Source organism: Cornus florida, unplaced genomic scaffold (assembly GCF_030987335.1).
Source record: "Cornus florida cultivar Cherokee Brave unplaced genomic scaffold, ASM3098733v1 CherokeeBrave_3.0.0_Hap2_Chr02, whole genome shotgun sequence".
In the NCBI taxonomy this organism is placed as follows: Eukaryota; Viridiplantae; Streptophyta; class Magnoliopsida; order Cornales; family Cornaceae; genus Cornus; species Cornus florida.
The window spans coordinates 36,514,898-36,586,986 of NW_026775572.1; the positions used below are offsets into that span (position 1 = coordinate 36,514,898).

The 72,089-nt window shown below is 34.4% G+C and overlaps 3 protein-coding genes across 3 annotated transcripts; all 3 read right to left on the minus strand.

Annotated features, from left to right (window-relative positions):
- Positions 1-7,837: 7,837 nt before the first annotated feature.
- Positions 7,838-10,157, minus strand: LOC132286500 (F-box/LRR-repeat protein At4g14103-like). Its single transcript, XM_059788853.1, has 3 exons — positions 8,620-10,157; positions 8,342-8,479; positions 7,838-8,268 (listed from the first exon to the last, which is right to left on the minus strand). Exons 1-3 carry the CDS (start codon positions 9,574-9,576, stop codon positions 7,987-7,989), a joined length of 1,377 nt encoding a protein of 458 aa, XP_059644836.1. The 5' UTR covers positions 9,577-10,157; the 3' UTR covers positions 7,838-7,986.
- Positions 10,158-21,229: 11,072 nt separating this feature from the next.
- Positions 21,230-22,135, minus strand: LOC132296045 (uncharacterized). The gene has a single exon (XM_059794291.1). The coding sequence runs from the start codon at positions 22,133-22,135 to the stop codon at positions 21,230-21,232; it is 906 nt and encodes a 301-aa protein (XP_059650274.1).
- Positions 22,136-33,133: 10,998 nt separating this feature from the next.
- Positions 33,134-47,802, minus strand: LOC132296046 (F-box/LRR-repeat protein At4g14103-like). The gene is made up of 3 exons (XM_059794293.1): positions 47,709-47,802; positions 47,547-47,645; positions 33,134-33,978 (listed from the first exon to the last, which is right to left on the minus strand). Exons 1-3 carry the CDS (start codon positions 47,800-47,802, stop codon positions 33,134-33,136), a joined length of 1,038 nt encoding a protein of 345 aa, XP_059650276.1.
- Between the last annotated feature and the right edge of the window lie 24,287 nt (positions 47,803-72,089).

The following is a 72,089-nucleotide window of genomic DNA, read 5'->3' on the forward strand; positions in this document are numbered from 1 at the left end:
TCTCTCATATAATTATCTGAAATAATTATTGCAAAAGAGACACAGTTTGACTCAGTCCTTTTATATTCGAACTACATTGCTAGTTCTGGTATGCCTACATTACCAAATTTCTAAATCGGTTTAGCCAACCGATTTTAGGGTCAACATTCTTGGCACGCCCGGTGGGACCCACTAGATGAGTGATTTATAGTAATTATGCCTCCTAGGCTAAATTTTTTGAAGATTGTTGTCACAGCAGATGATGACATCGAAGATGAAAACCAGCAGATCGGCCTAGGAGGATCTAATGTGGTATAATCTACTATGCCATCTGATGCTTCTTTAGCTCAGATGTTGGAGGCCCTCATCCGAAAAATGGATGGCAATCAAGCCCAAATGGGAGAAATAAATTCCCAAATAGGATAAGTAAATCAAATGATGTTTTCTGAAATAGGGGAGATGAATCAGAAAATGGAAGCAATGATGGCTCAAATATCGGCTACCCAAAGTTGTCATGATCAAGCTGAAAGCTCGGCAGCTCATGAATCAAATTTTCAACGTATTTCTTCACTGTTGATAAATATTTCTCAAGGGCCACAAACAACGACGACAGGACTTGCCCCTCCGAATGCAACTCTTATTATGCCCATCGGCAATCCGCTGATAATAACAAAAATACCATTGATGCTGACTATTCCAATATATCAACCACCAGTACTACGTCAGCAAAATCAGAATCAGCAACGCTCGCAAGCATTACTGATTTTGCCTCAAAGAGAACCCCAAGAGCCAAGGGCAATCAGAATTGATGGGGAAATAACCAACCTGCACTACCAGCGGTTGCCGGGGGTATGTGATCGCTAACTCCCAACTGAAGTTAGTTGATCCATATGCTTCACTTCAGCCTACTAATTATAATGAGGTCATGACTGGCGATTAATGGACTTTTAGGTATGATGCAGTCCTGCCGATGAAGCCGAATGTAAATCGGCAAAGGTTATTCTACAACATATCTCGACTCCTGTCGATTATAGTGAGGTCATGCTTGACGATCAATGGACTTTTGGGCATGATGCAATCTTGCCGATGGAGTTGAATGTAAAATCAGCAAAGGTTATTCTACAACATATCTCGACTCCTGCCGATTATAGTGAGGTTATGTTTGTCGATCAATGGACTTTTGGGCATGATGTAGTCCTGCCGATGGGGCTGAATGTAAAATCGGCAAAGGTTATTCTACAACATATCTCGACTCCTTCTGATTATAATGAGGTCATGCTTGCCAATCAATAGACTTTTGGGTATGATGCAGTCGTACCAATGGAGCTGAATGTAAAATCGGCAAAAATTATTCTACAACATATCTTTATTCATGCCGATTATAGTAAGGTCATATTTGTCGAGATAGAATACTTAGGTCAAATATAACAAGCTGCATTTGACCATCTCATGGTTCACAAGAAGAAAGTGGTGAGAGCTTTTTATAATAGAGTGAAATTTAAGTCATTTGCTGAAGAAGTTATGGTTTGGAAGCTGTGGTTGTTTCTTTTTTAGTCTTTTTACTGTCAAGTGTTGGAATAAAAGGATCTGCTGATTTTAGCAAAGGCTTGTAGGTTTGGTTAGTTATCTATTTTGTTTTTATCTTTTGTTCTGTTATCTTGCGAATAATGGGTTGGAGGCAGTTAGTTTTGGTTTTGGAAACTAGAGCTATAATGGCAATTTATGGGCCGCTGTATAGCGCGGGAGTGAGTAAACTAAATGGGTGCTAATTTAAATTTCAAATATCTTATCGGCCAATGGCGAATAAGACATTTAAAATTGTGGGGCATTGTTGATACCCATTTTGGTAAAATCTTGTGTTGATGATGTGACAGCCATTTTGGTAATGATGTGACACATGGAGGCAACGGTTAATGTACGCATGGATTAAATTATATGATCTACATGCAAATGTGGTACAAGATATTCAAAATAAACTATTGATAAGGATTGTATGCTAATGATTATCTTTGGAATAGTTTAATTAGAATGTATAGTTGGTTATGTGATAGAGTCATGATGTAAGTTAAGTGCTTATATGTAGGATTTGTTTTTACGTTATTTTATAAATAGGTGTAGAAGCATTTGCTGTAGGAGAGGTCTAGCACCCTTGTAATGTTTATTTTAATGTAATTTTGCTTTCTCAGGCTTTCCTTTTCTAATTCTACTTTCTCCATTTAGCAATCTTGGTATTCTTAATCTCTCTCTCCCTCTCTATATCTATTTCTTTCTATATCTATTTTTCTTCCCCTATTTCTATTCTCACAATTGTTAAAAGTCATTTTAACTAAGGCAGTTTTGAACCTACATGAGAGTTGGATGTTCACTCTCTCATATAATCGTCTGAAATAATTTTATTGCAAAAGAGAATCCTTTTATATTCGAACCACATTGCTGGTTCTGGTACGCCCGCATTACCAAATTTCTAAATTGGCTTAGCCAGCCGATTTTAGGGTCAACAAACCTCTAAAATATTGGAGGAAAAGAGCAAAAGAAAATAATCACAAATCGAAAATTACTTCCTCCGTTCAATATTTCTAAATTCACTAAGTACAAATTCATAAAGCAATACAGGTTGAATATATCAAATCATTTTAACAAATATAATATTTGATAAGAAGTTATGGCCTCAAAATATATACACACATTTAATTACTAGTGTTCAAATCTTCATTAATCTATACTTTATTATGTATTACGATTTATGACTTTTTAATTATGGTCTATTGTTTTTGGTTCGTGAGGAAAAAGAGGAAGTAACGTGTTTTCTACTTTTTCTTTTTCTGCTTCTTTTTCTTTTTTCCCTTTCAATTATACCATATATAAAAGAGCACTCTTTCTTTTTTAATTCTTTCGTGTTGTCTATCATTTACTCAACACCACGTGAAACAATTTCAGCAACTCAAATTGTAAAGCCAAATTTTGGAATGCTATTTATGTTGAACTGAATCAATATCAATTTGATTAAGTAATAAAACTTTGTATTAAAGTAATCAATTAGAAAAAAATTCAATACGTGACAAATTAAATCAAAAATCAAATCCTACCCAAACATAAAAAAAAACTTTCATAATGCTTGTGAAAAAATAAAAAATATAGAAAAAATCACAATGTTTTTGCAATAAAATTTAAATCAACATGTAAACTTTATCAACTATTCTTTAGAATTTTATCCACGTACAAAATTATTCTCATATATATTTTTATTTTTCATATTTATTTTAATTTTTACGGTCATTCAAATACTTTCGTTCACGCGCATCGCGCTTGTGTTTCACAATTATATAATAAATAATTAAGCTCTAACAACATCTGATTATGAGTGTGTTCATGAAATAAGTTTATGAACAAACAAAACGGATTTTTTGAGATTGGTTTAATTACTAAATGAGGTTGAAAAAATTGTTTGATCTCAATTCATTTACTAAATAGATGAACAATTATCGAGCCGAGCCTTAGAAAACTTCTTATTCTTGAGTACTACTCCCATCCCAAAATTCTTAGGTATTTTGGGGAATCTAACTTTTTATGATAGTAAGTTTTTAATAATTTTTTATTATATTGATAAGAGTGAATTTTTAAATTTATCGTTACTAAAAAACAAATGAATACTCCAAAATTAGTACACTTGTTTAATAAAGTAAATTCCAAAAGGGAAGTATATGAATGTTATTAAAAGTAGTACATCCATTTTAGGAATGAGACATTTATTTTGGAATGTCTCAAAATAGAAAGATGAACAAGTATTTTGAGACAGGGTGAGTATTATTTTTAGAAAATTGAACAAGAGAACTATTTTATATATTTCTTTGAAAATAGTTTTTTGTTTTCTAAGATTTTGAGAATTGTTTTAAGAAAACTAAACTAAGGAAATCCCTTTCACTTCTACATATATTGAAAGTTAAATGTTTTGCTTAGAGAACTAAATATTTAAGTAGAATAATAATAATAATAAATGAGAGAAATGAATTTATTAGTGTCTTTTTTACCACTTATAAAATCCAAAAGAAAATTATATATTTGCTAAAAATAAGGTAAAATTCCACATCAACAAAAAAGTTCTTAGCTGGCGTGGGTGGCCCAATAGTTGTGAGATATAATTTTTGTAATTGGCTAATTTTAGTGTCAAAACAAGTCCGGTCGAGTTGTAATTTTCAAGTTACCAATTCAAGATCGAGACCGGCTATGGAATTAGAAAGTTGTTCAAGTTTGATAAACTAAGATTTACGAAAAAGGTATGAACAACACTTTAGGAAGTTGTTTCCCATTTAGGACACTATACATGATATGTTATTCAAAGTTTCTAAATCAGATTTTTTCCACATTGCTTTATCCTTTGCATTCAATTCTGTCATTTGGCAGTACCAAACTTTGCTACCGGTTCAAGAACTTGTACTTCACAGAATACATTATGTCCTTTGGGAACCGATTTTAAAATTGGCTACCAGTTCCACATACTGATACAGTTTAGGTAATTGTTTCCTATTTTGTCTAACTTCCTAGGTATAGACTTCTTTCCAAAAGCCTTATGCTTGAAATTTACCTTTTCCTATGCATATCTAAGTCATTGAAAGTCTATATAAACCTTGATTTGCATCTAGGTTGATAAGGCTTTTTCATTACAACTTTTGATTTATTAAAAGCCTATTTGAGAGATATTTTGCAAAAAGTCAAATATGATTTTTCTGTTTTTATTTCTTGAACGTACACACACATAAACATAAGAGCTATTTTAGGGTGTTGTTCAAATCCTGATCATGTTCAAAGTTTATTGAATATTGCATCTACAATGATCAAAGAAGCAGATCTATTTCTTCTACATCAAATTTAGATCTTGAAGAACGGGGTGAAACGATCACACTTTGGAAGGGTCAAAGCATTCGAGGAATGTTTTTGATTTACTAGGAATCCTCTTACAGAGATCAAAAGTTAGCCTGAAATCAAGAGCTGTTAGACGGGACGTCGCAAAGTTAGAGGATTATCAGCAATTGGTGTTTAGTAGAATGATAGGGTGTGAGTCTGAGTCAAAGTCCATTGTACTTTGTTTAAAACATAGTGGGTCAGTTTACTTTAAATTACATAGTCCATAAAGTTTTTCCCATAACAATTGGTCTATTCTACCAATTGAGGTTTCTTCGCTAAAAATCCTGGTGTTATCTCTAAAACTCTATTTATTCGCTAAAAATTCTGGTGTTATCTCTAAAACTCTATTTACTTTACTTTACTTTTATTGTGCATGTGATTAATTGATTAATTACTAAATTAAGCAAAGTTGATTAAAATAAAAAGACAAAAATTTTATTTTTTTCCTTAAAAACTTAAACTTTCCATAAATATCTTACGCTTTACAACTCACAATAGCTGCAAAGTCTCCTACGCTGCACAACTCACAATAGCTATGAAGTCTCTTATTGCGAGCCGTAAACTTTGACGTAGTTTAAATGATATCCAAATTTAACTTACTATCTTGTGATCGAAGGTCACCAAATTGTAAGACTTCCTCGTTACCAATAATTACAATAATAATAATAATAATAATAATAATAAATGAAAAAATTCAAATTCCACCGCTACCTTTCTCCTTCGATGCTTTATTGAAGATATGTGCGCTCAATATTATTGCTTTTGCATGAAAAAAAGTATCGTTGATTCGGTTAATATATATGAATTAACATTTCATCATGAACATTTATATATGTATTTAGAGTAAAGTGGACAAAAAAAAAAAAAAAAAAAAAAATTCTTGTAATGTACAAAATTCCTATTGGTGTTTAATAAATTTCCCTACATTTCTCAAATTGAGTAAATAAAGGCAATTCTTCAATTTGACAATAATTGAAAAATGAAATAAAAAAATTACCCTTACAATATAATAATATTTAGGAAGTATAATAATAATAATATTATTATTAAAAAAAAAAAAAACAAAAGAGGCATTTTTGTCACTCAAAAAGTGTAGTTTTGAGTTTTAAAAAAATTCTCACATCATAAATGGCTATATTCTAACAATTGTATATAAAATGGGGTAATCTGCAACAAATTTTTAAATGTTTGGGGGTTATATGCACATGCTAAATTCGAGGGGGGTATTTTTTTGCACATTTTGTATATAACATGAAAATTATTATTTTTTACCTAACCCTAATATCTTATGATATATACACCTCTGTAGATGTCAATGTTGGAGTAAAATTTGGAGTCTGGAAAACAAAATTTGAGTAATATAATAAAATTCAAAATGCTTGTCGAGGCCTATTGTTATGTAGAGTTGAACTTAATAATTATACGACTAAAATTGCATATGTTATGTAGAGTAATATAATTAAGTCATGTACATGCATCCCGTATTCTATTTAAACTTATGATATTCTTATTAACTATGTCACCACCACCACCTATTAATAAATATTGCATTTGTAGTTAAAAAAATAATGCTTTTAGTTTCTATGTTTTATTGTTTCGTTCATCAAGTTCGTAATGGTATTTATGGTAGTATTACATCACCGGCCAATTTTAATCATCAAGTTGAGAGTGATGTTTATTATTGTTATTATTATTATTTTTTATTTTTAATTGGGGTGTGTGAGGTTTTGCTCCGATTAATTCACGAGACTCATCTCTTCATACGAATTTGGAAAGGCTCGGACTATGTCTGCGATTGTAACCTTTAAAAAATTGATTGAAATCGAGAGAGACTTTTAACGCAGCAAGTCCAGTGACTTAACCACTTAAGTCAACCCTTTAAATTTAAGAGTAACGTGGTGGTGTTTATGTTAAATCATGGAAATTGGAAAGTGCTAAGCAGTTGAGTTGTGCTAGCAAAGCTCTTGAATTATGGTTGGGCTTTTACATATTATGCACAATTCAATAAAAATTGCTCCGCTTTTAACAAAAAGGGTATTTGTGACAGCAAACTACTGTCACAATTAAAACTTTTGGAAAAAATAATAATACTGTGACAACTAGTATATTATGGGTGACCAAATTTTTTCCTCACGAATAAGAAGTATTTGTAACAGTAAGAGAATTGATGCAAATACCCTTCAATCGTGGCGATAAAGGCAAATCTCAAAAAAAAGTTTAGATATGGCAAAAATAGAAAATAAAAATACATTTTATATAAAAAGAAAATATTTTTTATATTAAAAAATATATATTTTATCAGTTGATGTAATATTATTAATTTAAATAATATTGTTAATTTAAATAATATACTCCCTAATTCGTTTCATAACATATAAAACATGATTCCTTAGTCAGTTTACTTGATAAATTTTGAACTTCTCTTTACATTTATACCAATTATAGTATGTTATTAATATTAGAAAAATTAAATTTTAATGTTCAAAAGTTGTTAAAATCGTGTTATGCAATAGAAGTATTGCAGGTTAGAAATTAAAAACTATATTTTAAAATTATGGATGCATTTAAGAAGTATCCAACACAGGTAAAAGTATCTGTGCTTCCTAGAGTGCCATTATGCTTCAAATCTAAAATTAGACATTAATTAGACAGCTAGCCAATCCAGGGCATCACAAATATATATATATATATATATATATATATATATATATATATATATAAAATAAAATAAAATTCAACAGCAACTTTTCAACCCTCCACTCTTATCTAACCTAGCAATAACACTTATTCTAGACAATCAAATGCATCTTACAGGTTTATTCCTTGAAATCTTTTGTTTTATGATAAAGAAAAGGTCTCCTTTGTCTCTTTCAGTTGATGATCCAAGAAAAGAGCTAAACATGGTTGAGGTAGATAAAGAGATACACATATACCCTATTATAAAGTAAAACCCAGGTCATGAAAATAAAATAAAATAAAAAGTAGTAGTATTTGCATAACATGGGGAGACATTGAAGGCAGAAACCAAAAGGCAAACAAGAAGAGACAATATCTTAATCACACTTATTATCCCCAACTATTGAACATAGAGCTCAAAAGAAAATATCAAAAAACCACAACTCGACATTTCTCAGAACCCCTGGGTAAAGTCTGTAGCGTGCAAATCTCAGCTGACTTTCTATCAATGAAGGACTTAATCATCAGTTTCTCGAGAACTTTTGAATTCTTCAAGAAATACTCTACCATTTTCAGCTCATCAATTTCCCCTTTAAACCACCGAATGTAAATGTCCTTAAGGTGAAACAACAAACAAGAAGGCACGTACTCGGGTGGATACCAACTATAAGTTGTCTGGTTTTCCTCGACTTCCTCTTGTGAAAGTAGCCCCTAATCAAAAATGAAATATAAATTGCAATAACTCTCATTTAATAACTAATCAAACAGAGCCTTAGTATTTTACCGCAAAAATAAGCTTTTCCAGTTGTGGCGAGCTTTCAAGAAAATCCAGTAGCGATTTCCAAAAAACATTCAGATAATTTTTGCAACTAATATCCAAACAAGTCAAATGGACAAAAATTGGCAGCGGAGACCTGCACAACTGAAGGGTCATCATGCAAAAAGAAAACAAAGTCAATTAAAATTTGAAGCAAACCAAAAATAGTCCAAAATGTACATATAAGCATCAAGAAAAATAGAAGAAATCATCAGAAATTGGCAAACTGAGCTGACCGATCTGACCTTCGTTGAATCATAATAAGATAAACGAAGCCTCTGAACTTCAGATATTCCTTCAACAAATTCTGCTACAAGTTCTTCCACAGAATTATCATGGACAACTTCGTGTCTTAGGAACAAACTAATGTCAGCATTGACAAGGCCATTTAATTTATTCATTAAATAGCCTTTTGCTACATAGTCATAATATTCAAGATCTTGAAGATTTGGTGTATTAAGTACAAGCTTGTAGCCACCCTTAGACCAGCAATTTATAACTAAACTCTTGAGAGCAGGAGCAGAAATGCAAAGAACACTGATATTTTTTAAATCACAACGTTTTATCGACAACTCTTCAAGCAGAGGGCAGCCAGACAAGAGTCTATGAATTGATTCATCATCCGAAAATCCAAGTTTGTTAATAAGGAGGATTTTGAGATTCTGCAAACACACCAAAGTAGGGACATTGAGAACAAATCGACCAACCAGTTCAAGTACCTCAAGATTTGTACAGGTAAAAACTTCGCGAGCCAGCCCATTGTAGTATTCCATTTGAAAGAAAAGATGAAGTTCATGCAGTTTACGTGCTAGTACAGTAGTAACCAAAACATTAAGATGAGAAACATCATAACTCCGAGTACATCTCAGGCGGAATGTATGCAAATATGATATATTGTGTAAGAGAACTCGGTCGATAAAATTTATGAAGCTCATTTCCACTGACCGAAGTTTTTGCTCTGTACACTCCTGAGGATTTATAGGTTCGACTAGCAATTCATCATCGAAGTCGAGATTAGTGATTGAGGTCCAAAGGTACTTCCATTTTGTTGATAAAACACTAGTTGCCACCGCATACTTTGTTGGAAGGAAAGAGAGGATATGGTCCATAAGACAGCTTGGTAAGTTGCTAATTATGTCTTCATTTTCCTCCACTTCCACTTTCTTAAAACGCCCCCCACATTTATAAACGGAATGCATCATTTCTTTTATGTTCCTAATGAAGGAAACAAATACTATATAATAAAATACTGAAAAGATGGCAGTGAAAACATGAACAAGTAGTAGAATTATATGTGTGTGTAAATATATATATAGAATTTTGATTGTGGAAGACTATTTAGCTATAAATTGGGTACATTGATTGTGGTGGGTTGTTTTGCTAAATTTCGAAATTGAATCAAAATTCAAACCAGATAAGTGAAAAGGCACTCAAAAGATTTACCTTCCAATAGCCACTAAATTGAAGCACACTAAATTGAGTAACATATTATGTATTTATTTTTTATTGCAATAGATTGACTCCATTCTTCCTGTTAACTAAATAACACATTGTCTCACAAGCATTTTTTGGCATTGATGCATGAAGGAATAGAATCTAATACTAAAATCCAAATTCACATGAACAATATACAGGGGAGGATACTCAACACCAACAATAAATACATAAAATTCATAAAAATAATAATAAAATAAAAACCTCAACCAAACACACTCATAAAAATTAAAAAATCGTTAGGGTTTTTAGTTAAATAGCATGGAGATTTAAGAAAGTGAGAGAAACAGAAGATAGGGTGTACCTTGATCAATCCAGCGACGGCTATTCTTCCTTGTTGGTCGCGGAGAGTTTGTGAGGGTTTCGAACAGAAGAGGGGTATGGTCCGTTTGGTATCCGGGACTCTCTTTAAGGCTCGAATCTACCCGTTTAAAAAAGGGTTTTTTTATAATGAGATTATATAATTAAAATTTTGTACTAAAATTTATTTACAATACATCACGGGAATAGTTTTACCTAATTGTTACAAAAACCACCAACCACAAACATTCATGAAAATTTACAAATAATTTTTTTTATGGTTTAGTTAAATAGCTAGCAAGGTACGTGATTTGATCAATACGAGATCTCTCTTTCCGAGTGGTAGAAATCAAGAAGAAAATCGTACCTTGGACGATTCCAGCCACCAATAGTCTTCCTTGTTGGCAATGGAGAGTTTGTGAGGGAGGAGTGACCGGAGCAGAAGCAAGGAGAGTAAGGGTTTAGGAGTTTGGTGACGTAGATGACGTGGAGAAGAGGGGTTTGGAAACGTTTTTTACTTTTTACTATTGAAAATGATTTTTTCATACGTTATAATTGGTCATTTATACAATAAATAAAAAAGGTACTAATGTAATTCTCCACTTAGTTAGCATAAATAATCAATTAAAAATTAGGTTTAAGTGCACTAAACTTCCCTAAACTATGAACTGATTACAACAAATCCCCCTCAATTAAAAATAACCCCCTGAATTATGTGCACTTGAGGATCGCCGTCAGCCAATTGTTAACAGAAAAGGCAAATTACCCTTTTAGCCTTACATTGAACGACATCGTCTCTAAGTTTTTTTATATTGCTAAAATACTTATGTGGCAATATAATCTCCAAAGCTAATAGAAAAGTGACAAAACAACAACCTAACCTTATCAACACACTCGTTATAATAAAAACAAGACAAACAACCCTTAATTGATATGCATCTTCTTGACCCAATTTTTTCTCTTCCTCTTCACATGCAAGATAAGAATAAACCCTAACTCCATCAGAACTCCTTGATGTTCTGCAGATCCTCAGATTGTATTTTGATATTAATGAAGATCCAATAATTTAATAAAATAAAGAGAATAATAACAAAAACCCAATCCCTTTCTGGCTCTACATCCCCTCTCTCTCTCTCTCTCTATATATATATATATATATATATATATACATACACGTATCCCTTTATTATTTATAGACACACACACACACACACACACATATATACACGAATCCCCTTGTTATTTGACTGTGTGTGTGGTTGTTGACACCTATTTTGGTAATTGGGCCTGGACTATAATTAGGCTGAAGAATATTACAAATGGGCTGAAAATATAGTGACATGGCAAGGGCGTGGACTATGAGAAGAGATTCGGCGTGGTATATGTGGTATATGGGCCGATTGCTGGGTTGGGCTTTTGACTGAGGAAAGCGTTGGGCAACTCCACATGTAATACAAATTGCATGCAAAGACATATTTTGAATTTATATGATAGATAAGGATTGTAATTTTAGTATTTATTTTTTAGTTAGGTACAGTTAAATATTATGTTTATCTATAGGATTAGTATATTTTGAAATTACGTATAGTTGTGATTAGAGTTATATTACAAGTAGAATTCTTGTATGTAGGATTCAGTTTATGAATTTTCTATAAATAAACAAAGAGATGCTGAGATCCAAGTCCAGCACCCTCAGAATCTTTTAATTTATTTGTTTACTTTCTCAAGCCTTTCCTAGAATATCATCCTTACTATTTCTACCTTTCTTTCTCTTTCTCTATTTCTCTCAATATCTCGTTCTCTCTCTCTCTATTTCTTTCCATATCTATTTCTCTCCCCTTTCTAGTATCTCTATTATTACTATAAATTATTCATTGCAAAGTCCTTTTAATTAAGGCAATTCTTGAATTTAAAGAGGAGTTTTACTGTTCCATTTTTTCCTTACATCGTCTAAAAGTCAATATTCGCAAAGGGACTGAAGTTAACTATTTACACTCGAACCAAACAATTGGTTCTGGTATGCCTACACTACATCAATTCCAAATCGGATCTAAGGAGCCGATTTTAGCATCAACATTTTTGGCACGCCCGGTGGGACACCACTAGGTGAATTACTTATTTATAACAAAGATGCCTCCCAAGAAGAATTCAAAGAATACGAATACAAATGAGGAAGAGGAAGAGGAAGTTCACCCAACTGGCCAAGCCGGATCCCATACAGCAGGAACTTCTTTCCCATCGGATGTTCCAATCATGAAAATGCTTGAAGCTATTCGGCAGGGAATGGAAAGCCAGGAGGCCCGTTTGGGAGCTCGCATAAATGGGATAGGTCTGAAGGTAGATTCAGTATCAAATCAACTATCGGCTATTCAAAGCCAATCTAATCAAGCCAAAGCTTTAAATGTCTATGAGTCATTGGGTCAACATATTTCTTCATCAAAAGTGATTATTCCTGAAGAACCAAAAACAACGATGACAGGATTTATGCTGCCAAATCCAACTCTCGGCATACCAATCAGCATGATGCCGAATCCAACACTCGGCATCACAATCGACAATGTGCGGAACCAAACTCTCGGCATGCCAATTGGTAATCCACCGATATTATCAGATCCACAGCAATAACTACTGTGCTGGTGTATTAGCCGCCAGTAAATCACCAACAAAATCAAAATGTGCAATGCCGACTGATGCAGCCGATTCCTCCTTTAAGAGATCAGCAAGAGGTGGGCAATCAAAACCAAGGTAGGGTTAATCCAATAATACCATCGGCGGCTGTGAGGGGGAAGGTAAATGCAAATCCACAACGAGAATGGGTTTATCCATTTGTTCTACTTCACCCGAATGACCCTTCAGGCCACGATGTAGGGATCAACAGGGCTCAAATTTTAGCCCTAATTTAAGCCGATGTAGCACAGGGACGCAGACGTCCTCGGCCAGTATACAGGAAGCCATATCCTGATCATGTCGATACTTCTAAGTTACCCAAAAATTATCAGTATCCTGATTTTTCTATGTACAGTGGTGAGGAAATCTTTTCTACAGTGCAACATATTGCAAGGTTCACAACAAAATGTAGAGAAGCTAATCCGTGGCTAAGGATGAGGTTATTTTCTAGTTCCCTCGCTGGGCAGCATTTGAGTGGTACAGTAATCTATCGGCCAACTCTATTCGAACGTGGGATGAGATAGAAGAAGCTTTCCAGACCCAATTTTACCGAACAGAAATAGAAGTTACGTTGGTAGATATATCCCGATTATCTCAGTTGTCGAGCAAATTGGTTGAAACTTTTGTGGCCAGGTTCAGAAAAGCTAAACTTAGATGCCGAGTAAGTCTGCCAGAACCAGAATATATCAAGTTAGCATTAAATGGTTTAGACATTGAACATCGCAAAAGGTTCGATGGGGTTGAATTTCAAGATCTTTTCGATTTAGCAGACAGAGTCACTCGGTATGAGGAAATACTTAAAGAAGAGAAAGAAAGGAAGAATTCTTCTAAGGGTACTTATTACAAGGACCCTAATTATGAGGTGTTCTCTGCAGAAGTTGGAGATAAATTAGAAGTTGACGTTGCTGAGGTTAATATCAAGAAGCCATACATTTGTGAGGCATTGGTCAAACCTAAACCGCTATGGGGGGCAATGCAACATTAACATCGGTAGCAAGGAAAGGAGTTGCCGATACCGGGAAAATCTACTCTTTTGACTTATCAAAAATAGATTAAATCTTTGATCACTTGATGGCCGATAAAATGATATCTTTGCCTAAGAGGCATAAGATTCCATCGGTAAGTGACTTGAAAGGAAAAGAGTATTGTAAGTATCATAACTCTTGGAACCATGCTACTAATGATTGTACTGTTCTACGAGGTATATTGCAGAAAGTTATTGATGAAGGTACTTTAAAATTCCCGAGAAAACTTCAGACACCGTGAAGGTGGATACCAATCCATTCCCTACAATCACATTTACTAATGTGATAATTAAGCTTAACCAAGCGAGAAAATCGGTAGGAGGCTGAGAAGATGTCAGGTGAGTTCCTTTCATCAAATGCGACACCAGAAAAGATAACAGAATTACAAAAACAATTAAGAAAGGCTTAATTGGCCCTGATAGACCATGGTTGTTGCCCAAATTGCAAGGGAAATCAGAAACATAAGGAAGAAGAGCTAAAGAAGGTTCAACCAAAGAAGAAAGGAATTCTTGAGAGGCTTACCTTCCCAATTAAGCCTGGTAAAGAGTCTTGGCAGGATGATTCCAGTAGCAGTCATATGAAGGCAGAAAAGCAGAATCGGCAAGAATATATATCTAACCGATTCCATTCTCAAAATCCGCATCCCAGTTTTAAAAGCCTTTCGCTAGTCTAATCATAAATTTGGGTGCAAAAGGAAGCCGATTCACATAAGGTACGAACTGTAAAACCAAGGACAGACTCAGCCGAGGATAGATGAACTCGAATCAATCACCCAAAATTCCCTAAAGTTCAACAGAATCAGAATAGAGGCCCTACTCGATCTCAGAAAAGCAGGGAATAAAGGAGAAAGGCCGAGGAGAAAAAGAAAGCAAAAGAGGTAAACCAAGAAGAGTTGGCTAAGCAGGTCAGTATTCCAGATAAAGATCAACAGGATGAGGTAGAGGAACATCAGCCGACATGGCCCAGACACAAAAATGAGTTCAAAATTCAGTTTGGTAGTTTTCCAGATGAAATGTCATGTAATATGGCATTTGTATTACCAGCAATGTTCCAGGCCCCATCGTCATCAACTACGAATACTAAAAAAATGAGGAAACAGAAGGTAAAAGTAATGCCAAGGAAGAGGAAACTCAGCCGATTCAGAATTTATCAATTCTTTCTTTAGAATCGGTAGAGAAGGTAGTCTTTGAGAAACTTTTGTTAGCAATGACTCAATAACTAAGGCCTTTGTATGTAAAGGTATGGGTAAAATGCCAACTTATTAACCGAGTGTTGGTTGACAATGGCTCGGTTCTGAATGTTATCCCAGCTAATACATTGAAGAAACTCGGCAAGAGTATGGAAGATGTTATTCCTACTAATATAGCAATTTGTGGGTTTAACGGAGGTTCTACTAGCACTAAAGATAGAAGTCGAGATTGGAGGAAGAACATCCTTCACGGCATTTTTTATTATTGAATCCACGGCCTCATATATTTGTTGTTAGGCCGTGACTGGATTTATCCAAATATGTCCATTCCATCATCATTACACCAAATGCTGATCTTTTGGGATGGAGATAAGTTAAAAATAGTGAATGCCGATGATAAGCCATTTGTGGCCAAAGTGTACTCGGCAGATGCTATTTTGTATGACGAAGAGTGTGTTCCTATTCGATTTATGGGAACAAGAACTGATGGAAAACCTATATCGGCAACCATGAGAAAAAGCCTTGTCGATCGAGAAATCGGCGAATTACAGTAGGAAAATTCCAGGCCGAAAGTAGAATTCCCTCGGCTTGCTATGATTGAAGAAGAGGTTGTTAATGGAGACAAAACTTGAAAGAGAAACAGCTTGGCAACAGGCCTTTAGGGCCGCTTACATTAGGTTACAAGCTTACATAGCTGAAAAAGGCTAGAAAAGGAAGCGAAAATAGAGCCAGGACTTTTGGCTAATGTTGTCGAAGTTGAGCAAATCAATAATGAAAAGTTGGATGCTATTCAGCTAGAAGACTTGGAATTGGCACCAGCTAAGCTTGATGATCTTTAAGCAGAAACTCAAGATCCATTAAGAGAGGTGAATTTAGGCACTGATGCAGAGCCTAGACCAACCTACATCAGTACACTATTAGCACCAGAATTGTAAGCCGAGGTGATCAGCATGTTAAAGGAATATAGTGACTGTTTTGCTTAGAATTATGAGGAAATGCCAGGTTTATCCAGAGATCTAGTGGACATCGATTGCCCATTAAAGATGGGTACAAGCCATATAAACAGCCACCTTGCCGAATGTCTCAAGAGGTGGTAAATAAAGTCAAGGTGGAAATCAAATGATTGTTGGATACTGGTTTCATTCGGACTACAAGGTATGTTAAATGGCTATTAAATGTAGTTCATGTTATTAAGAAGAATGGCAAATTATAAGTATGTGTTGATTTTTGAAACATAAACTCGGCAATCCCAAAAGATGAGTATCCTATGTTGATAGCCGATCAATTGATTGATGCGGCTGCTAAGCATGAAATCATGTCTTTTATGGATGGAAACTCAGGCTATAATCAAATTTATATAGCCGAGGAGGATATCCCAAAAATAGATTTCAGATGTCCAAGATCGATTGGAACTTTTGAGTGGGTGGTAATGCCTTTTTTATTAAAGAATGCTGGTGCTACATATCAGCAGGTTATGATTTCTATTTTCCATGATATGCTCGGCAAGTTTATGGAGGTATCTATTGATGATGTGATAGTAAAATCAGCAACGAAAAAAGGACACTTGGTTCATCTTAAAACATCTTTTGAGAGAATGAGGGCTCATAAGTTGAAAATGAATTCAATAAAGTGTGCCTTTGGAGTATCGGCATGAAACTTTTTGGGTTTCTTTGTACACCAAAGGGGCATAGAGATTGACAGGAATAAAACTAAGGCAATTATTGATGCCAGTGCACCGAAAAGTAAGAAACAATTGCAAAGGTTACTTGGATAAGTGAATTATCTCTGACGATTTATTACCAATACTGCTGGTAAGTTACATGTGTTTTCCCCTTTACTCAAGTTGAAGCCGATGGAAGAATTCAAATGGGATGACACACACCAGAGGGCATTTGAACAGATCAAGAAATACTTGTCAAGTCCTCCTCTTATGATGCCACCAAGGAAGAAGTGGCCGATGAAGTTATACTTATCGGCTGCTGAAGAATTTATTGGAAGTATGCTGGCACAAGAGAACGAAGCAGGAAGCAAACAAGCAGTATACTATCTCAGCTGAGTTTTGACACCAGTCGAGTGTAGATATACGCCGATTGAGAAATTATGTTTGGCTTTGTATTTTGCAGCAATGAAATTAAGAGTATATATGTTGCCTGTATTGGTTTATATTATTTGTCAAATAGATCTTATAAAGTGTATGCTATCAAGGTCATTAATCACAGGCCGAATCGGCAAATGTGCTCTAGCATTAATGGAGTTTAACTTTGCCTATGTTCCACAAAAAGCGATTAAGGGAAGAACATTGACAGATTTTCTTATCGATCATCTTTCACCTGAAATCGAATCACAAGTGTTTGATGAACTTGACTCGGCAGCCATATTCATGACCCCTTGAACTTTAATGTTCGATGGGTTGAGTACCGATGCAGGCTCAGGAGCTGGTATAGCAATAATATCCCCATCAGGGAACCAAGTTTCGTTTTCTTTCTTTTTAGATTTTAGGTGTTCAAATAATCAAGCTGAGTATAAAGCATTGATTATCAGCTTGGAAATTTTACTGGAGATGGCAGTCAAGGATGTCCACATTGTGAAGGATTCAAGTTTGGTGATTAATTAAATCTCAAAAGACTTTAGATGCTTAAATTGACAATTAAGGCCATTTCATTCATTAGCAACCCAATTGGTCAACCAATTTCACATTGTGACTTTGGAATACAGACCAAGGGCTATGAATAAAATAGCTAATGATTTAGCACATACTACTTCAGGAATTAGGGTGTCAAGTGGTATGAAGGAAAGAATAATGAAAATCACACGTTAATCTCTTCCATCGGCTGAAACAAGAAATAAAGTAATGGAAGAAGTTTTTGCCACTGATGTTGCCGAGTTAGATAATGATGATTAGTGAATCCGTTATATATTGTTCTTACAACATCCAACTTTGGAAGCTAATCGAAAAAAAAAAAAAAAAATGCAGTCGATTATGTACTGATGGATGGAGATCTTTATAAGCGATTGGCTGATGATGGTTTGCTATTTTAATGTATTAACAAGTTTGAAGGTTTAAAGATTATGGTAGAGGTACACGAAGGAATGTGTGGAGCTCACTAAGCTGGCATAAAAATGAGATGTTTGATACGCCGATATGGATATTATTAGCCTGGAATGAGAAAAGATTGTATGACCTATGCAAAGGGTTGTGCGGAGTGTCAAAAGCATGGCCCAATGCAGTGGGTTCCAGCAATAGAGATACAGTTATTAGTCAAACCATGGCCTTTCAGAGGTTGGGCCATGGACTTAATCGGTAAGATTAATCCTCCTTCATCAAAGGGTCATCATTGGATTATCTTAGCCACCGATTACTTTACCAAATGGGTAAAAGCCGAGGAATATGTTTTAGTAACTCAAAACACTGTGATACAATTTTTGGAGTGACACATCTTTCACCGATTTGGTTTACTAGAAACAATTATTGTCGATTATGGATCTTTGTTTCGAGTAGGAGAAGTATTACAACTTGGCCGCAATATGCACGTCAAAATGTTAACTTTAACACCATACTATGCTTAAGGGAATGGTCAAGCAGAAGCTTCAAATAAGGTTGTAATTGATATTATTGAGAAAATGATAAAGGATAAGCTAAGACGTTAGCATGAAACCCTTTTAGAAGCCTTGTGGGCTTATAGAAATTCAAAAAGGACATGTATAGCAATTACTCCTTATCGGCTAACATTTGGCCATTATGCTGTGCTACCAATGGACCTAAATGTAAAATCGGCAAGGGTAGCTCTACAACATAATTTAATACATGCCGATTACAGTAAAACTATGCTTGCCGAGTTAGAAGACCTAGATAAAGTTCATAAATTAGCTTTAGACCACCTTATGGTCCATAGAGCAAAGGTAAGGAAAGCTTATAACAAAAGGGTGAAGTTTAAATCATTTGCAAATGGTGATATGGTTTGGCAAACAATTCTTCCACCAAGAAAGGTAGATAGAACTTATGGAAAATGGTCCCCTACTTGGAAGGGGCCATATATAGTCCACCAGGTATTGTACAGAGGTGCATATAAGTTGAAGGATTTGGACGACGAAGTGCATGAAAGGCCATTAAATGGAAGGTACCTTAAAAAATATAAACCAACTATTTTTGAACTTATGGAAGAAAAGAAAATCTCCAATAAGTCAAAGTAGTTTGGTTTATATTTGCCCTTTTTTTTTTTTTTTTTTTTTTTTAATGCAAGTTATAAAACAATTCTGTTTATGCAATAAATAAGATATCAATCAAAAATCCATATTATATACCCAAAATAGCAAATTGTTCATACAACCATGAATAATCAAGATTGTTTAAAGTTTTGGTGAAAATCTTCAAATTTGGCCTTGATGTCCGCCCATAAAGCCTTGGTTTTGTTGAGCTTAATTTTTACTTGTCTTTTAGATTGCTCCAACCTTAATATCTGAGCTTGTAATGCCTTAAACTTGGAAGTAGCAGCTTCTGCTTGCTTTTTAAAATATGTAACTTTGTTGTCGAGTTGAGTTCTTTCCTGGTGTAGCTGAGATAATTCTGCCTAAAGCTTTTGTAGATAGCATCTAGCTTGGCAACTTCTTTCTTCAAAGACAAGTGTAGTTCTTTTCCTTGCTTCAGAGTTTGGGAAAGTTGTTCTTTTTCCTGACTCTGGGTAGAGTAGTGGTTATTGGTGTGGACTGACTCAGCATAGGTAGTGATCATGGAAGGAAATTGAAGCTGGAAGTATTTTAAAAAGGCTTGATCACTTAAAGGGAATCCTGGGTAACTGCTTAAGATGAAGAGTGTTTCAGTGAGATCATTTTTGAATCCTGGAGATGAGGAGATATCTTCTTGCAACATCTGAGAAAATACGTTAACAACTTGAGAAACTTCCATAGGGTTTCAGTAATATTCTCGACTGGGGTTACAACAGGTTCATAGTCAAACACAGAGTCAAATAAAGAGTCCAAACTAGTGAAAGGTGAAGTTGGGTTATCATGTGCAGGCAAGGTAGGGGCAGCAAGATCTTTTTACACCTGCAATATGTTTAGGTCAGTAATCATAAAGCAACATGTAATAAATATGACAATCTCAGTACTTACTTCCTCGAAGTCTTCTACTTGCTCGGCAATAGGGGTACTTGCTGCCAAATATTGGGATGAAGCTGGAGATATGGTCCTTTCAGAAGGAAAGTGGTCTTGTTCTGCAGACAATTCGATTCTTTCTTCTTTGTCACCACTTTCCTGACTCACTTGTTGTTCTTTAAGGTGTGTTTTCCTGCATAACAAAGAGGTTTGACTTAATATGGATAGCCAATTGTGAAGGGGGTTATAAATCTATTTGGTTAATAATTTTACCTGAGGAGTATCGGAAGAGCATTACATTTTCTTATTCACAGTTTTCTCTTCATCCGTTTCCTCATCAACCAAAATGAAATTTCTTTTGGCCCTTTGTTTCTTTCTAGGCTTTTTGCCAATAGTTTTGATATTTTTTCTTTTCTTTTGTCCCTATTTAGAGAATTTATTAGACAAATTAACTTAAAGTTAAACATAAGTTGATACCAAAATTGAGCAACTTACCTTGGGAGTTGAGTTCAGGGGTATACTCTTAAAAGGAACATAAGGGTCTACAGGAATGTCTTCTGCTTTGACTGGAGTTGTCCTTTATGGAATGGTGGAGGGCACACCTACAGTTAAGATAGAATGAACATCATACAAAGAAATTGGCATGTTAGTTGAAAAATCAAGAAAGTGATAACTTACTTTGCCAAAAATAAGACCTTGTCTTACCAGCAGGAGTTGTAGGAGGTGGCTGACTTGCTGATTTTGTGGGAATGCTCTCTGGTGCAAGAGGTGATGTAAGCACAACAGGTTGAATGGTCTCTTCACCTTGAAAGGATAAATATATGAACTTGTATGATCTAAGAAGTTTGTGAACAAGTTGGGTAGAATCCTTGGTCCTGGTAAAATTGATATACACTGACCTCCATTTCTTAAACGCTGAGTCGATATAAGGTTCTGCGGCAAATTCTTTGTATTGGAAATTTTGTAGGGATTGTTGAAACTTATTGGTCACTTCTATGATTTGATCAGTATCTAAGAGTTTTACTCTCATGTGATAGTTTTGTTGTATGAAAAGTGAGGGGGCATGGGAATTAATTGGGTTAACCCAAATTATCTGGCCAATTGTGATGGGTTATAGAACTCTACCCCATTTTTGCTTTTGGCAATATAAGAAACAACAGTATTGCAGGAAATGTCTCTTGCAATTAAAAAGTGACCCCATGAATTTTTATATGCTTCTACTTGCTCAATGGAAGACTCGGCTGTAGGAGGAAATAGCCAAGAGGGGGCTAATCGACAGTTCACAAAAGGAAGGAATTGAGCACTGGTTTGGATGGTACATTGATGATAGAAAAAACAAAAATAATCCAAGAAGGATTGATCTTTGGGCTTGGCTCTGGCATAACCAAAAGATATCAAGGGATCACTTGCTGCAAGTTGAATAGTGGGTGACAATTCAGGGAAGTAAGCATGTAGCCAGAATTGATAAAGCCAAAATGGTCCTCCAGACCTTGAAAAGTTTGATACAATGAGGTCTGATATCCCTCGGTATAATGACACCAAGAGAAATGGCGCCAAAGCCATGGCTTTACATTTGGACAGAGCAATAGCCAGTTGGGTAAGGTCCTTGGTAATCTGAATGGCAGGGGCACATAACAGATGTCTACACAACCACAACAATAAAAATCCTATGTGTTCTTGTTTATCTACTTCAGTCCCAAAGTTACCAAGCATTTCTTTCAAGAAGGGGCTGTGAGATTGAACGAATGGTTTGGATCCTTCTTGTTCAGGAAAATTAAATGTCATCTCAGAGTCCTGAAGGAGGTAATTGATATCATCTCCTCCAGGTTTGAGACCAGTTAGAAAGCATACATCATGAATGGTAGGAAACATCATCCCACAGTGCAAGTGCAGTGAGTTGGTTGTAGGAGACCAAAAGTGCAAAGATGTAAAAAACACAGATCTATCTAGAGTCAGAGGGATCTTACTCAGTTGGATAATATCGAATATGTCCATGCGTTTCCATAGCTCACCTTTTCATGCAGAAACACGATCCATCCACTCACTCCATTGAAGTATAGGAGGATGCCAGTTCCTAATTGATAGCGATGGTCATTCGCTTTCTGCAGTTTGGTAAATCGGTTTGGAAAAAGGAAGATGTTCCTTTCCCTGGGGGTAAAATGAGGCCAATGATAGAGGTGATCGATTGATGAATGCTGGGCCAAGGCCTTTAGCGTCATTTGACAGATTAATAAGAATTGAAGTATCAATTTTAAAAGATTTTAGGGTTTTAATTGCCTTTTTGGTCATTTTCGTATGAGAGGTGGATTCTGGTATGGGAGTTTCCAAAACAATACCAACATACTGTTTTTGCGTTTTTGAAGACATGATGAACAAGGAAAAAAGAGTGTTTGATTTAGTGAAGTAGACGAAGGTTGCAGAGAGAGATATGCGATATAGATTTATGTTTGCAATGAAGAGTTTAAAAGATGAAAGTTATTTTTGATAGGAGAGCCGTATGTGGTTGGAAAACCAAAAGGTTCATCGTGAGAATTAATGAGTGATTAGATGGGGTTAAGTTTTCGGCAGTCTTGGAAGATGGAGTAATAATTGGTGACTCTCTGGTTCCTATATCGACGAGAAGAAATGGGTTAATTCAAATTTTGGAAACCTAGTTACAAACGGCTACCACAATTTGGGGGGCATTATTGACACCCATTTTGGTAATTAGGCCTGGACTGTAATTGAGCTGAAGAATATTACAAGTGGGCCGGAAATATAGTGACATGGCAAGGGCATGAACTGTGAGAAGAGATTCGGCGTGGTATATGGCCGATTGCAAGGTTGGGCTTTTGACTGAGGGAAGCATTGGGTTACTCCAAATGTAATACAAATTGCATGCAAAGATATATTTTGAATTTAGATGATAGATAAGGATTGTAATTTTAGTATTTATCTTTTAGTTAGGTGCAGTTAAATATTAAGGTTATCAGTAGTTTAGTTTAATTTAAATTTACATATAGTTGTGATTAGAGTTATATTACAAGTAGAATTCTTATGTGTAGGATTCAGTTTATGAATTTTCTATAAATAAACAAAAAGCATGCTGAGATCCAGGACCAGCACTGTAACGACCCACTGCGTCACATGGTATGATATTGTCCGCTTTGAGCCTGAGTGTAATACCCCTAATTTTAAAAGGATAGTCTCGGTATTTAAAATTTTTATTTTATTGGTTTTTATTTGTTTAATTGTACTTTTTTGTGGTTTAATTGTTTACTTGCATTTATTAATTGATTTTTGAATTAAATTGATTTAATGGTTTTATGTGCATTGTTCATTTATTTAAATTGTTAATTGTTGTGTGATATTTTCCGTTACTTGTTAATTATATTATTTTATTTGTATTTCACTATTTTTTGGTTGTTAAATTAGGGTAATTTTTGTAATATTACGATTAGGGTTTCTGTTAGAAGTCCCGTAGGTGGAAGCCGACAAAGTTTATAACGAGGGTTGTTCGTGGGCTGAGTTGGGCTCTGTCTCTAATCCTACAAGGATTAGGGTTTTAGGGATTAAAGCTCATAAATACACCATGACTAAGTCTAGGGTTTACAATCATAACACTTAGCCTATAGACATAAATTGAGTTCTGTAAAGACAGAGAGATACAGAGTGAGGTTTTGAGATAACAGAGCACGTTTGGTGTGGGATTCGACTGGGGTTTCAAGGTCGGACCTAGGAGAAGGGAAGAGCAGAAATAAGAGGAGGCTAGACAGTCGTTCAGTGTTGCCGGAACAGTGGACACGACGCCGAGATTTCATAACTGAAATCACAGGCAAGTTCTTTTCTTCCTCCTTCCCTGTGGCTTGTGTTCTGTGCACCTAGATAGTCTCTAGGGTTTAATTAATTATTAACTGAATTTTACATGTATATTAGATGTTATATTGATGATATATATGTGTTGTAATCTGTTAAATTATAAGTTATGCATATCTGATTTCAGTTGTCTACGTAAAGCATGCTTAGTCTGTAGAACTTGCAGTTTTTGTATTTAATTTCAACTGCTATAAACACACCATGGGGATTATACTGAACATAGTTAGGACCCTTAGGAATGGTTTAAAACCAAGTAGCCAGCTTGGGAGCGACCGGAGACGATGCAGAAGGTCGCAGAAGTTGCAGTGGTTGAAGATGGCTCTAAAGGAGGTGAGAGCAGGCTCCATAGAAGTGGGAACCGGCTCCCACACATGTAAAGCCGGCTCCAAGGTTAGTGGAGCTAGCTCCAGGCTGATTGGAGCCTGCCCCCAAAGTTTTGGAGCAGGCTCCACCCCAAAATTACTTCCTGTTATGATTTTTGACGCATTTTTTGAAACGGTTGAGTGTCTGAACTATTTTGGAAAATTATGAGACTCTCCAGAGTGATTAAGAAGTTAATTTTGGATGTTAATAAGACTTTTAATTGATTAAAGATTACATCTAAATTAATAGAATAAATCGTATAAAATTTATGCATATTGTATACGGTTAATGGATGGATGAAGACTTAATTACTTAAGCTTATTTTTGGGCATTCCAGTGGGATCTAATATGTTTATAAAATTGTTTTAAATGCATGATAGGGTCAGGTATTGATTAGTTTTGACCTATGCATGTTTTTGACTTTGGTTGCTAAGCTACGGTTCATAATTTTGTAGTTTACTTGGTTTCCTTTAAACTGGATTTATACTTTGGATTTAATTGTTGTAATGTCACAAATTACTTTGCAATGAATGCGACTTCGGATTTGGACTGGATAATGGTTATGAAATTTAATTGTTGAATTATTAAATCTTATTTTGCAATTAACTGGAGTATGTTTTTAATTGAACTTGCTGAAATGTTATACCATATTCTGCAATTACTTGAGTTATAGTTGGTAACTGGATTATGAATTTGGATTTATGTTGCTGAACTGTTATCTTGGTTTTGTAACTTATATGGATATGGAGGATTGTATACACCGGTATGGGACGGTGGCATACTAGGGATGGTATAGCTCAAAACGCTAAGACCTAACCTGTCGGATAAAAAAAATGGATTGTAAAATATTGAATCCTAAATTATGTTAAGTCATATCAGCTGAATAAGTTGAATGACTAACTGGACTATGTTTTGTATGTCACGTTAATGAATAATTGAATGACATACTCTAGATTTGGAAGGACTTTAGATATATGATTATGGTACCACGAGATGAGCTTGAGTCTCAGGCTCGTTGGTTAGGGTGCGTATATGCAGTGGATGTGTAGCTGGATATAGTAGGTTGAGGTGTACCCTGTTAGGTCTAGGTACTCATGCCCATCTTTAGGTGCGTATTCACATGTTGTCTTCTATTCAGGTTGAGACCCCTATTATAGTCCAGTGAGTGTCCCTCGGTGTGGATATATATACGTATGGACGAAATAGATATTGTAAGGTATCTAGGGTGTATCTGCGTATCGGGTCACCGTATGGATTGCAAATAGATTAGAACTTGTTCGTGGGCCTGACCCACTCCTTTACTCTTTTCAGGTACAGGACGGTTCCAGCCTTAGAGCTTGATCATGCTATTCGAGGACAGTTTTCCAATCGTTAGATTACGTAGGACTTCTCTCGATGTTTTAGTTTTATTTACTTTTAGTTATTTCAGTGCAGTTGAGATTTTATTTAGGGGTCCACTAGATGGATTCCCGAGTTGTAATCATGGAGGTTTTGGAAGTTGGATTTTATTAAGTTATCAGTTAAGAATTTTATATTAGTATTATTTTCAGCTTTTAATATTTATTCTTATTTCATTTTGTCATCTGTGTTCGTTTTAAAATACTTAATTTTTTGATATTCCCTCGGGTTTGGGCCTGGGCCTAATCAACCCGTGTCTCGGATCCGAAGGGTATCACACTGAGTTTGTACGGTTTTGCTCTTGAGTTTTACCCCAAAAGGCCTCATACCAATTGAAGTGACACACCTACATATAAGCACTTCACCTTTTCCTTTCCCAGGCGATGTGGGATTGTGCACCCATAGCCCGCCAGTGTGGTAGCCTGTTAGTGTCTTGCACCTGCCCACGGCACACCCGCCCACAGGGTCATCACAATCCACCCCCCTTGGAGGCTCGATGTCCCTATCGACACACTTCCGGCTGGGTCAGCCTCTGTTACCATTTGTAACGACCCACTCCACTATATGGTATGATATTATCCGTTTTGGGGCTGAGCTTGCACGGTTTTGTTCTTGGACTTTACCCCAAAAGGCCTCATACCAATTGAAGTGACACACCTACATATAAGCACTTCACCTTTCCCTTTCTCAGGCGATGTGGGATTGTGCACCCGTAGCTCGCCAGTGTGGTAGCCTGTCAGTATCTTGCACCCGCCCACGGCACACCCGCCCACAGGGGCATTGTAATACTCTGATATTTTAAAGAATTTATTGTATGAAATTAATTACTTTTATTTTATTTTTAAATGATTTATTTGGATTTAATTACTTTTATTGTTATTTTTAAATAATTTGTTTTATTTAATTGAGTGCTAGATTAATTGTCTTATTTGAATTAAGTTATATTTCATGATTATGTATGATGATTGATTGAATTGCTGGTGTATTGATTTTATTGGTATGATGTGACTTAGTTGTACATTCTTATTTGTTTATATGCTTCATGTAATTAGTTATTTTAATTTAAGTGTTTATTTAATTATTTTATTCATTTAAATTAATTGGACTGGGCTTAGGGGAAATAGACCAAAGGATATGGTCTTGGGCTTGAATGAAACTTTATTAGGTTAATTAAATAAAGCCCGTGGTTATGTGATTATTTAAATAATCATTTTTGTATAATTATAACTATCTATTTAATTATATATAAATATAATTAATTAATTAGTGTTATAGAAAGATATATACGTGGATATATATATTTATGGATATATATAGGATATATGATTTAATTAACCAATAGTTAATTATGGAAGATATATATATATATATATATATATATATATATATATATATTATATTATATTATTTAAAAGATAATTATTATTATTTTTATTTGGTAATCCTAGTAGGAATAGGATTAAAGTAATTAATGTGTATAAATATACACATAAGGTTTTATTGTTAAAATTTTTTACATGTTAGAAAAATAAGAGAGATAGAGAAAGAAGAAGAAGGGAAAGCTGACAAGGAGTAGGCCAGATCTAAGAAAGAGGATGCCAGAATTTGAAAAGACAATCAAAGATTGAAGCGTTGGTTTCGTTTCGAAACCTTTAGGCAAGTTATTTTCTAACTCTCCTCTTAGGACCCAAAAATTTATTACCTTGAGTATCAAAATTTTAAATTAAATTTACTGATTAAATCATAGTTAGATCAGAATAATTAGAAACATAAATTATTATATTTGATTTATGGATTTATTATATTTTAATGGTGTACATAAGTGTTGCATATATTTTTAAAAATCAAGGTATAGGTGAATTTGTGACCCAAGATGATTAATTAGGGTTTCTATATTTTTTGGTATTTTTCTGAAATTTTCTGGTATTTTTTTTTACATTTTTCTGGAATTAATTGTATTGATTTTTATATTCAATTGTGTGGAAATTTACATTAATAATAATAATAATAATAATAATAATAATAATAATAATAATAATAATATATGGTTTATATATATACACGCTGGGGAATTCGCTGCCTCCAATAAGAGGTGCGCTACTGTGCGGCACGGCATATAGCGTTACAGTGCACTTAAAATCAGGACCTTAGGATGGTCCTAATAATCAAGGGAAGATTCAGTGTAGTGCAGTGCATGTAGTGAGGGTACGGATGATGATCTGAGCCGTTAGGTGAAGTGGATGAGTGCATAATAATCCAGTGCATCGCGGCGCATGGAGATCGGATGCGCGGATGCATCTAGACCGTAGATGAGGTGTAGTCAATAGAAATTGATCCACTGTGGGTGAGTGCACCAAAACACAAAAGGACAGCCAGTTAGAAGATGCTACGTCAGCCAGAGGAATAATCAGGCGCGTGGTCAGCGCGTGAGAGCGCGTATGGGCGCGTGAAACCACGTGGCTATTTGTGGTTACGTGTGGAAGCGTGTGTAGCAAGTGTAGGAACATTTGGCTACGCGTGGGGGCGCGTGTGAACGTGTTTGGGGTTCCAGAAAGTTACTGTGGAGTCCGGTAATGTCCCAGAGTTGATTTCAAGTTTATAAATGTTGAAAGTAATTATTAGAGGATGTATTTTAGGTGTTTGATATAGGATGCTACTACGATAATTAGTTGCATTTAATTAGCGTAATTATAATTAATTAATATATTAGTTATGAAAGGAAGTGTACATATATATATATATATATTTATTTATTTTATATATGTATATATATGAATTAACTAATATGTGATTAGTTTGGAGGGAAGATTATATATATATATATATATATATATATATATATATATATGTATATGTTTTAAATAATTAAGAATTATTATGGAAGGTAATATACATATATATATTGTATGATATATGTGTATGTATATATATATATATATATCATTTAAGATGATTAATATTATCATTCTTATTTGGTATATCTTGATAGGTTGATTATTAAATTAATGATATGCGTATAATATGTATAAGATGGCTATGTATGATTTAGTGTATTGTTAAGTTTAAAGTTGATTCATGGTTAAAGTGTAGGCATCGATGAATTGCCAAAGGATATAATATATTACCTAAATATTTGTATGAATAGAATACATACATGAGAAGTATGGATGAGTTGCTAATTAAAAGTATAAATAAATATACTTGTGGAGGCATAGTTGAATTGCCAATGTATAAATAAATATACTTAAAGAGGCATAGTTGAATTGCCAATGTATAAATAAACATACTTAAAGAAGCATAGTTGAGTTGCTGATATATAAATAAATATATTTATAATGGCATGGCTGATTTGCCAAAGTGTGATTATATTGTTGTGTGTTAGATGATTAAAATATATCATCTATGGTTATTGTTTGTATAAGTTGAATTAGGATTAGATATTCTTAAAGTAGAATAGTTTAGTACTTATAGGTTAGTATATTATTTTATACATATTAATAAAATAATATTGGTAGTGACATGGATGACTTGTCAAAGTCTAGATATTGGCGGTGTAATTTAAATACTTAAAATCATTATTGGTTTTGGAATTAAATATAATGTTCTTTTAATTATATTTTATGGTTTAAATTATTAACTTGCTGTCTAGAATGGAGTTAAGGTTAGAGGAGTTTCTTTAAAAGAAATTGTGGATTGGTCTAGGTATGATTATTAATTAATCATTAATAATGGTTTTGGAATTAATGAACCTAGTAATAGTTGTGATTGTTATATTGTATATAATTATGTACATTAAAGACAAAGACTTTATTAGGATTAACTTTGGTCAGAGATAATCTTTTTATTGGTTTTAAGAGGACTTGTAGAAAGAACTTGCTCGAAGGGTTTAACCCGCGATTTGTTTTTCAGGTTATTAGAAGTTCAAGTCTCAAGGTTGAGGATCCGCAATTAGAGAACTTATCCATTCTTTCTATTTTATTTCAAAGTGGGATATTATTACTTCAGTATGTATAATTGAATTTATGGATAGTGGATTTTGGTTAAAGGGTCCTTCAATTACGGGATTCTCGAGTTATAACCATTGGAGAGTTATTAATGGAAATTTTTGTTTATTAGTTTTTCTTCGGCGTATTATTTATTCTTTTATTTCATTTTGTATTCTGTGCTTGTTTGAAATACTTTAATTGTTTTGATATCCCTTAATTTTGTACGCGGATTTGATCAACCTATGTTCCGAAATTAGAGGGTATCACAGGCATCACAAGCACCTTCATAACCTTTTAATTTCTTTGTTTGTTTTCTCAAACCTTTCCTAGAATACCATCCTTGCTATTTCTACCTTTCTCTCTTGTTCTCTATTTCTCTCAATATCTCGTTCTCTCTATCTATATCTCTCTCTATTTATTTCCATATCTATTTCTCTCCCCTTTCTATTCTCTCTATTGTTAGTATAAATTATTCATTGTAAAGTCCTTTTAATTAAGGCAATTCTTGAACTCAAAGAGGAGTTTTACTTTTTTCTTTTTTCCTCGCATCGTCTAAAAGTCAACCTTCTCAAAAGGACTGAAGTTGACTATTTACACTAGAACCATACAATTGGTTCTGGCATACCCGCACTATATCAATTCCAAATCGGATCTAAGGAACCGATTTTAGCATCAACAATGGTTTTTTTAGCGTACCGAGCCCTCAACATTAGTCAATTGCATCAATTTTCAACATTCATCAATTGCATGTATAGTATGGTGTATATATTATATGTGTGTATTACATATATATTACGTCCTCAAGCTGACCCTCTCCCTAAAAATACCCAATAAAATATTCTCATTCCTCTGTGACCCATTCTTGAGGGAAGATGGAAGGATGGAAGCAAAGGCTTTGGGGCATCAGTTTTTGAGTAAGAGGAGTCAAATCATTAGCGCTCAGCAAACCACCACCCACTTCGACACCCTTGTCTTTGTCTCCAGCATGCCGCCTTTTTTTATATTCACTCATCTTCTCATCGCCACCCATTTTTCAATATAATTCCGAAATCACAAATTTAGGATTTCTTTTCATATTCACAATCACTTGTAGAAATTTTCAATAATTGATTTGGGTTTGGATCAAAAGTTAAAATTTTGGAGAGAGAAAAACCAGTTAGGGATTTGTTTGTCAAAATTAAGTTGGGGATTTTGGTTCAATGTATAATAATGTGTATATATGTAAAGGTCTAATTGTCATGACGGTGCGTCAAAAAAAAAAAATACTGTTACAAGGGTAATTTTTGTATCCTAAAATTTGGTTAAGCCACATGGGTCACGTTTTGTACTTAACGTTAAATAGAAACAAAAAACTAACGGTTTTGAATTTTTTTGCAACAAATATAATAGTTTAGGGGGTTAAGTGTCAAAATGATAGTTCAAGGGGGTTTATTGAGAAAGAGAAGAAAGTTTAGGGGGGTTTAGTGCACTTAACCCTAAAAATTATTGAATGAGGCAATTCATTGCAAGTTTTCGGTGTGAGTATTACATTTTTACTATTCACTACGGCTTTGTTTGGATAAATATGAGAGAAAAGAAAATAAAGAATATCATTAGTTATAAGATAAAAGAAAAGAAATGATATCAATAACTTCTATTCATATTTCCCTCAAAATCTTCTCATTTTTGGGAGATGGCAAAAGAGGGATTTCTCTCCCAATCCTTTCTTTTCGCATCATTAAAAGCTACCTAAACATGATTTTCAAAATCCATTTTTTTTTTTTTTCAAATCCCTCCAAATCACTGAATCCAAACGAAGCCGCGAAAAAACAATTAAGAGTAAAATACACCGATATCTTTTGTCCCGAACTAGCTCCGAATCAAGCCATGTCCGATTTCTAACGTGGTAAACCTGAAAAAATTTAAAATAAAAAAGAACTTTAATTGAAGACCGACAAAGCTTTTATTTATTTATTTATATATCATTGCAAAGGCACAAAGGCCAAGCCATCAATAACAGTATAGGGACAAAAGTCAAGCCAAAAAAAGACATACAAATCTTGAAACAATACAAGAAAAAATGTTAAACATGCTTTAGATTTGTTGAAAAAGAGAGCCAAAGCTCTGCAACGGAACCCACCAAGGGAGAATCACAGCAACAGGAGTGTAACAACCCAAACCCGAGGGTCTAGATTATTATCCGGGTCTTTAACCGAACCCGAGATCATCTAATTGCATTACGGTCATTTCTAATGTTCAAATGTAATTAGCACATCATACTAAGCTTTATAGTACACCATGGTATTTTAAAATGGGTCCGATTTGGACAAGAGAGGGAAGGAAATGAAAACCGGGAAGAAACAGGAACCGGTCGACTTTACTACTTAAACTTAATAAGAGAAGCAAAAAGGAAAACAACCAGAGACCATAGTTGGTTAATCACAGTCATCCTTCTTACTTCACAAATTTTCAGACCTCCAAATATGCAAGAAAATACACTACTATAAAAAGTAAGACTATTATAAAAGTTTTTAATTACAACAATTAAAAACTTTCCTCATAATTAACACTCTATCTCTTTTCTTCTCTCCTAACAAACAAAATAAGGTAATATATTTTTTTATCTTCTCTTCTATTCAACCAAACAAAAAGAAGAAATGACAAAAAAAATTTCATATGAATGTCTCTTTCATCTATTTTTCTCCCATTTTTTTTCATCCTACCAAATGGAGCATAAAAGAAAATATCAAAAAACCACGACTCGACATTTCTCAGAGCCTCTAGGTAACATTCGTACAATGTTAATCACATACGAATTTCCATCAATGGAAGGACGACGAATCTTCAGTTTCTCTAGAACTTTTTAATTCTTCAACAAATACTCTGTCATGTTTTTCAGCTCGTTACTTTCCCCTTTAAACCACATAATTTCAATCTCTTTTAGGCGAAACAACAAACAAGAAGGCACGATGTGAAGTGGATACCAATTATCTTGGAGTCCCTAATAAAAAGAGAGAACTATAAATATTAACAACTCTCATTTAATTGCATTAGTAAATTAATCAAACTGGAGCCTTAGTGCTTTACCCCAAAAATAAGCATTTTCAGTTGTGGCGAGCTTCCAGAAACTTGAGTAGCAATTTCTATGTAACATTAGAGAGTAACCACCAATCTCCAAACGTGTCAAATGCCCAAACTTTGGCAGCGGAAACCTGCACAACTGAAGGGCCTTCATGCAAAAAGAAAACGAAGTCAATTAAAAATGGAAACAAGCCACCAATTAATAGTTCAAAAAGTACATTTGGGTATAAAGAAAAATAGAAGAAATCATCATAAATAAACGAACAAAGGTGAGCAATCTGACCTTTATTGGATATTCAGATAAATGAAGCCATTTAGCATTAGATATTCCTTAAACAAATTCTGCTACAAGTTTTTCAGGGACATGGTGACCTCTTGATACAAAACCAATGTCGGCATTGACAAGGGCATTTAATTTATTCATTGAATAGCCTTCTGCTATGTAGTCATGGTATTGAAGATCTTGAAGATTTGGTGTATTTAGTACAAACTTGTAGCCACCCATAGACCAACAATTTAGAACTAAACTCTTGAGAGCGGGAGCAGAAATGTGAAACACACTAATATTTTTTAAATCACTACTTCTTATGGAAAACTCTTCAAGCAGAGGGCAGCCAGACAAGAGTCTATTAATTGAGTCATCATCCGAAAATTCAAGTGTTTTCATTACGAGTGTTTTGAGATTCTGCAGACGAACCAAAGTAGGGACATTAAGAACAAATCTACCAACCAGTTCAATTGCAACGAGACTTGTGCAAGTAAAAATCTCGCGAGGCAGCCCATTGTAGCCTTCCATTTCCAAGAAAAGATGAAGTTCTCGGAGATTACGAGCTAATGCAGTAGAAATAAAAAAATTAAGATTTGAAACATCATAACTCCGAGTACATCTCAGGCGGAATGTATGCAAATCTGTTAAATTGCGCAAGAGAACTCGGTTGACAAAATTTATGAAGCTCATTTCTACTACACGAAGTTTTCGTTTGGTACACTTTTGAAGATTTATGGATTCGAGTAGCAACTCATCATCGAAGTCCAGATTAGTGATTGTAGTCCACGTATACTTCCATTTGGTTGATAATATACCAGTTGCCACTGCATCTTTTGTTGGAAGGAAAGAGAGGATATGGGCCATAAGACTGCTTGGTAAGTTGCTAATTCTGTCTTCATTTCTCCCCACTTACCACTTTCTTAAAATGCTTCCGACGTTTATAAACAACAGGCCTCACTTTTGTCATGTTTCCTTTCCTACCAAAGGGAACAAATATGATCAAATGCTGAAAAGATGGTAATGAACAATGTGATGAACTTGTAGAGTTATATGCCTATATATAACAAAACAACCCCTACAGTCAATATGGTATCCAATGGATAGCTAAATAGTATAGATGCTAAATAGGTAATATGTGAGTTCGGGTATAGTATCATCACATGATGTCAAAGTGACGTCGTGTGGTAGGGCCCAAATTCTCATTTATAACACCAAGTTGACATCCACCAAATTCAAAAGGATGTATCATTTTTTTTAAAAAATTGATCCAATTAAAATTGGCTAAAGAGTTTGGCCATCTTCTATTAATCTACCGGGTGATGTATGTGAAAATGAGAAGTTTTGTCTCATTAATAAATGTCAACTATATATTATCATTAAACTGTGGTGGATACCCAGAAAAAATAAAAATAAAAATTGAACAAACAGATGGATAATGGAAGTTATATACTTTAGTTTTATCATTTTTTTTTTTTTTTTTTTTTTTTTTTTTTTTTTTTGGGGTGGGGGGGGCTGGGGTTTAGCTCAAATTAGGTGTGTATACGGTGTTCTTGTGAAGTTAGACGTTAGACCTGTTCAAGTTTTCTTTGAGACTGTCAAAAGTGATTGTAACCCCAATTGAGCCTATTCATCTTTTGTAGAGCCTGTTCATTTTTGGTAGTGAGTTTTAGAATGGTGATTTTGTAAGTTGTTATTTTAGAGTTGAAGACTGATATGGTAACTCCTTGTAGGCAACTAGGGAAATTCTTGTCAAACGAAGAATGGGTTAAAGACTCTATAAACAGAGGTGAGGTTGAGAAGAGAAAAATGTAGATAGAGAAAGATATAATTGTAGAGAGAGAAAGTGAGTTGAGTTTATAACAAAGAGTGTCTAATCAAAGTAGAGCTATTTGTTCGTCACCCATGGACGTTGGCAATTTGCCGAACCATGTAAATCACATCTTGTTTGTGTGTGCGTTTTTATCAGTTCTATTTGCCAATAGGGTGACGAAAGCAATTTGCCGAACCATGTAAATCACATCTTGTTTGTGTGTGTGCTTTTATCTATTCTATTTGTCAATAGGGTGACGAAGGCAATTTGCCAAACCATGTAAATCACATTTTGTTTGTGTGTGTGCTTTTATCTGTTCTATTTGCTAATAGTGTGTGTGTGATCCTAACAACTGGTATCAGCGCTATGGTGTCAACTATTACAAATGGAAAGTACGTGGTCGAGAAGTTTGATGGAAGAAGGAACTTTCAGTCTTTAGCAAGTTCAGATGCGGGATTTACTAATTCAGCATGGGCTATGAGAGGTTTTGGGCATGAAACCAAAAAATATGGAAGACGCAGAATAGGGAAAGATAAACTAATTAGATTGATTTTTACGAATGATGTTGTGTATGATGTGATATAAGAAGTTTCAACAGCAGATATATGGAATGTTAGAGAATCTATATATAGAAAATAATCTCATTAACAAGTTAGCCTTGAAGCAAGAGTTGTATTCCTTCCGGAGAAAATAAGGTGTAAGTTGCAAGAACATCTTGGTGAGTTCAATAAGGTTACTTGTGATTTATCTTATGTTAATGTCAAGTTAAGAGATGATGATAAAACAATTATTTTGTTAACATTGGTAATTTCTACCCAAAAGCATTTGTTTAATACTTTGCTTTATGGGAGAGATACCCACTTGATGGAACAAGTAAAGAGTGTTTTGTTCACCAATAAAAAGTTGAATGATGAAGTGAGTCAAGATGACTAGGCACAAGCTCCAATTGCTTAAGATAATAAAAGGTTTGGAGCTTCAAGAAGCCTTGTGTTATTGTCAGACAAAAAATGATACAAGTGTAGGAGAAAGGGGCATATTTAGTAATATTATCCAGAAAAGAAAGAAGGGAGAGTGCATTCGTTACTCTTGTTGTGATTGAGACTATGTAAAAGGGAGTGATAATGTACGCACTATCAATCATTGATAATAATGGATAAACTAAGGAGTGGATATTTCATTCTACTTGTTCCTTTCATGTGTGTCCTTATAAAAGTGGTTTACTACCTACAAACCTGTAGGTGGTAAGGTACTTATGGGGAATAATGCTTCTTGTGATGTTATAGGAATTGAAACAATCAAAATCAAGATAACAAATGGTTTAGTAAGAACCCTAACGAATGTACATCATATTTTAAGTGTTAAAAGAAACGTGATCTTTGTGGAAACATTGGATTTCAAAGGTAGTTAGTGTGAAGTGAAGAATGAATTAATGAAGATTATAAGAGGGCCACGTGTTATGCTTTTAGGAAGGAAAATCAATAACCTTTATATTTTATTAGGTGTTTGGTGGAACAATTGCAAAGACAGAATGAAAGCCTGTTTCGAGATCAACTACAGTAAATGATCAAGAGCAGCAAAAGAAGGAAGAAGTCTTGGCAATTTAAAAAACACCAACCTTTGTCCCAAAAGGAGGAAGAGTTCGATTTGGTGATACGAAAGTAGATTACAGGTTCAATTATTTGAACGTGGAATTTGCTAGGAAGGATGAGTATGGTGGAGGCAAAGAACAAGGAGAAGAAAGAAGATGTTAGGTTCAAGGTATGAAGATCTTTGTTCGATGTGGAGTTGTTGAGGAGCATGTGAAGTCAAATTTTGAGCTAAGGTGGAGATTTTTGGGTTGTGTGGCTCGAATTAGGTGTGTATGCAGTATTATAGTTGGATATGTTCAAATTTTCTTTGAACCTGTTTAACGTGATTGTAAGCCTGAACATGTTAATCTTTTGTTGGAACCTGTTCATTTTTTATAGTGAGCTCCAGAATGGTGATTTCGTCAAGCTATTATTTTAGAGTTGAAAATTGACATGGTAACTCCTTATAAGCAAGTTGGTTGCGGAATTTTGGTCCAACGAGGAATGGGTTGATGACTCTATAAATAAAGGTGATGTTGAGGAAAAAAAAATTGTAGAGATAAAAAGAGAAAGATATAATTGTAAAGAGGGAAAATGAGTTAAGTTTATGGGAATGAATGTGTACGTAATCAAGTATTGAAGTAAAGATAGCTATTCTTTGCTCGTGGAAAAAGGCAATTTATTGAACCACGTAAATCTTGTCTTGTTTGTGTATACTTTTATTTGTTCTATTTACCAATATTTTGTGTGCGATCCTAACTATTTTTTTGTTGTAATAGATTGAATCCATTCTTCCAATTTACTCAATAACTCATTGTCTCACAAACATTTTTAGTCTGATAAAATACTAGATTAAAATTTAGAAACAAAAGATTATGAAGATAATAAAGAAATTCAATATGATAATAAATACATACAATTCACTCAATAACTTAATGAATGTAGAATAAACCACAATTTTCACTAGAATTTTTATTGGATTTGAATGTACTATATATATATATATATATATATATATATATATATATATATATATATATTGGTATTATAGCTATTACTATAAATTTTTGTGAAACCAAAGCCTAAGGTATCGATCAAGCACGCATCTCTGAAGGGCTCAATGGGGGAGAATGAAATTTTTTATTATTTCCTTTTATACCCCTAAATTTAATTATAAATAAATAAATATATAAAACCCCTCTATATAAATTCCCCCCCCCCCCTCCCCCAAAAAATATGAATTCCTAGATCCGTCCCTGGTATGAATAGAAAAAAAAAAAAAAAAAAAAAAAAAGTAGATTAATTAGCAAACTTTGGTAATAAAAATTATGAAAACAAAATTTGCTACAACTTCAAACTTTTCTAACAGAGTCAAAGCCCTAATCCAATTGTTTCTCAGACCATTCAATACTAATGGAACAATAAATGAACAAAACTTGAATGGATAAATAAACATGCAACCTTTTTTGAAACTTAAAATTTAAAAAGAAATTTAAACCCTAAATTAATTAGTAGAGAAAATTAGCATTGAGAGAGAGAAAAAGAAAGAGATAGAATGAGAGACTTAGAGAGAAAAATAGTAAAAAAACTCAACTGTAAAAGGTCACCACCGGCGTCTTTTGTGGCCTGTGGATTCAACAGACCACATAAGCTTCAACCTTGATTGAGAACTCGAGAGGAATCAAAGGGATGTGACCTGTGAGAGAGAAAGAGAGGGGCAAAGGCAAATATATAAATACAAAAGAGAACTCTCTAGTCACTCGTCAGTATACACTTAGGAAGGAGAAATTATTACATATTCTGGGACCATGTGGTCCTAACCAATTACTAGTTGACATGCAAATAAAATCGGGAATAAAGTTGAGACATTTATTTGTGTGCCAGCTACTTATGGACAATAGTTATTTACACAATAGTGAGTAGGTACTCTCTCCTGACCTGTGATATGGTCTATGACTCCAATCACAAATGCACACATAGTTTTTAATTAAAAAAATTAAGAAAAATAAATAAGTAAAACATGGAAGATAGGTAAACACAAAATGTGATTACCGGAAATAAAATAGTTTTTTTTTTTTTACTTTTCTAATTCTATAATTAAAGACAATGTGTGCATTTATGGTTTAACCACCTCAGCAGTCAGGAGAGGGCACCTACTCACCGGTGAGTAGTAAGTATTGTTCGCTACTTATTGGTCGGGACCACATTATAATAATTTCTAATTTAGGACGCTAGTCACTAATTCTCGAATGATGCGAGAAGCGTATTTGGAAAGCTAATTAATTATTTAAAAATTTGAATTTCAAACATATTTTGTCATAGACTATATAATATAAAATAATATAATACATGTGTATGGTATGTATTATATATAATATATATTTTTTATTACATAACATGTATATTTTCTAACTCATTCATAAAATATAAAGGCAACGATAACGAAAATTATAATATAACCACACTAATTAATTCTAACCACATTGGTTCATGAAAATATGGAGATCCCAACTTCAATTTTGCACCAGACCCCTAGGGTTTACAACGGTAAAATAGTCATTTTGAGTCATAATTACTAAATAATACTGATACGAAAGGAAAGAGGGTTTAAAATCCTTCAATTTGGACTCAAGAATAACCTAATTCGGATTAGGGACGAAGAAGATATGGTCATTCAAAGTATGGTCTTCAACAAGTCCCATACTTAGAAAAAAATTCAACGACTTCAAAATTGGCTCTCTGTCGATCGATCGCAAATGAATCCCTTGAATTTTTCTTTTCTTCCCAGAATGTTACGGTTTGGTTGTTATACCTCCATTTTGATAAATGATACATCCATACATCTCAAAATCTATCCCAAAGTACTCATGGGACATATATACATAACCGAAATTATTTACGAGCATAAAACAAGACGAAAAGACATAAACGCCCCAAGATAGGAATTTCATTCTCATCCATTCCATTTCTTTCACTGGTTGCAAAAGAATGTTCAAAATAGATATATACATGTTGCAAAAGAAAAAGATTACAAGTTTGAGCTCTTAAGGTCATAAATACAATGTTTTTTTTATAAAAAGGAATGGTTTATGACCACTTTACAAAAATGATGGTCATTACTAAGCAATTATTACAAAAATTACAAAACATGTGCTTTTCTTTTACATCTATACTTGAGGAGGTACATCATCCATCAATTCTTTATCGTGACCTGAAAAATATTAGAGGAATGGGTGAGCACGGAGGCTTAGTAGGAGAATTATAAGGCATCAACTTTAGACTCCCTTGAGTCAAACAACACACGAATGGGCCGGCATGAGAAGAACCGAAATCATACAATGGGGATTTTATGGAAACCAAATCACAATTCAATTCAAACAAGGTCATTTATACAATTTCTCATAAGTATGCATAAAAATGCAATGCCATGCATAACCATCCAAACCATGGTCCCAAACTGACCCAGTCCACATAGAAAATTACTAACCGACTTTACCGAGGCGATTGATTAGCTATCCCTGGCCTCAAATCCGATGACCATTTGGGCCTAGTAGTCAATGTTACACGTCCTATAACCGGCACGCACTCCGTCTAGGTTAAGTTAGCATCAGACTCGCAAAATTCGATTCATTTATAAAATCCACCTTTATGACCCATGCTACCTTAACACATTTGACATTCTCTTTCAACCTTCCCACCATGTCATGCCATGAATACAAAACATGCATTAATTAGCTTCATTCTCATTTCTATAACATTAATGGCATAAGCATAACATTTACTAGAAATCAAACATAAGCATGCTCATCATTAAAATTCATCTATCATAATCATGCTAGCATTTGTAAATTTAGCATCTTTGCACTTAGGTAATAGCATATATTTTATTAGCATAGAAAGACACATTTTTCATCACATACAAACATGTTTTAATCACATCATCATACTACTATCATTTTGTCCAGAAACTCACATTTAAAGTAAAATTAAAGAAAGATCAAGGCAAGAATACTCAATGAAAGATAAAGTTCAATATATTAGAAATCACTACCTCAAAGAAGCAAGCCAAACAAGCCCTTAAGCATGGTCAAATTTCAAAATTCCTCCAAGGGCGTGCAAGAGTGGTCTCAAATTAAAGCTCATAAAGAATATAACAAGTTTGCCTTCTTGCTCTAAGCTTGCATCTCACCTTAACTAGCTTAAAGATTGAGTTGAAGTATATAGATATATGTATATTTGTAGTTGTAGAGAGAAAAGGAGAAAAACAAAAGAGAAAAAGAGGGGGACCAAAAATGAAGAAAGAAAAAAAGGGTTAGCAAGTCTTCTAAATGGTCATGTAGCCCTCATTTTACCATGTGCCAAATTGTGCTCCATTCTCTTTGCTATTCAACTTTCCCACTTTACCCTCTAAATATATATATATATATATATATATATATATATATATATAACATGCCAAATGCCAAAATTAATGGAAAATGAAAAATCGAGAGGAATTCCCCGAAGATGAATTTTAAAATCAATGCTGTAAATTATAACATGCTTTAAATAAATAAAATACCTTTTCAAAACTCCTGAGCTCATGAAAATGTCCCGAACGACCCTCGGGACCTACGTGGCACATGAAACGAGGTACGAAAGATAATTAAAAGAAAAATACCAAAAAACTTGGGAAATTACAATCTACCTTCCTTAAAAGATTTCATCCTTCAAATCTACTCTCCTTAAGATGAAGACTCCAACCAATCTTTTTCTCAAGAACAAATCTTAAAAATCCCCCGAAGATGCCACATCAACACCCTCACTACACAATATGCACGAAGGTCAACGAAACAGTCTCACCCTAAGGTTACGAGCGACCTAATACTTATTACCCCATCCAAGTACTCCTCATCTGATACGTCAACTCAAAGATGGCCGAATTCCACGTAAGAAGTAGATTCGACATCCGATATATGCCACACAATCATACGAAATACCTCAAATACACACAAGGTAGTGATAGTAAGACCACTTGATACATCTATACCCAACATTGACTCACCGTCCCAAAGATACATACGATCCCTGATTACACAGTATATCCCAAACTCGTGTCACTAAAAGTCCCTAATGGATACACAATCAACTACCAACCACAATGTCGAGTATCTCATAAACACAACGACTTCCAAAGATAACTAATGAAGATAAACTCTCTCATGATCATTTCTAAAAAGGATCACCTCTATCCATAGGTGTACCATTGAACGCTTACCGTACAGATCTCCACAATATACCTCAACAATCAATGAATAAATCCCTTAAACCTATCGAATCTTATGCCCGAACAAAACTTGTCACTTCTTAACAAGGTTCGCCTTAAAAAAGAACTGATTTAACCACAGTCCAATGAAACACAATGCACCGCTCTAGCTATTGCCATTCTCACGAAATAATCATTGACCTTTGACCCGACATTATGTTGAGAATAGACTAACTTAAGAAAATGGTTGGCTAGGCCATTCTCATCATCAATCCAATCCCAACACTAACATAGTTCTGTCCTCAAGTCTGAACTCCAAGTACGTTCTCATACAATCCTTAAGAAAAAATCACATAACCATAACCATATATGATATTAGAAGTTCATTCAGTATCTGCCTACTATGCTAAGTGACCATCAACAACTACGTGGGTACAATCATTATGCTAAAAATCCCAACAACACTTTGATCATAGGTCCACTAAGAGTTATATAATATCACAATCACTAACTACAAACATAAACTCCCCAATCTATTCCGAGAAACCAAAAACAAAGAAAACAGAATGCAGCATCGTCATCTTATTCAATTCTTATCCTTCCAAAATACCTCTGTAAGAAACTTTCACACTTGAAGATGCATAATCCGAGTCAATCATCACAAACTATTCCTCAAAGGGACCTCACATTCTCTTGTTCTCAAGGACACTCTCATACCAACCATCTACGTCATCCTCTAAGCATACAACCAGCACCTCACATTCCATCGATCCCAACAACTCTCAAAACAAGTGCTACTGAAACCAAAGACCTTACCTCCCTCTATGGGAGTAAGTCAACCGATCCCAATCTAACCCTTTCCAAAGACTCCAACCATGGGGGACTCTATGCGAGCCCACATGCCTGCCAACACACAAAACTCCTACGAAAAGAAACGAGACTCACAACTGACTACATCCTCACCTGGACTAGATTAAAAGGAAAAGGAAGTAAACTCTGCTCTCCTAAGCTAACAACAACTGAATCTGGGGGTGAACCTAATACTCCGACGTACAATACTTGTTAAACGACCAACCAAGAACACCCACTCCCACCCAAGGTGGAGCTGAACCCTTTTCACCTAAGGAAGGTTAACACTCATAATAACACATATAGAACTCCTAACCACGTGAAAACCTAACCCGCTTCTAGGCGATCCTGCCCAAATCGACAATCACACAACACCAATTCTTACTGGGAATCCATAAAACCCAACACTGAAACCTCGCATACAAAATGCCACATGCGTATATGAAATGAAATAATCAATTATGTAACACATGCATCGAATGCTAAAAATGCAACATACAATGGAACATCCACATAAGAAAATCAATACACATGACATAACAAACACTGAGAAGCAAAATAATGTCTCTTGGGACATCACGTACTACCCTATCTAGAGAAGAATTCCTCCTTAACTTACAACCTCAACCTCATTAGAACAACTACACCTTGCTATGCAATCCCACCTCTAACCTCTGAGGTGACACAACTATACATACACACTAGGCACACAACATCCACGACGTCTGTCACGATGACCTACTAACTTATCCAAAAGGGTGACATGCCCATGTGGCAATGCCGCACTCATTGACCTTTAGGCAATCCACTATCATAAAACCCTTCACAAAAACAAGCTCAAGACAATCATCAATCCTTACTTTCTAATCGAACACCTTTGTATCTACATCACAAATTTCTCCCCACCAATCACTTGAACATGGTACACCCTAATGCTGTAAATTCTAAAATCAATATTGTAAATTATAACATGCTTTAAATAAATAAAATACCTTTCCAAAACTCCTGAGCTCATGAAAATGTCCCGAACGACCCTCGGGACCCACGTGGCACATGAAACGAGGTACAAAAGATAATTAAAAGAAAAATACCAAAAAATTTGAGAAATTACAATCTACCTTCCTTAAAAGATTTCATCCTTCAAATCTACTCTCCTTAAGATGAAGACTCCAACCAATCTTTTTCTCAAGAACAAATCTTGAAAATCCCTCGAAGATGCCACATCAACACCCTCACTACACAACATGCCCGAAGGTCAACGAAACAGTCTCACCCTAAGGTTACTAGCGACCTAATACTTATTACCCCATCCAAGTACTCCTCATCTAACACGTCAACTCAAAGATGGCCGAATTCCACATAAGAAGTAGATTCGACATCCGATATATACCACACAATCATACAAAATACCTCAAATACACACAAGGTAGTGATCGTAAGACCACTTGATACATCTATACCCAACATTGACTCACCATCCCAAAGATACATACGATCCCTGACTACACAGTATATCCCAAACTCGTGTCACTAAAAGTCCCTAATGGATACACAATCAACTACCAACCACAATGTCGAGTATCTCATAAACACATCGACTTCCAAAGATAACTAATGAAGATAAACTCTCTCATGATCATTTCTAAAAAGGACCACCTCTATCCATAGGTGTACCATTAAATGCTTACCGTATAGATCTCCACAATATACCTCAACAATCAATGAATAAATCCCTTAAACCTATCGAATCTTATGCCCGAATAAAACTTGTCACTTCTCAACAAGGTTTGCCTTAAAAAAGAACTGATTTAACCACAGTCTAATGAAACACAATGCACCGCTCTAGCTATTGCCATTCGCACAAAATAATCATTGACCTTTGACCCGACATTATGTTGAGAATAGACTAACTCAATAAAAATGGTTGGCTAGGCCATTCTCATCATCAATCTAATCCCAACACTGACATCGTTCTTGTCTTCAGGTCTGAACTCCAAGTACGTTCTCATACAATCCTCAGGAAAAAATCACATAATCGTACCCATATATGACATTAGAAGTTCATTCAGTATCTGCCTACTATGCCAAGTGACCATCAACAACTACGTGGGTACAATCATTATGCTAAAAATCCCAACAACCCTTTGATTATAGGTCCACTAAAAGTTACATAATATCACAATCACTAACTACAAACATAAACTCCCCAATCTATTCCAAGAAACCAGAAGCAAAGAAAACAGAATGCAGCATCGTCATCTTATTCAATTCTTATCCTTTCAAAATAACTCTATAAGAAACTTTCACACATGAAGATTCAGAATCTGAGTCAATCATCACAAACTTTTCCTCAAAGGGATCTCACATTCTCTTGTTCTCAAGGACACTCTCATACCAACCATTTACGTCATCCTCTCAGCATACAACCAACACCTCACATTCCATCGATCCCAACAACTCTCAAAATAAGTGCTACTGAAACCAAAGACCTTACCTCCCTCTATGGGAGTTAGTCAACTGATCCCAATCTAACCCTTTCCAAAGACTCCAACTATGTGGGGACTCTATGCGAGCCTACATGCCTGCCAACACACATAACTCCTACGGAAAGAAACGAGACTCACAACTGACGACATCCTCACCTGGACTAGATTAAAAGGAAAAGGAAGTAAACTCTACTCTCCTAAGCTAACAACAACTGAATCTGGGGTGAACCTAATACTCCGTCGTACAATACTCGTTAAACGACCAACCAAGAACACCCACTCCCACCCAAGGTGGAGCTGAACCCTTTTCACCTAAGGAAGGTTAACACTCATGATAACACATATAGAACTCCTAACCACGTGAAAACCTGACCCGCTTCTAGGCGATCCTGCCCAAATCGACAATCATACAACACCAATTCTTATTGGGAATCCATAAAACCCAACACTGAAACCTCGCATACAAAATGCCACATGCCTATACGAAATGAAATAATCAATTATGTAACATATGCATCGAATGCTAAAATGCAACATACAATGGAACATCCACATAAGAACATCAATACACATGACACGACAAACACTGAGAAGCAAAATAATGTCTCTTGGGACATCACGTACTACCCTATCTAGAGAAGAATTCCTCCCCAACTTACAACCTCAACCTCATGAGAACAACTACACCTCGCTATGCAATCGCACCTTTAACCTCTGAGGTGACACAACTATACATACACACTAGGCACACAACATCCACGACGTCTGTCACGATGAACTACTAACTTATCCAAAAGGGTGACATGCCCACATGACAATGCCGTACTCATTGACCTTTAGGCAATCCACTATCATAAAGCCCTTCACAAAAACAAGCTCAAGACAATCATCAATCCTTACTTTCTAATCGAACACCTTTGTATCTACATCACAGATTTCTCCCCACCAATCACTTGAACATGGTACACCCCAATGGAATATCCACATCTATCTCATTTAAATTATAAGCTTATAGCTCGCCTAGTGTGGTAGCCTTCTGGTGCCACCTGCACACACTCACGCACACACGCTCGCTAAACCACAAAACAAATGGATCAAATATAACAGAACCACTAAGCCCAAGAGGTCACTCCTCATTCTGGCTTGCTACAAACTGTGATCAACACTCTCTAATTCATTTAAAATCATCTCAAACCTTAACTCACGTTACCGGAGTTCGAAATAGAAAATATAACTCACCTCTTTCGTTACTAACTCCCCATCACCCTCAATTCATAATATCTCTGACATCGCCAAACGACAACCCCATGACAACTTCATGATCCTAATCACCAAATAAAGAGTAAAGCAAGTTTGCCTTTTTTGCTCTAAGCTTGAATCCCACCTTAACTAGCTCACAGACTGAGTTGAAATATGTAGATATATGTATATTTGTAGTTGTAGAGACTAGAGAAAGAGGGAGAAAAACCTTGAGAGAGAAAGAAGGGGGCCGAAAATGAAGAAGGAAAAATGGGGTTAGCAAGTCTTCTAAATGGTCATGTGGCCCTCCCTTTACCATGTGTCAAATTGTGGTCCATTCTACTTTAACAAAAGTTACATAAATTTCCCTCTTTGCTATTCAACTTTCCCACTTTACCCTCTAAGTATCTTCCACATAATCATATATATGTGTGTGTGTATATATATAACATACCAAATGCCACAATTAATGGAAAGTGAAAAACCGGGATGAAATCCCGGGCACAAAAGTTAGTCCCAAATCAGAAAAATTTTAAAATCAATCTTGCAAATTATAACATGCTTAAAAGAAATAAAATACTTCCCAAAACTCCCGAGCTCATGAAAATGTCCCAAACGACCCTCGGGACCCACACAGCACAACAAAAAATAATTAAAAAAAAATATCAAAAAATTCAGAAAAATTCAGGACATTACAAAATGGGTTACCGGGTGCAACCCATCTGAAAAACCTATTGTTTCTCTCTCCTCACCCTCTTCTTCTATTTTCCCTCTGAAACCCTAACCCTAACAAAGCTACCACTGCTTATCCCTCAAGCCCACCATCGTCTCCATCCCCGAAACCACCTACCGTTGTGTATTCACTACCGCCACCATGATAATAAGGGAGTCGTCGCTACCACGACAATGAAGGAGCTACAACAAAGCCCCAAAAAAATAAAGGCCGATCAAATTTGCATGCACAGATCGACCGCAACAGAGCCCTGCAGCGGTTCTGATAAGCAATAAGTGAACGACGATGAAGGGGCGAGCACGACAGTGAAACGACGGCAACAAAAACCTCTAAAGAACCCACCGGTAACTAACAAGGATGTGCTCAATCGACGGTAAGCAAGAAGGATAACACAGGATGGCGGTGATTGTCTGTGGATTTCTGATGGATTTTTGGGGTTCGGTCACGAGCAAGGGTCACCGGAGATAGCATAGACGTGGAGATTGACGAACTGAGATGGGTCGCCAGAACTGAAACTGAGGATCACTGAAGCTTTCCGTCAAGTACTTTGGCGACGCACGCGAGGGTTTACATTTGCAAGGCGTGCTGGGTCGGAAGCTGTTTCAGGTCTGACAATGGCAGTGGAAGAGGCCATAGACGTCACCACTGCCATTACCATTCCCTACCATGTACATAACAACCACAGCCATCATCCCTATAAACAATCACCTTCCCCATAGTCGACAACCACTGCCACCATCCCCCATAGTCGACAACCACCGCCGTCATCCCCATTGCAGACAACCACCGCCGCCATCCCCATAGTTATTATGATTTAAAGCAAAGAGAGAAAGTGTTGAGAGAAAGAGAGGCCAGGGATCGGGTTTTTGGAGTTCAGATGGCAGTGCTCTAAGATTACATTAGTGCCCATATGTTTTATGATGTGGCATGGTCTAGTGTGGTTATTTTTGTCCAAACAAATATGGGTATAGTATATATAGAGAGAGAGGAAAAGGGTAATTCAGTCCTTTAATTATTTTGATATCTAACTATTAAAATTAATCAAATAATGAAGGGTAAAGTAGACTTTTTACATATTTTTAGGCTATGTTTGGATTGCAAATCTCATCAGGGGTGTCATTGTCCAAAAATAAGCCAACTTGTATCTGTTTGTCCTTACCCTAAATCTCAGGGGGTGTCATTGTACGTTACCCTAATTTATAATTAACTTTTTTACTATCAACTAATATGTATAAAAAAATTATAAATAATATATTAGCATTGCCAACTATAGAATCTATTATTATAAACATAAACAATAATTTATAATGTTTTGTAATTAATAAACTATCTAAATACAAAATTATATTTGTGTATAGTATGCACTCATAGGGGTGGTTTGATAATATAAGAGGTAGAGTGTCAAAAAATAATAATATAGGGGGTGTTTGTAAAACTTACCCCTAAATTTATTTAAACAAAGTAATGTTGTTTTAGTAATTTCATCTATCAACAACTGCTTGCATCACGGTTTGTCCTCATATGAAACTTATGGTACAATGGTGGTTTGATAGTAGAAGGGGTAAAATGCTTAAAAAAAAAAAAAAAAAATTGAAAGTACACTGGAGTTTTGTGAATTTAACCTTTTATATTATATACTATTATATATAATATAAAATAAATAATTGAGCTCTAATTACGAGCTTGTTTATGAATTGAGTTCACAAGCTTACTTGGCGAACATATTCACAAATTAACAAACTGGCCTAATAATTGTTAGAGATTGGTTTATTTACTAAATGAGTTTTGAAAACTATTTGAGTTTAGTTTGCTTACTAGATAAAAACCGAGCTTTTATTGAATCAAGTTTGAATTGTTTGTTCTTGAGAATTATTGTTTTCTAAATTTTTGAGATCGAATTGTTTTAAAAAACTAAACTAAGCATGCCTATTACTTCTACAAATACTGAAATGTCAATGTTTTTCTTAGAGCACTAAATATTTCGCTAGATAAAATAATAATAATAATAATAATAATAAAGAAATGAGAGAGAATGATATAGAGAATTGAATATATTTGTGATTATGTACAACTTATGAAACCCAAAAGAAAATTAAACATTTGGTTAAAAAAAGTTCAAATTTCACATCTACAAATAATTTTTAACCCGCACGAGTGTCCCAATCATTAAGGAGTCTCTTCAGGCGAGTCATAAACCCCGATCTCTAGGACTCAACTCTCATGTGGCGGAAAAAAACATCATAGCTCAAAAGCTATGAAGCACGGACACGGACACGGGACACGGGTACGATACGACACGGATACGGTGACACGGTAAATTTCAAAAAAATAGGACACGAACACGGCGGGGATACACCTATAAAATTATATATATATATATATATATATATATATATATATTCAAAATATAATTATTAGAACCTTGCACATTCATTTTCCTAATAACAAACAGGTATATAAAAATAAAAAATTACAAATAAAACAATAACAAATAACATGACCAATTTCAATAATTTCATCTCTATTATAAGAAAAACATAGACAAGACAAAATAGAAAATAAATGAAAAATAAAGTTGATCCAAATTTCAAACGAAGATGTGCAGAAGAGACAAAGCTATAATGAACTAAATATGTACATGAATTAACATATATACTTTCAGTATTTCACAAAGTCTTGTTCATGTAACTTAAAAAAAAAATGTCGTGTCCATGTAGAGAGATAATTGAAGAAGAGGAGAGACTGAGAGAGGAAGTGAGAGAAAATAAATTTTCTGCATAATACTCTGTTATCTGTAGTTGTTTTTTCATTTTTTCAAAATTTTACTTTTAAAATTAATAAATTACATTAGGTACCCCATTTATCTTTAAGAAAAAAAAATTACAAAATATATCCCGCCGTGTCCCCCGCGTGTCCAAGCCGTGTCCACCCCGTGTCCTACGCGTGTCCGAGCCGTGTCCAATAAAAAATAATTTCTGGACACTTCACAGAAGTGTCGGACACGTGTCCGAGCCTTGGACATGGGTGTCGGTGTCCGAAAAGTGTCCGACACTGGTACGGAACCCTTGGGAAGAGTGTCCGTGCTTCATAGCTCAAAAGATATATAAAATTTACCTTACAATCTCTTGAACAAACGTCATCAAATTGAATGAGCTATCGTTACCCTTAAAAAATAAATAAAAATAAAAATCCGACAGCTAGCTTTCTCCTTCGGGAAGCTTGCATGCTTTATTGGCGATATATGTGGCTCAATATAATCATTTTTGCCTGAAAATTTTATCATTTGGCTAATGTGAATATGTTAGAAATTTGTCCAAAATTCATTTATGACATGACAAAAATCTATTGGCTACAGAAGTGTGATGGTAAAGCTTCCAAAGGAAGCTTTGAAATTCTTGGGCAACAAGAATTATTCTTGGGCAGCAAGTGCTATTTGGCTTTCAAAGCAAGCTTTGTAATATACTTGGACACCAAGTATTTTTTTGGCTATAAATAGTTATAATACCCCTATTTTTAAAAGGATGGCTTTGGTATTTTAATTAAGGATTTTATTGCATTTTTATTAAATTATGTGCTTATTTGCTTAATTGGTTAATTGTGTATTTATTTAAATTAATTGTTTATTATAATTGTTTGTTTATTTTAACTTAATTGTTTATTTAAATTAATTCTTTGATTAATTGGTGATTTACTTGACGTATTTTATTTAATAGCTTATATGATTTATTTGTGTTAGTTACATGTATATTTTGGTTGATGTAATTTGTTTAGTCATTTGTTTATAAATTATTTACATCATAAATAGTTTAGGATTTTATTTTGTGTAATTAGGTTAGCCGCCTTATAATTAGGTTAGAATTAGGATTAGGTTTTATAAAAGCCTATATATATATATAAGTTTTATGTCTGCAAGGGTTTTAGAACCCTTTTCCCGTGACTGGAGGTAGAGAAAAACAGAGAGGGCACAGAGGGAAGTTTGAGAGGAAAACAGAGAGGGTCTTGAGAGATAACCTGGAAGGCTAAAGGAGAAGGAAGGGATTGGTTCTGGATTGAACCAAAAGCAACGGAGTTGTTGAACGGCAATCGGGAATCTGTCGGAAAACTCAAAGACGATGGTTTAAGGTTTCAAAATTGAAACTGAAGGCAAGTTCCTATTCTAACTCATTCCCTTAAACCTGTGTTCTGTGCATGCCTAGATAGTCTTTAGGACTTAATCAAACTTAAAAATGGATATTTTATGCATGGCAATTCTGTCGTTGAACTATCTCTATGTATTGATTAACTGAAATTGAATTATTGAATCAATTGTTTCAGATTAGGTTTAAATTCTTGTTAACGATGCATAATGAATTTCTATGAATTTTTGGAACTGTTGGGACATAAATTGAACCCTAGGAATCTTAAATAAAGTAATACAGAGGGTGTGGACATCGCCGGAGGCAAAGAAGACGAACAAAAAATAAGTTACGGCTCTTAAGGGAGAGAGAACCAGCTCCCAAAAGGAGGGAGCCAGCTCCCTCACTGTCAAAGCCGGCTCCCACATGGAGGGATCCGGCTCCCAGCTCTTTAGAGCTGGTTCCCAAGGGTGGGGAACCGGCTATCATAAGGGGAGAGCTGGCTCTCAACTTTTAAGAGCCTACTCTCGCGCTAAAACGATAAGAATTGGTTTTTTTGGAGCTGTTTGGGCTGTCTGGAGTATTTGTAAATTGTTTAAATTGCACTGAAGGATATAAATAGCTGTGATGGACCTATGAAAATATTAGGAAGCATTATCGCATTAATGTATTAAGGAATGGAGCAACATAAAGTGAAAGAAAAGCCTACAAGTGGAATACTGTTCTGTTAATTTATTTGCTTATCGAAACTTAGCAAATCTTTTGTATATAATTTCATAATATTTAATCATATTCTAACAGTGTTATAAGTGTAAGGGATTATCTGAAAATAGCTGTGCTTGGATTGGATTAAATTGATATTTTTAATATATTATAAACTATATCAATTTATTGACTGATTGAAAGATTTAATTGCTTACTAAAATTCTAGCAATTTGTTTACATATGATTAAACAGTATTAATCATGGTTAAGCACTGTAATAAGCATAATTGACTATCTGAAACTGTAGTATGCTTATATGGAGTTAATTGATGTTTTAACTATTTGGATTTCATCAATTGTTGGATTTGTGGATTTTTATGAAATTTACGTTTTAGAATTTCATTATAATGTGCTCAGTAATAATTGTGAGTATCATTATATTGTTCTAGATTATAATTGATAAACTGCTTGTTCTGTTTTGTTAATTGTTGGATTTGTTATGTATGTATGTACCGGTATGGGACGGTGGCATACTAAGGACGAATTAGTTCAAAACACTAAGTCCAACCTATTCTGGAATAAGTTGGATTAACTATAAAAGTTAAGTCCTACTTATATATATATGTATATGCACTGGTATGGGATGGTGGCATATTAGGGATGGCTTAGTTCAAAACACTAAGACCTACCTATTCTGGGGATGGATTAGTTCAAAACACTAAGTCCTACCTTTTCTGAAGTAAGGTGGATTAACTATAACAGTTAAGTCCTACTTATATATATGACAGGTCAATAAACATTTGAATGTCATACCCTGAACGGACTTATATATATATATCTATCTATCTTTATGGTACCATAATATGAGCTTGAGTCTCAGGATCATAGTTAGGGTGCGTATATCGCCTAGGATGGATAACTGGACAAAGTTTTTGTTCCTTGGTAGGTCTAGGTATACATGACCACGTTACGTGCGATTTGCATGTTACCTTATATTCAGGCTAACACTATAGTCTAGTGAGCGTCCTATAGTGTGTATTTATATCTATATGGACTACTTTAGTTATTGCGGAGCTATCTAGGGTGTATCTGTGTATCGGGTTTCTATATGGATTGTAGTAGGATAAAACTTACATGTGAACCTGACCCACTCTTATTTTTCAAGTGTTCGTCAGTTTTAGGCTTAGAGCTTGATCGTGCTGAGCAGATACAATCACTCAATGCTCCGACTACGAAGGACTTCCGTTCTTATTTTAGTTTTGGATTTTGGTTTTGTATTTTACTTTCATTTGGGATTATTAGGGGTCCACTAGATAGATTCCCGAGTTGTATGGATTGGAAAGTTTAAATTATATTAATTTATAATTTTGGAGGATTTTCGTATTTAGAATTCTTTTCAGCTTATTATTTTATTCTTATTTCATTTTTGTATTCCTACTTGTTTACATATTAATTGTCTGGTATCCCTCGGATCTGTGCTCGGACTTAATCACCCGTGGCTCTAGAATCGAGGGGTATCACAATAGCCTTGCACTCATTCGATAAAAAGCATCCGAGAGGCATCTAAGAGTAAGACAATATTCGGATTAAGAGAGTATATTAGTTTTGTGTGTGTGAGAAAATCCTTTTGTGTGTGCAATCTTCAAGTGACACTTGAAACTTGTATTTGGGTGGGTTTTTCTCTTTATGTAAACCATAAACTATTTAGGGTATTTCTTGAGAGTGTTGTGTAAGTCTTCTTTGTTGGTGAGTTAGTGGTGTGAGAAGAGAGATTATTATGGGGAAGAACCAAAACGTTTTTCAGTTTGTAATCTTCTTCTTTATAGTGATACGAATCATCATCGCCCGTGGATGTAACTCTATTTGTAAGGGTGAATCACGTATAAATCCTTATCTCGTTTGTGTGTATGCTATTTTATTTTTTTGTCATTATTTTTCTCTTGTTCTCATAAACTCCTATTCGATCCTTATTTCATAACAGAATAACATTTCCCCAATGGCCTTTCATTACTAATACCAACCATGCCCCTCTTAAGAGAATTCGAATTTTGAGGAATCATAATGTAGTTAGTGTTAAGTGTCTTAAATGGCATGAGTGCTCTCAATTCATCCATGTCTCTGTTTGTCCCTTAACATCTAACTCACCTCATGTAATACTCTTAATTTTAAAATGATAGTCTCGGTATTTATTTATTTATTTTAATTGTATTTTTAATTATTTAATTGATTATTTGACTAATTGCTTATGGGTTTAATTAAATTAAGTGTTACTTGAATATTTGATTATGCATCTATGTGTTATTTGTATTTGTCTATGTGTTAATTGTTTAATTAGATTATGTGCTTAAATGGTATTTTGATTAATTGTAAATTAAATGTTTTCTTTTATTTTATTATTTTCTTTTATTTTTCTATTTTGATTAATTGTAAATTAAATATTTTCTTTTATTTTATTATTTTATTTTATTTTTCTTTTATGGTTATGGTTAGTAATAATGGGCCAACCAATTGGATCCCATGGACTACATGGATAGGAGGTTGGATGGGTACGGATTATTACCCATGGATAGTTGTGTGTATATATATATATAGATATATATTATATACATATATAAAAGGGAAAGTAATTTATTAATTACTTTTATGGTAACTTGGGTAATAATATTTAATCTGATGTATATATTTTATATTTAAATAATAAAAATATACATAGATTTGATACGTGTTATGTTTTAAATTACTTTATAATATTATGGTAACTTAGGTATTATTTGATAATCCATTAATAAATAATGGGATGTGTATAATTTATTTATTTAATAAATATATACATAAATTATATACGTAACATATTTTACTTACCTTTTTAATATTTTAATTTTTTTTTTTTTTTTTTATAAGTTGACTTGGATTGGGAAAAGGGTAAGAGTTATTTTATTTAGCCTATAAATATATAGCTATAGGTTGTAAAAAGAGGTTAGAAATATTCACGTGATATATTCTAGAGAGAAAGAGTTAGAGAAGAAAGGAGGAAAATGAAGGAAGAGAAAAACCCTATAGAGAGAAGATCAAGGAAGAAGAAGTTTAACTTTCAATCCGAAAGTTTAAGGCAAGTTCTTCTTCTATCTCTTTCCCTTTGATTCATGTTTCTGTACGTGCCTAGGAAATTTCAGAATTTATTAAACACATAAAATTAAATAATTTTGCATGTTTAATTAGATTAGAAAATAGGTTTTATGAATTTGGTTCATATCTGTTCTTGTGCTATGAATTGTAAATACATGATTTTGATTTGATTTCCGGTGTGAATTTTTACATGTTTAAATTATGTATTTTTCATATTTGTGGAATGATGGAACGTAGAAACATGCCTAGGATTCCTGAACATTAAATAGGAACTAGGTTTGGGTTTAAATAAATTTAAATAGACTCAATCATAATGATATTTGCTATTTGAATGTTTTAAACAAACGAATGGATTTAATCTTTTAAAATGTTTTAGTAATTGAGATTAAATGTGTAGGATGAATTGGATATGGAGAATGTTTATTTGACGATATAATAAAAAATCATCATGTATAAGATTCAGTTTGTAAATGACATATGATATAGGAAACTTAAATAAATAATAAGTTATTCCTATTTTGTGATAACTTGATATCATATTATCATAGTTATTTCTGGATTGTTTGATGTATTTCCTTAATCGTTACATTAATTGTTGGATTATGTGGTTTAATGCACCGGCATGGGACGGTGGCATTCTAGGGACGGATTAACTAAAATGTTAAGTCCTACTTATATTCAAGTCAGTTTAGCTGAACAAGTTGAATGACTTATGGAGAATTAATTTATTATGTAAGTGAATGGATTAACTAAAATGTTAAGTCCTACTTATATTCAAGTCAGGTGAGCTGAACAAGTTGAATGACTTATGGAGGATTAATTTATATTGGATAGGATTGTTACTAGATTATATATATATAAGTATGGTGCCATGATATGAGTTTGAGTCTCAAGATCAGTGGTTAGGGCACATATATCGCCAGGGATATGTAGCTAGATATAGTGTAGTTGTATACCCTGGTAGGTCTAGGTACTCATGCCCACTATATGTGCGTTTTGTATGTTGCCTACTATTCAGGTTGAGAAAACCCTATAGTCTAGTGAGGTTCCTTTAGTGTGTACATATATATATACGAACTACTAGTTACTGTTGGATTGACTAGGATGTATACGTGTATCGGATCTCTGCTTGGACTGTAGTAGAGTACAACTTGTTTGTGGGCCTGACCCACCATTATTTTTTAGGTGTTCGTCAGGAGTAGAAGTTGTTCGTGCTGAGCGGGGATCAGTCTACTTCATTCTTCCGATGCTACATAGAAGTTCCTTTATGATTCAGTTTCCTGATTTAGATAATTATTGCTGTCATTTGTTTAGTTTGGATTTTCTAGGGGTCCACACAGTATGGATTCTCGAGTTGTATTTTGGAGGATCAGTTGTATCAGAAGAGTTTATTAATTAATAGAAATATATTCTGAGGTTTATTATTAGATTATCATTTTAGTTTCTTGTCAGCATTTTATTTATTCTTCTTTATTCTTTTGTACTCTGTGTTCGTTTATTGCTGATTTTGTTTTTTATATCCTCTGGTATTCGGGCGTAGGCCTGGCTAACCCGCATTCGGGAATCCGAGGGTATCACAGTTGGTATCAGAGCACTCCAGGTTTAAGTGTCCTTAGAAGTGTCTTTCATTATGTGACTTCCGCGTTGCGTCTCTTAAAACTTAGAGCCCGTATTAGGATTCATTGTACTCTATTTACGGTTTGTTAAGAGGAGCTAATGTCAATTATATTTTGTAGTCATAGAATGGTTGGCACTAGGAAAAGTATGGGTTCAAGGCAAAAGCGATAAAGACCCAAAGGAGTAAAAGAGTTCGTTATCGATTTCGTTACCAAAGGCAGAGTTAGGGATCGATGGTTTAGATTCATTTGGCGTTACTTTAAAAGTATAAGCCAAGGAAGGATTTAGGTGTACGTGATAAGTCCCCGCATATCGGGGCCAACACGACTTCAGTTGATCTCAAAAAGGAGACAAGCGAAGAGTAGGAGCCGAAGATGATCCTAATGGAGGAGATTTATGTGTATCCAATAGAGAGGGTACTAAATCTTGAAAATGGATGATCGCGCGAGGTAATCTGAATTGCTAGTAGTATAGCGAATGTTATTAGTAGAATTGGGGTTAATCAATTTACAAATAATTAAGCTTTCTTATCATCTCTAAAAGAGGTATATAAGAAGTATTGTTCAGGAGTTTGGGGATCGGATGTGTTCTTATCAGAACGAAATATATAATTTTTAAATCACATATAAGAGGGCATTGGTATTATGTTGTGACATTCTAATTCGCTTTATAAAGCCAAGTTAGACAGTTTACATTCCACATATAAGAAGGATGAGGGTTAAGCCCTAGGTATTTGTTTAGACAAACATTTATTTTTTTAAGCTATGTTTTAAAGGATATGTTTCAAGGTTGGATGATTATTTACGAAACTATATAAGGAAATTTTGAAACAATCTAGTAAGGTTGATTTTAAAGGAGACTTTCTTTTTTAGAAAAAATGATATCCTAAGTAGGAGTACATCTAGTTTCATTGTGTTTATCAAACGTATTTTATTTTTTATTTTTTTGTTAATTACTCGGGATTTGGTATGTGGTTTAGTTGGGGACACAAGTGTGTGATCAGCCAACTATCGTTTTAATAATATGGAGTAATAGCGCTATTTACACTAGATTTGTGAGCGTACGGGCGTAGGATTTAGTAGATACACATAAATCTAGCCAATCTATTGAACCTGGACATGTGTCATTATGGTGTGTTTTGGGATGGGATAGTTAAACCATCACTACGAGTCAAACAATCTAGAATGATTAATTTGATATACTTTACGTTAGGTATGGATTCATTTCATATTACAATGTTATGATATTGGTGGTTGTTAATGTTTTGGTATGCGTGAGGTGGTGGTAAATAAAGATCACTGTAACACCATGATGATTTATCAGAGGTGCTGGATTTGCTGAACATCTTCTTGAAAATTTCAGAAGTTGTTACCAAGTCAGAAGGAGGATTTAGTACTGGATTAAATACTTATTGGAATGACACCGAGTGAGGATAGGAGACTGAATAAATATTCATTGGTAAATTCTTAATCAAGAATTTATTCACGAGGGTGTGTCATTAGGAGGAGTTTGCCGGTGTTGCACATGGAGGAAGAAACTAAGTCTCTTCATTTCCATAAATAATATGGAATTATTTTTTAGTCATAATTTGCAACAATTAGTTGTTGCTAGGAAATTGATGACTTATGTAGAGGATGGAAAGATTTTATATTCTTTTGAAGTTAAACAAAGAAGTCGGATTGTCATTAACTTATCTTAAAGAAGCAGGGTGTGTCAAAGACAAGATGGTGAGACCAAACACCTATATAAAGATGAAGTGCATGGTATGCATGGAAATGTCGTAGTTTGTTGACTTTTGTTGAGTTAAAGTCATAGTTAACTATTGATAAATGGAATTACCGATTGACTTTCAATATTGATAAGTTTATCATAGATCAGTGGTGGATAGATTTAGTTGCACAATTCGCTTTTGAAGATGCTCTAATTTAAACCATGGGTATAGACGAAAGCTGGTGGAACCGGATTAACGGTACTTGCTGCAGACAAATTGGATGGAGGATGCAAGGACTGAGTTTCACAACTCTTAGTTCTTTATTTATCTTAGTGGAAACATGATGCTTCATGGTATGAACTAGACGTTTGGAGGACTTGTAGGAGGGGGGACATAGTGATTTTGTCTCCCAGTGTAGCATTTATTAGACAGTCGAGATGGACCATCAGAGATCACTAAATCATTTACAGCCATTCCCTATATTGAAGTGGAAATGAGAGAGCATTTTCCACGGATTTAGTTAAGGGATTGCTGACTTCGCACAAGGGTCATGATTCTGGATGGGATATTGGTTGACTGATAAGTTAGGTCAACTTAGTTCTTATCTATTTTGATCTGGTAGGACTGCAGTTCATACGAATATAATAGATCACAAAACGGTTTAGATGGATAAAAGTGGTGATTCACACTTTATATCAAGTTCCGTCTGGTGGAAACAATTATGGAAGTGGATGCTCTCAACTACCGATAAGATATTTAAATCTTTCGGTTCGTTGATGAGTTATCAGTTAAATGTATAGCAGGTGTAATAATAACACTTGTTATTACCAAGGTAGTTCAGGAGGTCAATTTTGAATATCGGAGCTGACCCTAGAGAATGTGTTACCTTACTCAAATGGAATTTAAGGTACTGGAGGAGGAGCTAGTAGTTTATGTAAATAGTGATATAACGGTCGGGCGACTGAGATGGAAATTTATAATTTTTCTTGGTACACCCAAACGGTTAGAAGGTACACCACAACATCAAATGTCAGTTTTGGTGAACAGGTATGGATAAGGACGTGTATATAATTGCCCTAAGTGTAAAACCTGCTACAAAGGTGGAAAGTTGATCATCAGATATCATAGGAATCTTTAGCCACTTCCTATAATAAATATGGAAGTTGAACACAGGAGTGACGGTGGTTGAGAAGGACCGACATTGATTTGGAATTTCAATTTTCCATATGGAATCCGAGTGGTGGATTGAGAAAGATCGCTTGAGGACATAAATTTGAATAATGCTTATTTTAGAAATTCATAGTAGTTCTATAGTTCAGTGATAGTGGTGTTATAGCATGTGGATGTCCATTATAGTGGATGCAAAGTGCTATTTCGAATGAGCTTTATAACGATTTTGGAGCAGCAGTTTTGCTTTATATCTATAGATAGAGGAATTAATGGAGAGATTAAATTAAACCATAAAGGATATGCTTGAGGCATATATCCTATGTTTTCATGGACAATTGGAAGCATTTACTTCGCTTTTCAGTTTTTGTCTATGGTATTGTTGGCACAAGGAGGTTGGGGTGACAACATTTGAGGTTTTGTATATTACCTCGTGCATACCTCTCATTTGTTGGTTTGAAATGGAAGCAAGGGTTGTACAATCAGACCTTGACTTCATTTAAAAATATGTCGGAGAGAAATACTCCCCTTTGTAATGGACTGCGCACAATTTAGAGGCAGCAGTGGGATGTTGTAAATAGTCGACCTCGTATACTAGATTTTCTATTAGGGAGTAGTTTGCTTGTTATGTCTTCCATGTAGGAAGAAATGTGATTTTTGGAGAAAAGTTAATTTTACTTATTATATTGACTTTTAGAGGATTGTGTTTTGCAATTGAGGCAGTCGCCTCTGGATTAGCGTTACCAAATTATTAGCGCTGGGTGCATAGGAGTTTGTACATATATTCTATGGCACTTTGAGGTATGTAGATCATTCCCTTATCGAAATGGGAGGATTACGTTGTTGTTTAATACAACCTATGCATTGTATGATTATTGTGTTTCTTACAATATAGGAACCCTCTATACCACTTGATTTTTGGAGTTAAGTGGACCCCTCATAGTAAGGTTGCGTCTACTTGGGAATAGGAGGATGTTTTTCGCTCACAGTTTTCAATTATACTAGAAGAAAGTAAGGGCGAATTCCGAGGACGGAATTCCTTTTGTTAGGGGGGAAGAATGTAATACCCCTAATTTTAAAAGGATAGTCTCGGTATTTATTTATTTGTTTTAATTGTATTTTTAATTATTTAATTGATTATTTAACTAATTGTTTATGGGTTTAATTGAATTAAGCGTTACTTGAGTATTTGATTATATGTCTATGTGTTATTTGTATTTGTCTATGTGTTAATTGTTTAATTAGATTATGTGCTTAAATGGTGTTTTGATTAATTGTAAATTAAATGTTTTCTTTTATTTTATTATTTTCTTTTATTTTTCTTTTATGGTTATGGTTAGTAGTAATGGACAACCAATTGGGAACCATTGACTACTTGGATAGGAGGTTGGATGGGTACGGATTGTTACCCATGAATAGTTGTGTATATATATATATAGATATATATTATATACATATATAAAAGGGAAAGTAATTTATTAATTACTTTTATGGTAACTTAGGTAGTAATATTTAATCTGATGTATATGTTTTATATTTAAATAATAAAAATATACATAGATTTGATACGTGTAATGTTTTAAGTTACTTTATAATATTATGGTAACTTAGTTATTATTCGATAATCCATTAATAAATAATGGAATGTGTATAATTTATTTTTTAAATAAAGATATACATAAATTATATACGTAACATATTTTACTTACCTTTTTAATATTTTAATATTTTATTTTTTATTTTTATAAGTTGACTTGGATTGGGAAAAGGGTTAGAGTTATTTTATTTAATCTATAAATATATAGTTATAGGTTGTAAAAAGGAGTTAGAAATATTCACGTGATATATTCTAGAGAGAGAGAGATAGAGAAGAAAGTAGAAAAAGAAAGGAAAGAGGAGAAAAATCACATAGAGAGAAGATCAAGGAAGAAGAAGTTTAACTTTCGATTTGAAAGTTTCAAACAAGTTCTTCTTCTATCTCTTTCCCTTTGATTCGTATTTCTGTACATGCCTAGGAAATTTCAGGATTTATTAAACACATAAAATTAAATAATTATGCATGTTTAATTCCATTAGAACATAGGTTTTATGAATTTGGTTCATATCTGTTCTTGTGTTATGAATTAATAAACGCATGATTTTGATTTGATTTTCGGTGTGAATTTTTACATGTTTAAATTATATATTTTTCATATCTATGGAATGATGGAACGTAGAAACATACCTAGGATTCCTGAACATTAAATAGGAATTCGGTTTAGGTTTAAATAAATTTAAATAGACTCAATCATAATGATGTTTGCTATTTGAATGTTTTAAACAAACGAATGGATTTAATCTTTTAAAATGTTTTAGCAATTGAGATTAAATTTGTAGGATGTATTGGATATGGAGAATACTTATTTGACGGTATATTAAAATATCATCATGTATATGATTCAGTTTGTGTAGGACATATGATATAGGAAACTTAAATAAATAATAAGTCATTCCTATTTTGTGATAACTTGATATCATATTATCATAGTTATTTCTGGATTATCTGATGTATTTCCTTAATCGTTACATCAATTGTTGGATTATGTGGTTTAATGCACTGGTATGGGACGGTGGCATTCTAGGGACGGATTAACTTATTAGTTAAGTTCTACCTATTTTATATAAGGGAATGAATTAACTAAAATATTAAGTCCTACTTATATTCAAGTCAAGTTAGCTGAACAAGTTGAATGACTTATGGAGGATTAATTTATTATATAAGAGAATGGATTAACTAAAATGTTAAGTCCTACTTATATTCAAGTCAGATCAGCTGAACAAGTTGAATGACTTATGGAGGATTAATTTATACTGGATAGGATGGTTACTAGATTTTATATATATAAGTATGGTGTCATGATATGAGCTTAAGTCTCAAGATCAGTGGTTAGGGCGCGTATATCGCCAAGGATGTGTAGCTAGATATAGTGTAGTTGTATACCCTGGTAGGTCTATATACTCATACCCACTATCTGTGCGTGTTTGCATGTTGCCTACTATTCAGGTTGAGACAACCCTATAGTCTAGTAAGGTTCCTTTAGTGTGTACATATATATAAATGGACTACTATTTACTGTTGGATTGACTAGGATATATACGTGTATCGGATCTTTGCTTGGACTATAGTAGAGTACAACTTGTTTGTGGGCCTGACCCACCATTATTTTTTAGGTGTTCGTCAGGAGTAGAGGTTGTTCGTGCTGAGCAGGGATCAGTCTACTTCATTCTTTCGATGTTACATAGGAGTTCCTTTGTGATTCAGTTTCCTCGTTTAGACAATTATTGCTGTCATTTGTTTAGTTTGAATTTTCTAGGGGTCCACACAGTATGGATTACCGAGTTGTATTTTGGAGGATCAGTTGTATCAGAAGAGTTTATTAATTAATGGAAATCTATTCTAAGGTTTATTATTAGATTATCATTTTAATTTCTTGTCAGCATTTTATTTATTCTTCTTTATTCTTTTGTACTCTGTGTTCGTTTATTGCTAATTTTGTTTTTGATATCCTCAGGTATTCAGGCGTGGGCCTGGCCAACCAGCATTCAGGAATCCGAAGGTATCACACCCCAGTTTTTTGTGACTTTCATTTATGGGGCAAACACCCAGAAGAAAGAGTATCAATATAGAACAGTATTAATGACATTGGAGTGTCTTGTACTTCCAAACCATGGGTCTTGCTTGGTGATTTTAATGCTGTTAGGTGGGCTAGGGAGAGACATGGAGAAACTAAAAGTGGTTACTATCCATGAATGACCTCAATGAGTGCCTACTTGACAATGATTTGGAGGATCTCAAATTCTTAGGATTCAACTATATATAAGAAGCTTGATAGGGTGGTTATAAATAGTTCTTGGCTAGACTCATTCCCAAACTCACAATGTAACTTTCTCCCCCCTCTCTATTGATAGTTACTTTTGGATCCTCTTCACTTCACATAAAATGTCCTTCTAAATTTTTTAATTTTTGGGCTGATCATCCTCAGTTTATGGACAAAGTCTCAAAAGTTTGGAGCACATCTGTCTCTGGCATTCCTATGTTCAGAGTTTGCTTTAAATTGAAGAGTCTAAAGGTTGCTTTGGAAAAACTTAATCAGAATGTTTTCAGTAACATCTTTGAGAGAGTGTTTAAAGCTAAGAATGAGATCATCTCCTCTAAAAATATGTTAGATTATGATCCAAGTAACATTGTCTTGAGGAGGAAAGAGGAAACAGTACCTATTACAACTTACTCCAGCTTTTGTAAAGTTGAGGAACAACTTCTCCAATAAAAATCTAGGGTTTTTTGGCTTGCACAAGGTGACCTTGTAGACACTAAAATTTTAATGGACTTTTGTTTTGACAAATTGACCCATCAAATATGGGTTTAATGTTTATTTGAGTTATTTAACTGCCCAAGCTTGGTCCACTTAAATTATTTAATTAGCCTAACCCAAATGATTAAATGAAAAGATAATTATTCCTAATAAAATATATTTGGAATAATTATTTTTTAAGGATAATTATCATAATATAACCGGTCCGGCCCAGTAATGATTTTATCTTTATCAGGAGATGACACATGTCATCATCCTATTAATCCAAGAAGCCTATAAATAGAGGCCTGGAGGAAGGTACATAAATTCAGAATTCAGAAATCCAGAATTCCAGAGAGAAATACAGAAACTCTGCCTACAACATCCAAACCCAAAGATAACCAAACACATCAAATCGTGCCGTTCTTCATCAAATTCCACGGTGATCAATAACAAGCACATCAAATCGTGCCGTTCTTCATCCAAAGTCACGGTGATTTAAGATCAAGCTCGTACAGCCCTTGAATACCAACAAAGGAGATCGAATCAAAGGACCTTATTCTTTATAAAGAATATTATTACAGGATTGTACTCCAAATTTTTCCAAATTAATAAAATTCTATTATTTTTGCTCCATATTTTGTTTTTATTTGCAGACTACAAAATTTGTGTGTACAAATTTCTGGCACGCCTGGTGGGACCTCTTTTGCCTCTCATGTCTTTCTTCTACCATCAAGTTTCTTTTCTGTCAGATTTTATCGCTCCCCCCTAAAACTCAGATAGATAAGAAAGCCTAAAATAACGTCGCTACTGCAAAGGTCAACGCCAAAGCCACCCTGAAAAGTGGCACAAAGTCCAAATCAAGTGATGGAAGTACCTTGGTAGGCCCTGTGACGCGTAGCAAGTCCCAGGCAATCGCGTCATCCAAACATCAGCAATACTTGGTGAAAATCAATCCTGCAAAGTCGGCGAACGTGAAAACTCAACGTATCAAGAACCCTGACGTTGTTCTAGAGGAGATTCTGCCACCAGATTCACCTCATTCTGTCTATAATGCTCACTATAGTGTTAGTTACCCCTAGAGTCACCACGCCAGACTTCGGAGCAATCAATGATGTAAGATATATATATTGGGAAGATTGTAAAAAATATATATTCTGTAATTGGCAACTTTCAGTGTCAAAACAAGTCCTTGTCGAGTTGTAATTCAATTCATTATATCTAGATCGACAGCGACTGCGGAAAGGAAAGGTTGTTCAAAGTTACCACAACTGAGATGTTTTTTGAAGAAGGTAAGAACAACACATTAGGAAGGATTCTAAAAAAGGTTGGACACATTCTACACTTTCCATTTTGTTCGGAACAAGATTTTATATTCAGCCCATCTTGAACTGATTCAAGAATAATCGAACAGGTTCAACTTGAACTGGTTCAAGATTTATCGAACAGGTTCAACTTCACCAGAGTGGCGATTTTAGAGTCTGTCTATCTTGAACTGGTTCAAGATTTATCAAACAGGTTCAAGAAGTCCTGGTACTATTCTAACTTCAGTTTCCTTCTTCTTAATGTTTCCTTTTTAATGCCCACTTCCTTCCAAATCCTATACACGAATTTTATCATATTTTCTGAGGGATTAGGACTTTCTAAACTCTATATAAACCTTATCATACACATTGGTTTAGACACGGCTTTTGCATACAAAATTTCAGATCTTTGAGAGAGCCTTTTTGAGAGATATTTTTTATTCCTTCAGAAAATCAATCTGATTTTTCTGATTTTATTTTTGAGAGCACACACATAAACACAAGAGTGATTTAGGAGTGTTGTTCTCTATCTCATCGGAATTGAAGCATAATTGAAGATTCAGAAATTCCAGAAAAGTAGAATTCATTCATTCTTCGTCAAATTCAGATCTAGAAGGAAAGGGGTGAAACGATCACACTTTGAAGGGGTCAGAGCATTCGTGGAGTGTTGTCTGATCTACCTATAACTCTTCTACAGAGATCGAGAATAAGCCTAAGGTCGAGAGCTGTTGGACGGGGGAGTCGCAAAGCCAGGGATTGTCAACAATTGGTTTTTGGTAGAACGATAAGGTGTGAGACTGAGTCAAAGTTCAGTATACTTTGCTTCAAACATAGTGGATTGTTTATCTTAGGACTGCGAAGTCCAACGAGGTTTTTCCTGTTACAATTGGTCTATTCTACCAATTGGGGTTTCCTCGATAAAATCCTGGTGTCATCTCTCGAACTCTATTTACTTTACTTGCACTTTATTTTTGCTTTGTGGTTTGATTTTAGTTTTATTTCAGTAAAATTAAAATAAGTAAAATTAGATAAAAGAGCAAGTTGAATCTATTTACCATCTCTCTAGATTATCTAACCATATAATATATTCCACAACCATTCCGCTGCGCACACTAAACAAGTGATATCACAGCCATCCTCTATACATTGAGTTGTTCCTTGTGGAATTTTTTTTTTAATAAAAAAAATCTCTGTTTTTGTTTTCAAAATTTGATATGGATAGTGTTCTTAAGGAAAGTGGATCTATTCAACGTACTCCTTTGTTTGATAGTGATAACTATGCTTTTTGAAAACCTAACATGACAGCTTTTCTTATGACTCAAGGTAAATATGTTTGGGCTGCAATTGAAAAAGGTTATAAAAAACCTACAGTCACAAAGGATGGTGTTATCATTGAAAAGGAAAAGTCTGAGTGGACTCAAGCTGAGAATAATGCTCAAGAAGGAAACACTAAAGCTTTGTTTTCTTTATTCAAATATGTTGTCCAATCTGAGTTAGCTCGTATTGCTCATTGTAAAATTACAAAAGAGGCATGAGATATACTTCAACTTACCCATGAGGGTACAGATGAAGTCAAATCTTCAAAGATTGAGATGCTTGTGTTTCAATTTGAAAATCTTAATATGAAAGAAGATGAAACCTTTTCTAAGTTTTACATGAAACTCAACCATATTGTGTCTGGCCTTAGAAACCTAGGAAAGAAAGTGACAGATAAGAAGATTAACAAGAAAATTCTTAGGTCTTTGCCTGAAAGGTTCAGAATCAAAGTTAAAACACTACAAGCAACTCAAAACATCACTACCATGCAAGTTGATGAGGTTGTAGGTCATATTAAGAACTATGAGATGAAGTACTATGGAAATTCCCTAAAACTTAAAGACTTAGCCCTAAAAGCTTCAAAGTATGATTCTTCCAAGTCTAAGGTTAGGTATGATAGTGAGTCTGATGAAGAAATTGCTCTCATCACTAGGAAGTTCAGAAATTTGATCAAGTCTGAAAAGATTAATGCATTTAAGAAAGGGGGAGAGTCAACGTTTAGGAATAGAGAGTTTTCATCTAGGGGAAGTGAGAGACAAGATAAAAGGAGAGAAGATGAGTCTAAAGGAACTGAGATTAAATGTTGGACATGTGGTGGTATAGGTCATACATCAATAGTTTGTCCAAGTCCTAAAAATAGCTTTGTTGCTAGGAAATAGTCCAAAGATAAAAAGAAGGATAAAGCAATTAATGTTTCAGTTTCTAAAGATAAAGATACTTCTTTTTCTGATGATTCTTCTAATGATGGTGATAATCCTCTTGCTTTTGTTGCTTTTGTGAATAATGATGCTTCTAAAAGATTGTCTTTGTCTGACACAGATGACTCGGATTTTGATGACATAGCAAAATCTAATGATGAAGATTGTTACAAGGAAGCAACAAAGGAAAATTATGATAAAGCCTTCAATGAATTGTATGTTACATATGTTCAAACAAAGAAAGGTTTCAATAAGCAAGCTAGAGAATTGAAAGAAGTTGAGAAGAAAGAGATACTCTGAAAAAGGAATGTGAACAGAAAAAGAAGGAAAGTGAAGATCTTCATGGAAAGATAAGATTCCTAGAAGGTGAGGTAAGTCAAGTTAATTCTGCAAATGAATCTCTTGTTTCTAAATTAGAATTTCTTGAAATTGAATTGAAAAAGTCACAAGAAAAATTGAATGGATTTACTTCTGGGCAGATTAAACTTAATGAGATGATTAATATTGGTAAGAATGTGAATGACAAAACTGGCTTAGGTTTTAATAAGGCTTCATGTAGTAAAGAGGGTAAAATTATTTTTGTGAAACCCACTAACTTGAATATGCCTAAAAATAAATCTGAGGTTGTTAATTCATCACATGCTAATATGTCTTATGTGCCTACTATTTTGCATTGCACTTATTATGGTAGGAATGGACATAACCAATATTATTGTTTTAGGAAGAGAAGAGAATCTTTTTCTAAATTTCATGCTTTTGGTTCTTATACTAAGAATAGGGTTCATGTTAAAAAGCAAAATTTTGTGAATCAACCCAAAAATTCTTATGCTAAGAATTACTCAAACAAAAAAAAGGCTGAAATTGAAAAGTCTTTCAAAAGTTGAATGTAAAGACTGTGTGGATCAAAAAGGAAGACTTGGTTAATTATGTGCCTGTTGATGCTATGTGACTTGTTCCTATTAGGTCTATGGGTGCAAACCCCCCTAACTAAGTCCTAAAGAGTTTTTATGGTCATGGACTATGCTTTGATGAATATCTTGTTTTCATTGGACCATATCTTGTAATTTAGGATTTATATTGTTTTTCTTTCATGAGAAAGTGATGATCATGTTTTTCTTGTCAATGCATGAGTAATACTTATTTCTCTTGAATTAATTATTTTTTAATGCAAATTGGGGACACATGATTATTTGTTGAAAAGGTTCTTAATGTGTAATCTATATATTGAAAGACAATTTGCTTTGTTTATTTCTTTTTAGAGATGAGTCTCTTGAGTTCATATTTTTCATGTGTACTAGTCCAACTCTGAGAAATTAATTGGAAAGCATTGTGAAGTTGATTAGGTCATATTGCTCATAAAAGTTATAAAGGTTATTGTTTTAAAAAAAAAAAAAATAGAGAGCATGTGTTAAAAAAATATATATATGAAAAATTTTAGCATAAAAATAAAAGAAAAATCAAAAGAATGCTAAAAATCTTTGCTAAGAAAAAGGCTACCTATTGAGACTAGTTCGAAAACTCCTACTAGACTTTGAAGAGGAGCTAATTGAGTAAAAAAAAAAAGGAGGAGACAAGTCAAAATAGGGAATTGATGTCTACTCTTTAGAGTGAAAGTCGTTATTCTTAGAAAAGTTTGCTCAAAACAATCTTATCTTGATGCTTTTCGATCAATATGGTTTGGATAGTTAATCAATGTGATTTGATTGAAATTTAATGAGATTGGATTGCACACACACACATGTGAACTTGTTAGGCCAATTTCTAAATTTTTATAAAAATTGCAAATTGAATTTCATGTTGTGATTGCATGCTTAAGAATTAATTTGATTGAATAATTTGTGGGGTCTAAAAATTGTGTTTTAAAATTCTCTTGAATTCTTTAGAAATTTTTTGGATCTCATATATGCTTGAAATTCATGGAAATTGCTATCTCATATTTTTTGTTTAAAATATTAGGAAAATGAAAAAAAAAAAATTGAAAAATGAAAAAAAATCCAAAAAGATTTTCCTTTTAGTTTTTTTTTTTTCTTGTTAATTCTTCCACATTATTTCTTTTCCTTCTTTGTTGAGCGTTATTTGTCAATTTGTAACAAAAAGGGGGAGAATGTGCATAATTGAGGGGGAGAGTTTCTAGAATTGAGAGGAAGATACATATACATTGATATTCACATATTGATATATGTTGATTATTTATCTTTCTTGATTAAGCTTCACGGGTAGTTTTGTTGAGCTAATGTGTAGATTACAGGTTGCTACATGCATTGAAACTTCATGATGTTCAAAGAAGAGTTCCGTTTTATTTCTTTGACAATCATTGTAATTTGTTTTTTCTGCTTGGGTAGAATGGTTTTGTCACGAAATTGCCAAAGGGGGAGATTGTAAGATATATATATATTTGGAAGATTGTAAAAAATATATATTCTGTAATTGGCAACTTTCGGTGTCAAAACAAGTCCTTGTCGAGTTGTAATTCAAGTTACTATATCTGGATCGACAGCGACTGCGGAAAGGAAAGGTTGTTCAAAGTTGCCATAACTGAGATTTTTTTTTAAGAAGGTAAGAACAACACATTAGGAAGGATTCTAAAAAAGGTTGGACACATTCTACACTTTCCATTTTGTTCGGAACAAGATTTTACATTCTGTCCATCTTGAACTGGTTCAAGAATAATCGAACAAGTTCAACTTGAACTGGTTCAAGATTTATCGAACAGGTTTAACTTCACTAGAGTGGCAATTTTAGAGTCTGTCCATCTTGAACCGGTTCAAGATTTATCGAACAGGTTCGAGAAGTCCTGGTACTATTCTAACTTCAGTTTCCTTCTTCTAAATGTTTCCTTTTTAATCCCAACTTCCTTCCAAATCCTATACACGAATTTTATCATATTTTCTGAGGGATTGGGACTTTCTAAACTCTATATAAACCTTGTCATACACATTGGTTTAGACACGGCTTTTGCATACAAAATTTCAGATCTTTAAGAGAACCTTTTTTAGAGATATTTTTTATTCCTTCAGAAAATCAATCTGATTTTTCTGATTTTATTTTTGAGAGCAGACACATAAATACACGAGTGATTTAGGAGTGTTGTTCTCTATCTCATCAGAGTTGAAGCATAATTGAAGATTCAGAAATTCCGGAAAAGCAGAATTCATTCATTCTTCGTCAAATTCGGATCTCGAAGAAAAGGGGTGAAGCAATCACACTTTGAAGGGGTCAGAGCATTCGTGGAATATTGTCTGATCTACCTGCAACTCTTCTACAGAGATCAAGAGTAAGCCTGAGGTCGAGAGCTGTTGGACGGGGGAGTCGCAAAGTCAGGGATTGTCAACAATTGGTTTTTAGTAGAACGATAAGGTGTGAGACTGAGTCAAAGTTCGGTATACTTTGCTTCAAACATATTGGATCGTTTATCTCAGGACTGCAGAGTCTAACGAGGTTTTTCCTGTTACAATTAGTCTATTCTACCAATTAGGGTTTCCTCGATAAAATCCTGGTGTCATCTCTCGAACTCTATTTACTATACTTGCACTTTATTTTTGCTTTGTGGTTTGATTTTAGTTTTATTTCGGTAAAATTATTAAAATAAGTAAAATTGGATAAAAGAGCAAGTTGAATCTATTTACCGTCTCTCTAGATTATTTATCCATATAATGTATTCCACAACCATTCTGTTGCGCACACTCAACAAATCACTTCAAGAAACGTTGACTCTCAAGGCCTATTATACTCAGATGTGGTCGCTGCTATGATAACTAGAGCTGCCACGGTGGAGGAACAACTAGCAACTATGTCTCGTGCCATTGAGAACCTTACAAAGACTGTTGAAGAGAAGGACTTGTAAATCGCTACATTGATTAACAAATTAGAAGTTCAGACCTTCAGTGAATCCCAGTATCGTCTAGGAATCCTACAGCTTCTACAGTAATGCCGTCTGGGAATCCTACAACTTCCACAGTAGTGCCATCTGGGAATCTTATAACTTCCACACCACCACCCTCTGGGAATCCTACATCTTCCACAGTAATGCCGTCTGGGAATCCTAATTTTACGACACAAGGTACTCACATGGAGGACCCCAGACAGACGCCAATGACAAAACAGGCGGCTGGTCAAACCAATCATACTTCTTCAGTCTCTTCATTATCTATCAAATAATTATAAAATATGATAATGAATATAATCAAAGCCTACTACGGAGGCGTCTCATAGAGCACTCTTATGTACTCAAAGCCCTATACAAAGAAAATCGACAGTATGAGGATGCATGTAAGATACCAACCTCCGAAGATTTAGTAATTTGACGAAAAAGGCAACCCCAAGCAACACATTGCCCATTTTGTTGAGACTTGCAACAATGCCGAAATTGACAGGGACTTACTAGTTAAACAGTTTGTCCGTTCCCTTAAAGGAAACGAGTTCAAGTGGTACACCGACCTAAAGTCAGAATCAATTGATGGTTGGGACCAAATGGAACGAGAATTCTTGAGCAGGTTCTATGGCACTTGTCGTACTGTTAGTATGATAGAATTGACTAGCACAAAGTAATGGAAGGATGAACCTGTAATCGACTACATTAATTGGTAGCAAACACTCAGTCTTAACTGCAAGAACCGATTGTCAGAAATCTCTATTGTGGTGATGTGTATGAAGGGAATGCATTAGGGCCTTCTTTATATTCTCTAAGGTATAAAACCTCGCACATTCAAATAATTGGCTACGTGTGCCCATAACATGGAGATTAGTATAAAATCCCATAACGGCAAAGATTCGGTGGCCA

What these genes read in the sequence shown, in the direction of transcription:
- LOC132286500 (XM_059788853.1), bottom strand. Translation starts at nt 9,576, where the DNA reads ATGATGCATTCCGTTTATAAATGTGGGGGGCGTTTTAAGAAAGTGGAA. An exon ending in CTTATTATGATTCAACGAAG is followed by an intron (nt 8,480 to 8,619) that starts GTCAGATCGGTC and finishes ATGACCCTTCAG; the next exon opens with TTGTGCAGGTCTCCGCTGCC. An exon ending in TGGAAAAGCTTATTTTTGCG is followed by an intron (nt 8,269 to 8,341) that starts GTAAAATACTAA and finishes ATTTTTGATTAG; the next exon opens with GGGCTACTTTCACAAGAGGA.
- LOC132296045 (XM_059794291.1), bottom strand. Translation starts at nt 22,135, where the DNA reads ATGGACATATTCGATATTATCCAACTGAGTAAGATCCCTCTGACTCTA.
- LOC132296046 (XM_059794293.1), bottom strand. Translation starts at nt 47,802, where the DNA reads ATGGGGATGGCGGCGGTGGTTGTCTGCAATGGGGATGACGGCGGTGGT. An exon ending in GGTTGTCGACTATGGGGAAG is followed by an intron (nt 47,646 to 47,708) that starts GTGATTGTTTAT and finishes TGGTAATGGCAG; the next exon opens with TGGTGACGTCTATGGCCTCT. An exon ending in CCCTCGCGTGCGTCGCCAAA is followed by an intron (nt 33,979 to 47,546) that starts GTACTTGACGGA and finishes GAAAGTGGTAAG; the next exon opens with TGGGGAGAAATGAAGACAGA.